Consider the following 72,089-nt stretch of genomic DNA (forward strand, 5'->3'; position numbering starts at 1 on the left):
TCTAAATGCGCCATTAGTAATCCAGGTTACTAATGGCGCACCTTCGTGTGGTGCGCCATTAGTAGTTTTGCAAAAAAAAACATACTAATGGCGCACTGTTACTAGTTTAAACTAGTAATGGCGCACGGTGGAACAGTGCGCCATTAGTAGTTTTGCAAAAAAAGGAATAAAAAATATAATAAACAAAACAACATTAGTGGCGCACTTGCCGATAGGTGCGCCATTACTAGTTACAACTAGTAATGGCGCACTGTGTCTGGATGCGCCATTAGTATGTTTGGACAGGCGCACTAGTTCAAAAAAAATTGATACTAATGGCGCACCCTGGGCCAGGTGCGCCATTAGTACTTTCAACTCTAATGGCGTATCAGAAGGTGGTGCGCCATTAGTATATACTAATGGCGCACCGCTTGTCTGGTGTGCCATTAGTGTCAATCCCATCTATAGCCCTTTTTCTAGTAGTGATAAGGAGAGAGGCATAACACTAACACAGGCTGCAAGACCACATAAAGCATTTTTAACATAGTTTCTTTTAATGGAGCATGGTATAGTTGGTACTCCTGGATCTCCAAGTTTCTTTGGTAGTTCACCCTTAATAGTATAATTAGCAAGCATGGTGGAAATTTCACCTTCCGGTATCTTCCTTTTATTTGTAAGAATATCTATCATATACTTAGCATAAGGATTCATTTTAAGCATATCAGTCAAACGCATACGTAAAAAGATAGATCTAATCATTTCAGCAAAGCGCACAAAATCCTCATCATCCTTTCTCTTGGATGGTTTAGGAGGAAAAGGCATGGGTTTATGAACCCATGGTTCTCTTTCTTTACCATGCTTCCTGATACGTCCATTTTGCATCATGCTTTTATATTGATATTTATTGCATTATGGGCTGTTATTACACATTATGTCACAATACTTATGCCTATTCTCTCTTATTTTACAAGGTTTACATAAAGAGGGAGAATGCCGGTAGCTGGGATTCTAGGCTAGAAAAGGAGCTAATATTAGAGACCTATTGTGCATAGCTCCAAAAGTCCTGAAACTTCACGGAAGACGTTTTCCAAATATATAAAAAGACTGAGAGCAAGAACTTCACCAGGGGGCCACACCCTGCCCACGAGGGTGGGGGGTGCGCCCCCCTACCTCGTGGGCTCCCTGGTGGCCCTCCGGTGGCCATCTTCTGCTATATGGAGTCTCTCGATGGGAAAAAAATCATAAGCCATCTTGTCGGACGAAACTCCGCCGCCACGAGGCAGAACCTTGACGGAATCAATCTAGGGCTCCGGCGGAGCTGTTCTTCCGGGGAAACTTCCCTCCCGGACGGAGTAATCATCGCCATCGTCAACACCAACGCTCCTCTCATCGGGAGAGGGCAATCTCGATCAACATCTTCATCAGCACCATCTCCTCTCAAAACCCTAGTTCATCTCTTGTATCCAATTCTTGTCTCCAAGTCCAGGATTGGTGCTAGTAGGTTGCTAGTAGTGTTAATTACTCCTTGTAGTTGATGCTAGTTGGTTTAATTGGTGGAAGATCATATGTTCAGATCCTATATGCATATTAATACCCATCTGATTATGAACATGTTTATGCTTTGTGAGTAGTTACTTTTGTTCCTGAGGACATGGGAGAAGTCTGGCTATTAGTAGTCATGTGAATTTGGTATTCGTTCGATATTTTGATGAGATGTATGTTGTCTCTCCTCTAGTGGTGTTATGTGACGGTCGCTACATGACACTTCACCATTATTTGGTCCTAGAGGAAGGCATTTGGAAGTAATAAGTAGATGATGGGTTGCTAGAGTGACAGAAGCTTAAACCCTAGTTTATGCGTTGCTTCGTAAGGGGCTGATTTGGATCCATATGTTTCATGCTATGGTTAGGTTTACCTTAATACTATTGTTGTAGTTGCGGATTCTTGCAATAGAGGTTAATCATAAGTGGGATGTTTGTCCAAGTAAGGGCAGCACCCAAGCACCGGTCCACACACATACCAAATTATCAAAGTACCGAATGCGAATCATATGAATGTGATGAAACCTAGCTTGACGATATTCCCATGTGTCCTCGGGAGCACTTTACATCATATAAGAGTCTGTCCAGGCTTGTCCTTTGCTACAAAAAGGATTTGGCCACCTTGCTGCATGATATTTACTTTTGTTACTTGTTGCTCATTACAAATTATCCTATCACAAAACTATCTGTTACCAATTATTTCAGTAGTTGTAGAGAATACCTTGCTGGAAACCGTTTATCATTTCTTCTGCTCCTCGTTGGGTTCGACACTCTTACTTATCTAAAGGACTACGATCGATGCCCTATACTTGTGGGTCATCACGACTCTTTTCTGGCGCCGTTGCCGGGGAGTGAAGCGCCTTTGGTAAGGAAAAATTTATATAGTGTGCTGAAATTTACTGTCACGACTATGGAAAGTAATCTCTTAGTGCTGCTGCTATTGTTATTTTGCGCCATGCTTTGTTTCGTGATACCACTTTCAGTTTAGGCGCTATTGTTGCTAAACGATTAAATCTGAACCATACAAAGGGCCCCATCTTCAGAGGCATCTTTGCTTTGCGCCTTGCTGCACACTTTAGGATACCTATTAGGCATTATGAGAAAGAGGAAAAGTTGTTGCCCCTATTTTTCTAGATTATAAGAGTATGGTAGCACATGATTTTATTGTTAAAGATAAGAAGAAGATGCTTAAGTATAAATTGATGTTTGATAAAAATGACTATAAGGTTATTAACTTGCTTGCGCTCTATTTGTTTAACATATTTTCATGCACGTACCTCATTTTGCTGGAGGCCCTTCATGCATACTGGAGCTTGATACCAGCTCCAGAGCCTGAGTTGGAGCCATCCCTTGACCCTTATCGATAGTCTGTTTATCAGTGGCATCCAGAGGAGATCGCCAACTAGTGGCAAACAGAGGACACTCCTCTATACACCGGAGAGGGCAGCTTTGAGCCATGGCCATAGACTAACTTAGGCCATAAGACTAAGCTTGGGGGAGTACGTATTCCTCACCGACATTACATTCATATTCACACACTCATGCCAGTTGTCGGTGCTCATACTTTTTCATTGTACTATCCATGATAGTTTAATTTCTCTTCTAAGCCTTCTTCTTCTGTGTTTGAAAAACCTTAAGAAAAACCAAAAAAATTAGTTGTAGCTTTTAGCTAGTTTACTTTCCATGCCTGTAGTAGTAGTAATTAAAAGAAAACTGAAAAATATTTCTCATTCTTCTTTTGCTTGTTGGGAGCTTTCCCGTGTAAATAGTTTTATTTATTTTCTTTGGGGGTCGAGAGGAGAGGACCATAATGAAAATATTGAGTGGCTCTCATATGCATTATTGTTGATCTAACATAGAGCCCATATTACCTTGTCTTCTCCCTTGTATTAAATGGTTGTAGATTCCAGCTTAGTCCAATGCACGTGCACTATCATTATTATCCACACCGTTCGGTCATACAAGTGAAAGGCAATAATGACGATATATGACAGACTGATTGAGATGTGAGAAGTTGGTATGAACTCAACCTATCTTGTTTATAGTTGTTGTACACCCGATTCATCCTATTATGAACGAAACATATTTGCAATGACAATTAGAAATTATAGTTGCTCATGCCATGCTTAATTAGCTAGGAGTTTATAATGGTTTACCTTGCGTGCCAACGTGCTATTAAAATGGTTGTGATGTGGTATGATAGGGTGGTATCCTCCTTTGAACGATTCGACTGTCTTGACTTGGCACATGTTCACGCATGTAGTTGAAACAAAATCAACATAGCCTCCACGATATTTATGTTCATGGTGAATTATATCCTACTCATGCTTGCACTCAGTGTTGATTAATTTTAATGCTTGTTCATGACTATTGTCGGTCTCTAGCTGGTCATTTCCCAGTCTCTTTCTAGCCTTCACTTGTACTAAGAGGGAATACTGCTTGTGCATCCACTTCCATAAACCCCAAAAGTTATTCCATATGAGTCCACCACAACTTCCTATATGCAGTATTTACCCGCCGTTCCAAGTAAATTTGTATGTGCCTGTTGGGGAACGTAGTAATTTCAAAAAAAAATCGTACGCACACACAGGATCAATGTGATGCATAGCAACGAGAGGGGAGAGTGATTCCACGTACCCTCGTAGGACGAATACGGAAGCGTTAGCACAACGCGGTTGATGTAGTCGTACATCTTCATGATCCGACCGATCCAAGTACCAAACGCACGGCACCTCCGAGTTCAGCACACGTTCAGCTCGACGGTGTCCCACGAACTCCGATCCAGTAGAGCTCCACGGGAGAGTTTCGTCAGCACGACGGTGTGATGATGGTGATGATGTTGCTACCGACGCAGGGCTTCGCCTAAGCACCGCTACGATATGATCGAGGTGGATTATGGTACAGGGGCACCGCACACGTCTTGGAACAATCAACTTGTGTGTTCTAGGGTGCCCCCTGCCCCCGTATATAAAGGAGCAAGCGGAGGCCGGCAGGCCTCTCTAGGCGCGCCAAAGGGGGGAGGAATCCTCCTCCTAGTAGGAGTAGGATTCCTCCATTCCTAGTCCTACTAGGAGGGGAAGGATGGAGAAGGGGAGGAGAAGGAAAGAGGGGGCGCAACCCCTCCCCTTCGTGGCTTCTCCTCTTTTTCCCTTAAAGCCCACTAAGGCCCATATGTACTCCCGTATTCCCGTAACTCCTCCGGTACTCTGAAAAAAATACCTGAATCACTCAGAACCTTTCCGATGTCCGAATTTAGTCGTCCAATATATCAATCTTTACATATCGACCATTTCGAGACTCCTCGTCATGTCCCCGATCTCATCTGGGACTCCAAACTACCTTCGGTACATCAAATCACATAAACTCATAATACAGATCATCACCGAACTTTAAGCGTGCGGACCCTATGGGTTCAAGAACTATGTAGACATGACCGAGACACGTCTCCGGTCAATAACCAATAGCGGAACCTGGATGCTCATATTGGCTCCCACATATTCTACGAAGATCTTTATCGGTCAAACTGCATAATAACATACGTTGCTTGCCCAAGATTCGATCGTCGGTATCTCAATACCAAGTTCAATCTCATTACCGGTAAGTCTCTTTACTCATTCTGTAATACATCATCCCGCAACTAACTCATTAGTTATAATGCTTGCAAGGCTTGTAGTGATGTGCATTACTGAGTGGGCCCAGAGATACCTCTCCAACAATCGGAGTGACAAATCCTAATCTCGAAATACGTCAACTCAACAAGTACCTTCGGAGACACCTGTAGAGTACCTTTATAATCACCCATTTATGTTGTGACGTTTGGTAGCACACAAAGTGTTCCCCCGGTAAACGGGGGTTGCATAATCTCATAGTCAAAGGAACATGTATAAGTCATGAAGAAAGCAATAGCAACATACTAAACGATCAAGTGTTAAGCTAACGGAATGGTTCAAGTTAATCACATCATTCTCCTAATTATGTGATCCCGTTTATCAAATGAAAACTCATGTCCATGGTTAGGAAACATAACCATCTTCGATCAACAAGCTAGTCAAGTAGAGGCATACTAGTGACACTCTGTTTGTCTATGTATTCACACATGTATTATGTTTTTGGTTAATACAATTCTAGCATCAATAATAAACATTTATCATGATATAAGGAAATAAATAATAACTTTATTATTGACTCTAGGGCATATTTCCTTCAGTCTCCCACTTGCACTAGAGTCAATAATCTAGTTCACATCTTTATGTGATTAGTTCACATCTCCATGTGACTAATACCCAAAGGGTTTACTAGGGTCAATAATCTAGTTCACATCACTATGTGATTAACACCCAAAGAATGATCATGTTTTGCTTGTGAGAGAAGTTTAGCCTATGGGTCTGTAACATTCAGATCCGTATGTATTTCACAAATTTCTATGTCTATAATGCTCTGCACGGAGCTACTCTAGCTAATTGCTCCCACTTTCAATATGTATCCAGATCGAGACTCAGAGTCATCTAGATCGATGTAAAAAGCTTGCATCGACGTAACTCTTTACAACAAACTATTTTATCACCTCCGTAACCGAGAAATACTTCCTTAGTCCTATAAGGATCATTTTGACCGCTGTCAAGTGATCTACTCCTAGATCACTATTGTACTCCCTTGCTAGAATGATGCTAAGGTATACAATAGGACTGGTAAATAGCATAACATACTTTATAGAACCAATGACTCAGGCATAGGGAATGACTTTTCATTCTCATTCTATTTTCTGTTGTGGTCGGATTTTGAGTCTTTACTCAACTTCACACCTTACAACACAGGCAAGAACTCCTTCTTTGACTGTTCCATTTTGAACTACTTCAAAATCTTGTCAAGGTATGTACTCATTGAAAAAACTTATCAAGCGTCTTTGATCTATCTCTATAGATCTTGATGCTCAATGTGTAAGCAGCTTCATCGAGGTCTTTCTTTGAAAAAACTCTTTTCAAACACTCCTTTATGCTTTCCAGAAAATTCTACATTATTTCCAATCAACAATATGTCATTCACATATACTTATCATAAATGTTGTAGTGCTCCCACTCACTCTCTTGTAAATACAGGCTTCACCGCAAGTCTGTATAAAACCATATGCTTTGATCAACTCATCAAAGCGTATATTCCAACTCCGAGATGCTTGCACTAGTCCATAGATGGATCGCTGGAGCTTGCTCACTTTGTTAACACCTTTAGGATCGACAAAACCTTATGGTTGCATCATATACAACTCTTGTTTCAAGAAATCCATGAAGGAATATAGTTTTGACATCCATTTGCCGGATTTCATAAAATGCGGCAACCGCTAACATGATTCGGATAGACTTTTAAGCATCGATATGAGTGAGAAAATCTCATTGTAGTCAACACCTTGAACTTGTCAAAAACATTTTTGCGACAATTCAAGCTTTGTAGATAGTAACACTACTATCAGCGTCTGTCTTCCTCTTGAAGATCCATTTATTCTTAATGACTCACCGATCATTGTGCAAGTTAATCAAAGTCCATACTTTGTTCTCATACATGGATCCCATCTCAGATTTCATGGTCTCAAATCATTTCATGGAATCTGGGCTCATCATCGCTTCCTCATAGTTCGTAGATTCATCATGGTCAAGTAACATGACATCCACAACAGGATTACCGTACCACTCTGGTGCAGATCTCACTCTGGTTTACCTACGAAGTTCGTTAGTAACTTGATCTGAAGTTACATGATCGTCATCATTAGCTTCCTCACTAATTGGTGTAGGAGTCACAGGAACAGATTTCTGTGATGAACTATTTTCCAATTCGGTAGAAGGTACAATTACCTTATCAAGTTCTACTTTCCTCCCACTCACTTCTTTCGAGAGAAACTCCTTCTCTAGAAAGGATCCATTCTTAGGAATGAATGTCTTGCCTTCGGATCTATGATAGAAGGTGTACCCAACTATCTCCTTTGGGTATCCTATGAAGACACATTTCGCCGATCCGGGTTTGAGCTTATCAGGATGAAACTTTTTCACATAAGCATTGCAACCCCAAACTTTAAGAAACGACAACTTTGGTTTCTTGCCAAAGCATAGTTCATATGGCATAGTCTCAACGGATTTAGATGGTGCCCTATTTAATGTGAATGCAGCTGTCTCTAATGCATAACCCCAAAACGATAGTGGTAAATCGGTAAGAGACATCATAGATTGCACCATATCTAATATAGTACGGTTACGATGTTCGAACACACCATTACGATGTGGTGTTCTAGGTGGTGTGAGTTACAAAACTATTCCGCATTGTTTCAAATGAAGACCAAATTTGTAACTCAAATATTCTCCTCCACGATCAGATCATAGAAACTTTATTTTCTTGTCATGATGATTTTCCACATAACTCTGAAATTATTTCAAATTTTCAAATGTTTCATATTAATGTTTCATCAAGAAGATATACCCATATCTTACTCAAATGATCTGTGAAGGTCAGAAAATAACGATACCTGCCGCGAGCCAGAACCCTCATCGGACTGCATACATCAGTATGAATTATTTCCAGTAAGTCTGTTGCTTGCTCCATTGTTTTGGAGAACGAAGTCTTAATCATCTTGCCCATTAGGCATGGTTCGCAAGCATCAACCAATTCATAATCAAGTAATTCCAAAAGCCCATCAGCATGTATATTCTTCATGCGCTTTACACCAATATGACCTAAATGGTAGTGCCACAAATAAGTTGCACTATCATTATTAATTTGCATGTTTTGGATTCAATACTATGAATATGTGTATCACTACGATCGAGATTCAGTAAACTATTCACCTTGGGTGTATGAACATTGAAGGTTTTATTCATGCAAACAGAACAACAATTATTCTCTGACTTTGAATGAATAACCGTATAGCAATAAACATGATCAAATCATATTCATGCTTTAACGCAAACACCAAATAACATTTATTTAGGTTCAACACTAATCCCTAAAGTATATGGAGTGTGCGATGATGATCATGTCAATCTTGGAACCACTTCCAACACACATCGTCACCTCACCCTTAACTAGTTTCTATTCATTCTGCAACTCCCGTTTCGAGTTACTAATCTCAGCAACTGAACTAGTATCAAATACCGAGGGGTTTCTATAAACACTATTAAAGTACACATCAATAACATGTATATCAAATATACCTTTGTTCACTTTTCCATCCTTCTTATCAGCCAAATAGTTGGGGCAGTTCTGCTTCCAGTGACCAGTCCCTTTGAAGTAGAAGCACTTAGTGTCAGGCTTAGGTCTAGACTTGGGCTTCTTCACTTGAGCAGCAACTTGCTTGATGTTCTTCTTGAAGTTCCCCTTTTTCCCTTTGCCCTTTTCTTGAAACTAGTGGTCTTGTCAACCACCAACACTTGATGCTTTTCTTAATTTCTACCTTCGTCGATTTCTGCATCACGAAGAGCTTGGGAATTGTTTCCGTTATCCCTAGCATATTATAGTTCATCACTAAGTTCTAGTAACTTGGTGATAGTGACTAGAGAACTTTGTCAATTACTATCTTATCTAGAAGATTAACTCCCACTTGATTCAAGCAATTGCAATACCCAGACAATCTGAGCACATGCTCATTGGTTGAGCTATTCTCGTCCATCTTTGTAGGAAAAGTACTGTCAGAGGTCTCCTACCTCTCGACATGGTAAAAGCACAAGTGCTCCCTGGGTGATTTTGGTAATTAATGTCAACATATCTCTTGTTGGACTAATACTTCTACCTACTATGTTTTAGATAAGTTCAACAATGGAGTGGCATGGACTAGAGGATGTGGAATACCTTCAAGATGCTGAGGACAAAGTGTTGGCTCAAGCTCAAAGCTCAGGACTCTACATTTTATTTTAGTTATCCAAGATCACATTGAGTATGTAGGAAAGCCAATACTATTAAGAGGGGATGAGGTGTTGCTCAATGGCTTGCTTGCTAAAAGTGCTTAGTGATATGCTCCAAAATCCTCAACCACTTTCTCATATCCATATATGTCTCAAACCAAAAATCAAACTCGGCCCCACCGAAATTTTCTATCCGGCGCCACCGAGTTTAGTTGACATAGCCACTGCCAGAAACCCTAATCAATTCGGTCTCACCGATGGGATCTTGGTCTCACCGAGATGGGCTTGCAAACTCTCTGTTGCCTATTGCAATAATGTCGGTCCCACCGAGACATGCAATCGGTCCCACCGAGTTTGCTTGGCCAGCTCTAATGTTTTGCTTATTACCCAAATCGGTCCCACCGAGTTTGTGTAATCGGTCAAACCGAGATGAGGCTTTACCCTAACCCTAGCACATCGGTCTCACGAAATCGATTATATCGGTCCTACCAGAAACCCTAACGGTCACATTTTGAACTAAATCGGTCTGACCGAGTTGTATGATTCGTTCCCACCGAGTTTGGTGATTTGTGTGTAACGGTTAGATTTTGTGTGGAGGCTATTTATACCCCTCGACCCACTCTTCATTCGAGGAGAGAGCCATCAGAACATGCCTGCACTTCCAACATACACTTTCTAAGAGAGAACCACCTACACTTGTGTTGAGATCAAGATATTCCACTCCAACCACAAAAATCTAGATCTCTAGCATTCCCCAAGATGCTATCCACTCAAATCATCTTTCCACCAAATCCAAATCCTATGAGAGCGAGAGATGAGTGTTGGGGAGACTATCATTTGAAGCACAAGAGCAAGGAGTTCATCATCAGCACACCATTCATTACCTCTTGGAGAGTGGTGTCTCCTAGATTGGTTAGGTTTCACTTGGGAGGCTCCGTCAAGATTGTGGAATTGAACCAAGGAGTTTGTAAGGGCAAGGAGATCACCTACTTCGCGATGATCTACCCGAGTGAGGCAAGTCCTTCATTGGCGACGGCCATGGTGCGATATCCATGGTTGCTTCTTCATGGACCCTTCGTGGGTGGAGCCCTCCGTGGACTCATGCAACCGTTACCCTTCGTGGGTTGAAGTCTCCATCAATGTGGATGTATGATAGCACCACCTATCGTAACCACGCCAAAAATCTCCGTGTCTCCAATTGCGTTTGCACACTCCAATCCCATCCCTTTACATTGTTGCAACTTGCATGCTTTACTTTCCGCTGCTCATATACTCTTGTCATGCTTGCTTGATATTTATTGTGAATGTTTAAACTTGTGCCAAAACTCTACTTGAACCTAAAGAAGTTAAAAACTGCAAATTTTCTTACTCAAAGTCTATTCACCCCCCTCTAGACACCTCTTCTCGATCCTTTCAATTGGTATCAGAGCTTTGGTCTCCATTCACTACTAGGGAAAAGCCTATACACAGAATCTTATCAGCAGCGCGCTTTAAAATAAGGCGTTGCTGCTAATTACCCGTAGCGAGCTCAAGAATAACTCACTGCTAAATTAAATATAGCAGTAGCGCGCCAGCTAAAAGATGCGCTACTGCTATAATTCCCACAAGGCCGCCGCGAGGCTAGCTATAGCAGCAACGCGTTATAACGAAGGGTGCTACTGCTACGTAACATAGTAGAAGCGCATTTTAGCAATAAGCGCTACTGCTAAGTTTACTACAAAAATTTAGTCCCACCTCGCTCCGTGAAGAGAGTTTCTACCACCTTAAATATGTTACTTCTCAAACTTTGACAAGCACTTGGTCTTCATTGAACTCTATGTGTAGAATTTGTGGCTGCAATATGAGTATTCACTTGTTCCTAAACCAGTGAGGAATCATATTGACAAATCAGATTGCACACAAAAATATCGTTGATGATCAATGTATTTTTGATACAATGAACTATAAGTCTATTTTTACATGCTGACACATAGAAGTAGCGCTTCTTTGTGAAAGGCGCTGGTGCTAGGTAGTTTAGCAGTAGCGTCTTTCTCTTTAGCGCGCTACTGCTATGCCATTCCATCTCCCACCCCATCTCCTGTATCCGATCCAACCATAGTCACACATTCACTGGATCCCTCTCTATCCCCCGCGCAGGTCCTCCCCCGTCGCCCCTCCTCCCTCTGCGCCGCCGTCACCTCCTCCTCCTTGCTGGACTCGGTACCGGCCTCCTCCTCCGTCCTCCCTCTCCACCCACCGCTGGCCAGCCCCTCCTCACTCCACCTTCCTCCTCCGTCCTCCCTCCACTAGCCGCCGTCCCACCCCTCCTCCTCCTTGCTGGACTCGGCACCGACCTCCTCCTCCATCCTCCCTACATTCTGATTTAGTTGATTTAGAACATTTTGATTTAGTTGATTTAGTAGGCTAGTTGATTTAGTTGATTTAGAACATTTTGATTTAGTTGATTTAATAGGCTAGTTGATTTAGTTGATTTAGAACATTTTGATTTAGTTGATTTAGTAGGCTAGTTCATTTAGTTGATTTAGTATGCACCATTTTCATTTAGTTGATTTAGAACATTTTCATTTAGTTGATTTAGAACATTTTCATTTAGTTGATTTAGTTACTTTTTGGCAAAATGTAGGTGGTACCTTGTCATCTAATATGTTACTAGATCTTAGGATTATAATTTTCCATCAAATTGCTTCTTGCGGAAGAACCAAAAATATCTCATGCTACTTTTTTTCTTTCCTATGAAGTGGATCATTAATCCTTTGCTGATATTGCTTTAGGAAAAATGGCGCCACCACCACCACCACTATGTCGACTGTGCAAGTCATTTATCTCAACTTGGTGGAAGATGATGAAGATGACGATGATGATGAAGATGATGAAGATAATGAGGACCCACTCGATGAAGATGATGAGGACCCACTTCATGAAGCCATCGTAGCTCAAAGAACAAGGCTGAGCAAGGAGGAGGTGTCCAACCTGTGGGACATAATTCCTCCATGTGCTGACTTTGTCGGGGTGCCATTCGTGACCCGCCTGACAAATACCATGGTTGATCAACATGATATGGTATGTTATACTTACAAATGCAAATTATCCGATGAAACACTTAGTGTACAGTCCAATGATATGGTATGTTGTGTGGAATCTAGTCGATGATATGTTTTAGTGTAGAGTTCGATCAAATTCTTATTAGTGTAGAATCTAAAGAAACTATTAATAGTGTAGATAATCCATATGTACTTATTTGTGAGGCTATTTATTAATTGAAATGTTTTTCTTATTCAGAAATTGGCAAAGAGCATATCTGTGAGTTATGGTATCGAGCCTGATGAAGAAGGCTTAGCTGGACTACGCCTTACTGCAAGGGGCTCCGTCAGAACCTATACTTACCGTGTGGACATGGACGGTCGCACACACTTAAACTCGGTTGGGTGGAAGAAATTCCTCGATGGCAAGAATCTTCATGTTGGACAGGCCATCCTAATTACTATATCAGGAACACCAACCGCCTAGGCTTGAGGATGATGATTGTCTTTGATATCATCTAGAACTACATATGTGTGTGTGTGGATATATCATCTAGAACTACATATGTGTGTGTGGCTATATCATCTAGAACTACATATGATGATCATCGTCGATATCATCTAGAACTACATATGATGATCGCCGTTGATATGACCTTGTACTGCTTGAGGATGCATGTTGACTATGCATTAAATTGTTATCTAGTACTCCCTTAGTTCCAAATTACTCGTCGTGGTTTGAACTAAAACCACGACCAGTAATTTGGAACGAAGGGAGTACTACCCAGTAATGGTTTATGAATTTGATATCTACTAGCAGTACCTACTATCTAGTATCTGAAAGGGAAACTGAAAGGGAAAGGGGTACGGGGGAAAATGATGAGAGATATAGCAGTAGCGAGGGACTGCGAAATCGCTACAGCTAAGTAATAGTAGCGCGTTCAGAAAAAGCGCTGCTGATATCATCAACAGTAGTAGCGCGGGTAAGGACCATGCTACTACTATAAGTTAGCTGTAGCGGCTTATTAGTAGCGCGGCCACCCGTGCTACTGCTAGCCTCAAAACCCGCGCTACTACTAGGTTTTTCCCTAGTAGTGATTGCTTTGGTTTAATCACCATTGGAGGGAGATGGATGAGTCTATGTTGGGGAGTCTTAGACGTAGAGTGCCTATTCTTGATGGAGAGTATTTTCATGAGTGGAAAAATGAGATGCTTGAGATTTTCAATGAATATCATTTGAACAAGTACACTACTAACCCTTGATGAGTCTATTGACATGATCCGTAATCTTAGAACTGGCAATTTAATCACTAGAGGTTTGCCTAGAAACTTGCTAAATAGCTTGCCTGCTCTTGACTGTGCCTACACCATATGGAGATTCCTTGAGGAACGTTTTCCAAACTATTCCTTGAAGAACTTAGATGAGATTCTTCATAAGTCTATTGCCTTGAGTAAGATGAGTTCCAATGACCCCAAATTTGGCGATTGCTTATTTGAGCTTACAAATCTTACGAGTGCCAAAGGAGATGTTGGAATCATTAGCAATATCATTTCCGAAGTCATTATAATTTATATAGATGAACATTGTTACGGTCATACTTCTAATGAATTACCCTCTTTATGAGTTGATCAATCACAAGACAATATAGAACATGGATACTATGATGACGATGATGATAGTGACTATGAGCTTCATGATCCAATGATACACTTTGGTCTAATGGCTAATCTTCGCGGCTACATGGCTGGAGGAAAGGAATGGGTCCTTTAGAGTGGATGTACTGATCATATGACCGGAGACAAAGATATGTTTCGTGAGCTTGCTAAAAACAATGGCCCTCGAAAGTATGTCAATTTTGGTGATAACTCAAAGGGTAAGGTGGTTGGCCTTGGTAAGGTGGCCATCTCACATGATAGCTCCATACAAAATGTGATGCTCGTTGAGTCTCTTGGGTACAATTTACTTTCAGAATCTAGATTTCCTAATTTCGGTTTCGTTGAATGTCCTATTTACTGAAGTGGACTGCCAAGTGTTTCGAAGAGACAATCATAAAATGGTCTTTACCGGTATATGTAGAGGTGATCTTTACATTGTTGATTTCACTAAAAAGGCTCAACCTAGAACTTGCTTAATTGCTAAATCCTCTAAAGGCTGACTGTGGCATAGAAGGCTAAGTAATGTAGGCATGCGAAATCTTGATAAGCTTATTAAAGGTTATCATATCCTTGGAGTAAAAGATGTTATATTTGACAAGCATAGACTTTGTAGTGCTTGTCAAGCAGGAAAACAAGTTGGAAGAAGCCACCCCGTGAAGAACATCATGACCACGAGAAGACCACTCGAGCTACTACACATGGATCTCTTTGGTCCCAATGCCTACAAGAGTCTCGGTGGTAACTCATTCGGTCTAGTCATAGTTGATGATTTTTAAAGATTTACGTGGGTGTTCTTTCCTGAAGATAAATCGCAGGTCCAAAAGATCTTCAAAAACTTTGCTAGAAGGGCCCCAAATCAATTTGAAGTGAAGATCAACGGAACGGAGTTCAAGAACGCAAATGTGGATACCTTTCTTGACGAAGAGGGGATTTCACACGAGTTCTCGGCTACGTGCACACCTCAACAAAATGGAGTTGTTGAGAGGAAGAAACGAACTCTTATTGAGATGTCAAGAACGATGCTTGATGAGTACAAGACTCCAAAACACTTCTGGGCAGAAGCAGTTGAGACAACTTGTCATGCAACAAATCGCTTGTATCTTCACAAGCTACTCGGCAAGACGGCATACGAGCTCCTCACTGGTAACAAACCCCAAGTTGGATACTTTAGAGTATTCAGCTCAAAGTGCTACATTCTTGATAAGCATCGTCGTTCTAAATTTTCTCCTAAATCTCATGAAGGTTTCCTACTTGGTTAGGGCTCAAAATCTCACATTTACCGTGTCTACAACAATTTCACCCGAAAGGTTGAAGAGATGGTAGATGTGAAGTTTGATGAATCTAACGGCTCGCAAGTAGAGCAATTGCCAATTGATATAGGAGACAAAGACCCTTCGGAAGCAATCCAAGACTTGTCTATTGGCAAGATTCGTCCAACAGAGGTGTAGGAGAGTACCTCGTCCGTCTAAGTGGAAGCTTCCACCTCACAACAAGGTGAACCAAGAGTTGATACGGAAGCATCCACAAGTGGGACACACCAAGACGAACAAAACGAGGAAGTACACCAAGATGAACATCAACAACGTCCTTCTCCACCACGACAAGAGAATGACAATGTCAGCAATGAAGAAGGCCAAGAAGAAGAACAAGATGAAGAGGATGTTCTGCCCCGAGCCAAGAAAAAGCTCCCACGAGTTCGAGCAAGAGTCGCCGAAGACCATCCCGTCGAGCATATCTACAATGATATCCAAACCGGGAGAATCACTCGCTCTAAAACTCGTTTGGCTAATTTTTTTGAACATTACTCATTCATCTCTAGCATTGAACCTATGAAGGTTGAAGAAGCATTAGAAGATCCGGATTGGATAAACGCCATGCATGAAGAGCTACACAACTCTGAGAGAAACCAAGTGTGGACATTACTCGAGAAGCCCGACAACAACCACAACATCATCGGTACCAAATGGGTGTTTCGCAACAACTAAGACGAAGATGGTCAAGTCGTCTGCAACAAAGCTCGTCTCGTCACCCAAGGCTATTCTCAAGTCGAAGGTATGGACTACTGTGAGAAATATGCCCCCGTTGCTAGACTTGAGTCCATCCACATCTTGCTTGCCTATGCTAATCACCATGATATCACTTTATACCAAATGGACATTAAAAGTGCTTTTCTAAATGGTGAAATCGAGGAGGACGTTTATGTTAAACAACCTCCCGGCTTCATCAATCCTAAGAAACCTGATCATGTTTACAAACTTCACAAATCCCTTTATGGTCTTAAACAAGCTACTTAAACATGGTATAAATGCTTGACCAAGTTCCTTAGTGAAAAAGGCTTTGAAATTGGAAAAATAGATTGTACACTTTTTACTAAAAGGGTTAATGGAGAACTATTTGTATGCCAAATTTATGTTGATGATATTACATTTGGTTCGACTAACCCGCATTTTAGTGAGAAGTTTGGAAAGCTAATGTCGGAGAAGTTTGAGATGTCTATGATGAGTGAACTCAAATTCGTCCTTGGTTTGCAAATCAAAAAAACTAAGGAAGGTACCTTTGTTTCTCAAACAAAGTACAGCAAGGACTTATTCAAGAAGTTCAACATGCAAGAATGCAAAGGTATGACTATATCCATGCCTACTAGTGGAAATCTTGATTTGACCAAAGACAATAAACCGATTGATCAAAAAGCTTACCGCTCTATTATTGGTTCATTGTTACATCTATGTGCCTCTCGTCCCGATATTATGCTAAGTGTGTGCATGTGTGCACGATAACAAGCGGCCCCCAGAGAACGTCATCTTAAGGCTGTGAAAAGGATAGTGAGATACTTAATATATACACCAAATTTTGGCATTTGGTATCCTAAGAAGTCTTCTTTTGATCTTGTTGGCTATTCCGAGTAGGACTATGCCGGAGACAAGGTTGATAGAAAGTCAACTTCGGGTACTTGTCAATTTCTTGGTAGATATCTTGTGTCTTGGTCTTCCAAGAAACAAAACTCGGTATCCTTATCCATCGCCGAAGCGGAATACATTCCCGCTGGTTCATGTTGTGCTCAATTACTTTGGATGACCCAAACTCTTAAAGACTATGGGATATATGTGAAACATGTTCCATTGCTTTGTGACAATGAAAGTGATATCAACATTGCTCACAATCCGGTGCAATATTCTTGAACTAAGCATATTGAAGTTCGTCATTATTTCATTCGAGATCATGTTGCCAAAGGGGACATTGATCTTAAGCATGTTCGCACCGATAAGCAATTGGCGGATATATTCACCAAACCGATTTATGAGAAAGTCTTTTGTCGTTTGAGAGGAGAATTGAACATCATTTATGCTTCAAACTTGTAGTAGAAAACTCCATTTGGATACATGCAAGTCATAAGCCTTTGACTAATCTTTGATATTTCTTTCATAATGCTATTTATATGTCCTGGATATACTTGCACCCTTGCATGCTATCTAACCCTTGTAGGTACTTGGATGAATCTAAATCTGTGAGATTGCAACTCACTCATATCTTGAGCAATTTCTACATCACCAAGTCTCTACACAACGGTGGTTGAAGTCAAGGAAGCACGAAACCCTTCAAACATATCCTTTGACAAATTCTACTTTAAGTTATGATTGTCATCTTGGATATACAAGTGCTCTTCCTTGCAAAGCTAACCCATGTGGGAAGATGAACTCAAATTCCAAGTGGTGCTCCCAACTCTTGATGAGCTACATCAACCTTGAGCAACCCAGACAAGTTCAAATACATGATCAAGATCAACACCACCACCCAAGGTATGTTATTCCATCTTAGAGAAGCTTTACTCCAAGTCATGGGTCAAAGCAACTCAACAAGATGTGAATACATCAAGATGCTTAAACTAAAAATGGTAACCCCATTTTGAGCTTAAACCATGAGTATGACCTATGATCAAGGGTCCTCACTTGACTCCTAAGTCAATATACTCTAACATTGGTGACTTTGTCGCCGACCAATTCTATATGAAGTTCTCTTGTGTTTCTCTGTGCTCTTGCATTTGTCTCATGCATATTTATTTCCCCTTTCAAAAAAACTTCATCTAGATTTCCTTTCTGTTTATTTGTGTTCTGCTTTCCCTGCATCAAATTCATTGCAAATCTTTCAGCGAATTCCTTGCAAATCCTTGTGAGATCTAAATTTCCTAGTGAGCTGAGGTGACAAGTGTTTTCTCTGTGATGGACTCGGTCACACCGGTTTGTCCTCTACCAGCACCACATTCGACTTGCTACTTTGCATTGTGACTCAAGGATCGAACCCATTTGTAATAAAAATCCAGAAGAGCCATTCTTAGAAATTGATGTCAAAGGGGGAGAGAGATACCACATCAAAGCTTGAGAGAGAGATCACATCAAAGCTTAAGCTTAATTTTTCTATAGGGGGAGAACATACTCAGGGAGAGTGTAAGAAACCCCCAGATGCTTGGTATTCCAGAGGAGAGAAGTCACATGTCTTTAAGAGGGGAAAGACATGTTCACATTTGAATATTTGCATTAGCTCTATTTCTTTTCGCTGCTATGATTTTCTGTTCCCTATCTTCTCCCAATATCCCATGCAAGATTCAAGGGGAGCAAGACATCTAAGGGAAGGAAATCCTTGAATTCATTGCACATCTTTACCTTTGGGGACATGTCTATATCCAATAGAGTGATCAGTACTCACTCTCTACATTTCATCCCAGTCTTGGTACTCTTGTGGTTTCTTTTGTTTGCTCTGGCTAGTAGGTGTATCTGTGTTATCTAACCTTGTTTACTCAGGTTCATTTCTTCCTAAGCCAACTCAAGATCACAAGGCAAGTATATGCATCACAGTCATGTGTATGAGGATTTCTTGCTGATGTACATACTGTTTGCAAGAAGGACTCATGAGCATGAAGGTACATTCCCCATATTCACATCATTTTCTCTGATGCATATAGCCAAGATACATGTAACACATTGCTTACTTTGTCATGCTTATGCACTCACATGCTCCTATTCTCCATATTTACATGTTTGCATACATGTAGGGTGAGCCTATGCATGTTACATATCTTTCCAAAGCTTTACTTGTTATTCTCTATATCTTTATCTAAAGCTTTGATGTATGTTGTCATCAATTACCAAAAAGGGGGAGATTGAAAGCACGAGTGACCCTTGGGTGATTTTGGTAATTAATGTGAACATATCTCTTGTTGGACTAATACTTCTACCTAGTATGTTTTAGATAAGTTCAACAATGGAGTGGCAAGGACTAGAGGATGTGGAACCCAATACAAAAAAAGACACATCCGTGACATTTTGGGCCGAACAAAAAAAATTCTATCATACATATGACACTTCTATGACGATAATTGTGACAAAACCCGGTATCATCATAGATGTGGTGGGCTCCTATGTCTATGACAAAAAATCATGACAGAAAATGGGCTTTTCGTCCTGGGCGGGCCAGAGACGCAGCTGCATGACATTCTTTGGGTCGTCCATGACGGAAAAAACCGTGGTAGAAGCGAGGGGGAGGAAAATTTCGGGGAGTTCCCGGTTACGGTGGGAGGTCGGGGCCCGAGCGATGCGTGTTTCTCTCATACACGTACGCACATGTGTGCGAGGCGTTGGCTCTAACTGAACCCGAGCGAGGCATTGGGCTCTAACTGAACCTGAGCGATTGCACTGCAGGCTACGCGTTACTGAACCCGAGTGATCAATCGATGGATGTTAACTGAACCCGATCGAGCAATTCCTTCGCTACTGCTGCTAACTGAAGCCGATCGATGCTGCCTCTGGGATGAACAGTGAGCGTTGCAGGGGGGGTTGGATGAACAGTGAGCGGTGGCATTGCCTCTGGATGAACAGGACCCCGTGGTGTGGTGGAGGGCTGGATGAACAGTAGATGGTGGACGGGTGCCCGTGGAGGGGTGGTTGAACAGGACCCCGTGGTGTGGAGGGCTGGATGAATAGTAGACGATGGAGGGGGGCCCGTGGAAGGGTGGTTGAATAGTAGCCAGTGGAGTAGCGCGCGGTGGAGGATGGATGAACAGGAGCCCATGGAGGCTGGAGGAGGTCGAGGGTAGCCCGTGGAGTCTGGAGGAGGTCGACGGTGGAGATGAACAGTATCCCGTGGAGTCCCGTTTTGCGGTATGCCACACCCCTCCCGATGAACAGGACCCATGTTTCGACCATAGCGCTCAAACACAAGTCCGTTTCGTCCGCTTTGCGGTACGCCACACCCCTCCCAATCAACATGACCCCCGTTTCGACCGTAGGAGGTCCGTTTCCTCTGTTTTGCGGTACGCCACACCCCTCCCGATCAATAGGACCCCTGTTTCGACCGTAGGAGGTCCGTTTCCTCCATTCTGCGGTACGCCAGGCCACGTTTCCATCGCCTGTTCCGTCCAAGCCCTGACGATGAACACGACCACACATTCCTTCCAACCCAGCCGGTTGGCTCCCACGCGTTTCATTGCCTCCCGATGAACACGACGCATTCTGTTGCCTCCCCATGAACACGACGCATTCCGTTGCCTCCCCATGACAACGACGCATTCCGTTGCCTCCCCACGAACACGATGACGACGATGTTTCTCCGTTCTGACCCAGCCATGTACACGAGCCCTGGCCGTACGTATGCGCGAGTAGGCGTTCGAGACCCTGCCCGTATGTACGTACGTGGCCATATTTTCTTTCTTGCACCCTGGCTGTTGTACGTACGTGTACATTCTACGTGCGCGCCTCTATTACGACACGTATGCGCCTCTACTACGACACGTGCGCGCCTCCACATCGACCAGTATATATGTATGTACACATTCGCGACCAGAATGACAACGCTACGTACGCTTTGACCAGGTTGGTCCCGACTGTCATGCACTTCCTTGCCTGCGAAGATGGAGCTGGTGGGTCCCAGCAGTCAGGGGGGCGAATCGTTTTTTTTGCCCGGACGCACTTCCTTGCATGAGAAGATGTAGCTGCTGGGTCCCATCAGTGAAGGGGGAATCGTTTTGTTTTTTTGCCCAGACGCGCTTCCTTCCGTGCGAAGATGTAGCTGGTGTGTCCCAACAGTCAGGGGGGCGAATCATTTTTTCCCGATGCACTTCCTTGCGTGCCAAGATGTAGCTGGTGGGTCCCAGCAGTCAGGGGGGCAAATCATTTTTTTCGGAAACACTTCCTTGCGTGCGAAGATGTAGCTGGTGGGTCCCAGCAGTTAGGGGGAAACGTTTTTTTTTGTGAAATACGGTGGCCCGTCCGGTGGGTCCCTGCTGTCAGGTGGAGGAATAATTATTTTGCGCGTAATAAGGAGGCACTTCCTTGCTGCGACCGTGGACTGAGCTGCCAACCTCTCCACGTACAGTCCACGTCCGATGGAAGCCATTCCTTGACCACGTTGACCACGCCGCGCCGAGAGCACCAAGGTGGTGGACGAGGGCGAGGCCTAGGAAGGGGACGACGCGAAGCTGGGGAAGACGTGGCAGTGGATGCCCACGTGTAGAGGAGTATGAGGGTTCACTCGTTCGGCTGCGGTGTGAGGCTACCGTCGCCGCAGAATAACAGGGGGTGTGGGTTGCTACCTCTTTTAGCACTGCATTGGGTTTCCCCGAAGAGGAAGGGATGATGCAGTAAAGTAGCGTAAGTATTTCCCTCCGTTTTTGAGAACCAAGGTATCAATCCAATAGGAGGCTACGCGCGAGTCCCTCGCACCTGCACAAAACAAATAAATCCTCGCAACCAACGCAAATAGGGGTTGTCAATCGCTATAGGGCCACTTACGAGAGTGAGATCTGATAGATATAATAAGATAATATTTTTGGTATTTTTATGATAAAGATGCAAAGTAAAATAAATGCAAAGTAAATAGCAAAGTAGTAGGAGATTAATATGATAAAGATAGACCCGGGGGCCATAGGTTTCACTAGTGGCTTCTCTCAAGAGCATAAGTATTCTACGGTGGGTGAACAAATTACTGTTGAGCAATTGACATAATTGAGCATAGTTATGAGAATATCTAGGTATGATCATGTATATAGGCATCACGTCTGAGACAAGTAGACCGACTCCTGCCTGCATATACTACTATTACTCCACTCATCTGTTAGGAAAGCAACTTATCTTTATTGAAGGCCCAAGGGGCATATATATATTACACAAGACTTGAGGTGTAAGGAAACTAAACATAGACTAATAAGAACTCCTAGACCAATACTAATACTCCTTAACACCCCCCCCCCTCAAATGCAAAGCGTATGCAATAGCATTGCATTTGAAGAAGTGTAATACTAAAAAAAATGATAATCCAAATCCGCGTCTTGAGAGTGTCGTCGTAGCATGAAGAGTCTTCAAAACCTGTCGAGTCGCCAAAGGGGATAACGAAGAGATGGCACATCAGAGGAAGACACAGCACCAATAGAAGATACAATAGAAGTATCAAGAGAAGATGGGTTGTCAAAAGAAGGTGGCCATCAAGAGAAGAAGCATTGCTTAAAGAATCATGGCCCATGAAAACCGACGGCGAAAGAAGCTCGGCGGCAAGAGAATGAGCTTAGATCAACAATGCAAAGAGAGGCCACAGAAATCCTATAGAGAGGACAATGACCAGAAAAAGGCGGACGGACAAAAGTTTGGTGGACTCGCATGACATGAGAAACACAAAATACCAACGGATTTGGTGGACACAGCAGAAAACAAGGAAGGTAAAATCTAGGAAGCATACACGACACAAAGATGCAAAATCCATCGTGTATGCAGAAGACATTGGACTCCTTTTTTTTTGTTGTTGAAATCAAGATGGGAACGGAAAGACAGCAGCTAGTATGCAGGAGCGAACTCAGCAGCAAAGCAGCAGCTATAGCACAGCAGCCTGAACGCAGCAGCACGCACATCGATCTGGAGCTGGACGAGGTAACCCGATCTGGCGCACAGGTGTGAACGCAGCACAGTAGCCAACCAGGCGAGGCGGGCTTTGATCCATGCAGGCGATCACGGCTGTGCAGGCGCTCGTCATGGGCGCACTCGTCACCAGTTTGGATCCAGCGAAGCAGCTGGGCGGCAGGTGCCCCGCGAACGACAGCGGAAGACGAGATCGACCCAGAAAAGAATAGATCGACCAAGAAAAAAAACTAGTGGATCGTAGGGACGAGTTGCGGCGTCCGAAGACCTAAACCTAGGCTCTAATACCATGTTAGGAAAGCAACTTATCTTTATTGAAGGTCCAAGGGGCATATATATATTACACAAGACTTGAGGTGCAAGGAAACTAAACATAGACTAATAAGGACTCCTAGACCAATACTAATACTCCTTAACATCATCGACCGCTATCCAGCATGCATGTAGAGTATTAAGTTAAAAACAAAGTAACGCCTTAAGCAAGATGACATGATGCAGAGGGATAGGCTCATGCAATATGAAGAAAACCCCATCTTGTTATCCTCGGTGGCAACAATACAATATGTGCCTTGCTGCCCGTATTGTCACTTCTCCCATTGCAAGAAAGATCATTCTAGTAGGCCAAACCAAACTGATAATTCGAAGAGACTTGCAAAGATAACCAATCATACATAAAACAATTCAGAGAAGATTCAAATATTATTCATAGATAGACTTGATCATAAACCCACAATTCATCGGTCTCAACAAACACACCGCAAAAAGAAGATTACATCAAATAGATCTCCACAAGAGAGGGGGAGAACATTGTATTGAGATCCAAAAAGAGAGAAGAAGCCATCTAGCTACTAACTATGGACCCGTAGGTCTGAGGTAAACTACTCACACTTCATCGGAGGGGCTATGGTGTTTATGTAGAAGCCCTTCGTGATCGATGCCCCCTCCGGCGGAGCTCCGGAACAGGCCCCAAGAGAGGATCTTGTGGATACAGAAAGTTATGGTGGTGGAATTAGGGTTTTGGCTCTGTATCTGATCGTTTGGGGGTATGTGGGTATATATAGGAGGAAGAAGTACATCGGTGGAGGAATAGGGGGCCCACGAGGGTGGAGGGCGCGCCTGGGGGAGGTAGGCGCGCCCCCTACCTTGTGGCCTCCTGTTAGGTGTCTTGACGTAGGGTCCAAGTCTCATGAGTTGTATTCGACAAGAAAATCACGTTCCCGAAGGTTTCATTCCGTTTGGACTCCGTTTGATATTCCATTTCTTCGAAACCCTAAAACAGGCAAAAAACAGCAATTCTGGGCTGGGCCTCTGGTTAATAGGTTAGTCCCAAAAATAATATAAATGTGGATAATAAAGCCCAATAATGTCCAAAACAGTAGATAATATAGCATGGAGCAATCAAAATTATAGATACGTTGGAGACGTATCAAGCATCCCCAAGCTTAATTCCTGCTCGTCCTCGAGTAGGTAAATGATAAAAACAGAATTTTTGATGCGGAGTGCTACTTGGCATAATTTTAATGTAATTCTTCTTAATTGTGGTATGAATATTCAGATCCGAAATATTCAAGACAAAAGTTCATATTGACATAAAAACAATAATACTTCAAGCATACTAACAAAGCAATTATGTCTTCTCAAAATAACGTGGCTAAAGAAAGTTATCCCTACAAAATCATATAGTCTGGCTATGCTCTGTCTTCACCACACAAAATATTTAAATCATGCACAACCCCAATGACAAGCCAAGCAATTGCTTCATACTTTTGACATTCTCAAAACTTTTTCAATCTTCACGTAATACATGAGCGTGAGCCATGGATATAGCACTATAGGTGGAATAGAGTGGTGGTCGTGGAGAAGACAAAAAGGAGAAGATAGTCTCACATCAACTAGCTTATCAACGGGCTATGGAGATGCCCATCAATAGATATCAATGTGAGTGAGTAGGGATTGCCATGCAACGGATGCACTAGAGCTATAAGTATATCAAAGCTAAAAAGGAAACTAAGTGAGTGTGCATCCAACTTGCTTGCTCATGAAGACCATGGGCAATTTGAGGAAGCCCATCATTGGATTATACAAGCCAAGTTCTATAATGAAAAATTCCCACTAGTATATGAAAGTGATAACATGAGAGACTCTCTACTATGAAGATCATGGTGCTACTTTGAAGCACAAGTGTGGTAAAAGGATAGTAACATTGTCCCTTCTCTCTTTTTCTCTCATTTTTTTATTTTTTATTTGGGCATTTTCTCTTTTTTTAATGGCCTCTTCCCTTTCTTTTTTTATTTGGGCTTCTTTGGCCTCTTTTATTTATTTTTTGTCCGGAGTCTCATCCCGACTTGTGGGGGAATCATAGTCTCCATCATCCTTTCCTCACTGGGACAATGCTCTAATAATGACGATCATCGCATGTTTATTTTTCTTACAACTCAACAATTACAACTCGATACTTAGAACAAAATATGACTCTATATGAATGCCTCCGGCGGTGTACCGGGATATGCAATGACTCATGAGTGACATGTATGAAAGAATTATGAATGGTGGCTTTGCCACAAATACGATGTCAACTACATGATCATGCTAAGAAATATGACAATGATGGAGTGTGTCACAAACGGAACGGTGGAAAGTTGCATGGAAATATATCTTGGAATGGCTATGGGAATGCCATAATAGGTAGGTATGGTCGCTATTTTGAGGGAGGTATATGGTAGGTGTATGATACTGGCGAAAGGTGCGCTATATTAGAGAGGCTAGCAAAGGTGGAAGGGTGAGAGTGCGTATAATCCATGGACTCAACATTAGTCATAAAGAACTCATATATTTATTGCAAAAATCTACAAGTTATCAAAGAAAAGTATTACGCGCATGCTCCTAGGGGGATAGATTGGTAGGAAAAGACCATCGCTCGTCCCCGACCACCACTCATAAGGAAGACCATAAATAAATCATGCACCGACTTCATCACATAACGGTTCACCATACGTGCATGCTACGGGAATCACAAGCTTCAACACAAGTATTTCTCAAATTCACAACTACTCACTAGTAGAAAACAGGGCTTTGGTCCAGGCCGGGTCAGCCCATTAGTCCCGGTTCAGTCTAGAACCGGGACCAATGGGGGCATTGGACCCGGTTCATGAGCCCAGGGGGCTGGCCGGGCCACGTGGGCCATTGGTCTCGGTTCGTCTGGACCTTTTGGTCCCGGTTGGTGGGACGAACCGGGACAAATGGGCCTGGCTCCTGGCCCACCACCATTGGTCCCGGTTCGTGGCATGAACCGGGACCAAAGGCTCCCCTTTAGTCCCCGTTCATGCCATGAACCGGGACTAAAGGGTTTGCCCAGAGTTTAGTCCCACCTCGCCAACCGAATGGGCGCCCACACCTGTTTATAAGCCCGTCCCTCTTTGCATTGTTGAGCTCCTCTCAAAGTGAAAATAGATGCACCTATAGAGGAAATTGACCTAAATTCATAAATAGAAATTAATTATGAATTTATGTTTAATTTTCTCTATAACTACATCTATGTTCACTAACAGAGAAGTTTTTTATTTTTTGTGACCTAAAAGATAAAACTATAAGTATTTAGTTCTAAGTAGAAATGAAAAAATAAATAGCAAAAAAGAAAAAAAATGCCTATAATATTTGTTATGACTAACTAAAATTACCAAATTGAGTAAAGTTACTCATAAACTAGTGATTCACACAAATTTTAAAAAATTCAAATTTAAACTATTCAAATTTGAAAACTAATGGCACTAACATAAAGTTTATAATTTTTGTGACCTAAAATAAAAAAGAAATCACTACACAACAAAAAAAAAGTGCCACCTACTATTAAATAGCAGGAAAAAGATTGACTCAAAAATCAATTTTAACTATTCTACAAAGTGTTTCCACACAAACTTAGTAAACTAGTGATTCATAAACTAGTGATTCACACAAATTTTAAAAAAATGAAATTTAAACTATACAAATTTTAAAGCTAATGGCACTAACAGAAAGTTTATAATTTTTGTCATCTAAAAGAAAAAAGAAATCACTAAAAAACTATTAGTATTTAGTTCTAAGTAGATACGAAAAATTAAATAGAAAAAAATAAAAAAATGCCACCTACTTGGCCAGCACGGCCTGAATACGACTAGAAACCCAACCATAGGCCAGGATTCAGGCCCGCAGCAGGCCCAGCAGGCCCACAGGCATTGCAGTGTCCAATTAGGCCCATAAGCCTGCATTTCAGAGGAGTTCGAGAGGGAAGAGGCATCGGAGCTTATAAACAGGTGCTGGTCACTCTCAACTAGCGAGGTGGGACTAAACTCCCACCACCGCGCCAGCGCAAGGGAATTGGTCCCGGTTCGTGACAGAAACCGGGACGAATGCCCCCTTTAGTCCCGGTTGGTGCCCCCAACCGAGACCACAGGCCGCCGCTTCCCGCCCTTTGGACTGCCGAAAAGTGGCCTTTGGTCCTGGTTGGTGGCACCAACCGGGACTAAAGGGGGCATTCGTCCCGGTTCATGTCATGAACCGGGACCAATGCTTCGTCTATATAAGTAGCACTTGTGAAAATTTTCATTCAGTTCGTTCTTCCCCGCCTGACGACGCCGCCAGGCTGCGCCTCGCCGTCGCCCCTACCTCCGACGCCGTCCCGCGCGGCCGCAGACGCCGTCGCCGCCCCGTGCCCCCTGCCTCCTCGCCGCCGACGCCGTGCCCCTCACCGTCGTTGTCGCTGCCCCCTGCCTCCTCATCGCCCGTCGCGCCGCGCCCCCTCACCATCGCCGTCTCTGTGCCTCTCATCGTCGCCGTCGCCGCGCCCCTCACCGTCGCCCCTGTGTCCTGCCGGCCTCCTCGTCGATCGCCGCCCCGGCCCATTGCGTAATTTCCTAATTTAGATGAGGAGGCAATTTAGATGCGTAATTTAGGATGTAGAGTTAATTGAGTTGTTGTAGTTAATTTAGATGCGTAGTTTAGATGTATAGTTAATTGAATTGTTGTAGTTAATTTAGATGTATAGTTTAGATGCAAAAGTTAGATTTTTTTACTGTTCATACATTTTTTGGGAGATATTATTGTTGCATATTCAAAAGTTTGTGTGTTCATATATATGCAAAGAATATGTCAATTTTTTCATAGAATTTTTATGAATTTTTTTGTTGTAATTTTGTTCATAGAATTTTTATTTTGTTCATAGATTTTTTATGATTTTTTTCTGTTGTAATTTTGTTCATAGATTTTTTATGATTTTTTTCTGGTGTAATTTTGTTCATAGAATTTTTATGATTTTTTATCATAGAATTATCTTTGTCAATTTACGTATATGTTCATATTTAGAAGAAAAAGAAGGAGAGAAAAAAGGAAAATAAGAAGAGGAAGGAGGAGGAGAACAAGAAGAATAAGAAGAAGAAGAGGAGAGAAATGACAAGAGAAATAAATAAGAAGATGACAAAGAAGAAAAAAAAGAGGAGAAGAAGAAGAATTCTTCTTCTTCTCCTCTATTATTCCTTCTTCTTCTCCTCTTTTTTTCTTCTTCTTCCTCTTCTTATTTTTGTTATCGGGTATGTCGTTGTCGATATACCCCCCCTCCCCGATAACTTTTAGTAATTAGTACTACTTAGAAAGTGTTTAATGGAATTAGTTAGAACTAGGTAAACTTGTTTATTTTTAGTAAGTACTACATTATTCTATTTATAGTAAGTGCTTAGTAGTTGAACTAGTTGATTTAATAAAACTGGTTTATTTTACTATAGAAGTAGTTTATTTTTAGCAAGAAAATTAATAGAACTAGTTTATTTTTAGCCGGGATGGTACTGGGAGGCGCTACCTTCCGGGGGGCATAGCTTGGTGAGGAGCCAGCCCGTCGTTGACCCGATCCTTGTTTGGTGGCGGTCGCGTGGGCCAGTGACGGTGCCGAGGCTTCCGGACACCGCGGAGGTGGTACGTCACCGTGTCAGCGAGGAGGACCAGCACGTCCGTCGCTACATGGTTGCGTTGGAGGGCAGGTTCGAGAATACCTAGCAGGTTCTTCAGGGATCTCACTGGAGCTATGATCCTGTGATGGTTCCTTCCCTTTGGGTGTCCACCGCCCGCGCCGATACCCGTCGGGCGCTACGGTTCTAGCTGTAGTGGCGATATGTATGATAGTATTCGACGTGTATTAGTGATAATATTCGATGTACGGACACATGGAGATGATGTAGTTTTTCTTATAGTTGAATGCATCCTAATTTGAATACTACTTTATTTTGCGGTTTGATTTTTCTTATTGAATGCTCAAATTGGAGAGCACTATGCAAGGCATATGCATATGATTAGTTGAATAATAATGATCTAATTTAGTCTTTGAATTATGAACGTATAGGAAATGTCATCATCGGACGACGGAAGTCTCCCGGGGCAGTGCGACTGGTGCCACGACGATCGAGGTTAGTGCGACAGGCCTCACCTGGATGATGGTCGGCGCTTCATCATTAAGCTCGAGGAGACCTTCGAAGTTGAAACGGTACACAACGACGACAAGTGTTTTTTTCATAATTAAGCATGACTTCAACTATTTCAATGTGTAATTTTCATCTTTTACAATTCGAGTATAGTTTATCCCATGCCATGCAAGACGCTATGTCTTAGAGAGGATGGATTTTGAAGACCATGAAAATTTTGAACCGAAGAAAATTCACCTAATGACCCATCATGATGTGGATTTTGAAGTAAAGTTGTATAATGCTGAGAGCGTAACCCATTTTGGTTGCAAAACTTGGGAAGCATTTTGCAAATTGTTTGGTTTTGATGAGGGTATGCTTGTCACCATGGATCTAGGTGATCCTAAAATCGAGCAAGACAATATGGACATTTGGGTCCTTGTTGATACGCCTCCAGTTCTACCGCTATGTGAGTTTCTCAAAAATTGTTAATTATTAACTAATTTATATTGTTCATTTCAAAATAGTTGACAGCTTATTTCCATTGACAGCTTATTTTGAAGTATCACAGAATGTGGAGAAGATGGTAGATAGAACTTACTACACCGATGGCTCTGAGTTAACTTACAAGGAGAAAACTCATCTGGTTGGATTTTGTAATGATCTTGAGAATTACAATATCTACAATTGAACTCCTCAACATTATGGTCAATACGTGCCACTAGTGCATGTGTTGAACTACGGTAACTACTATGGAGATACCCTGGTAAGATTTTTTACTATTACGACATATGTGCATCTTTTTGCATACTTCTAAAACTAGTACATCATTGCTAACTACGAAGTTATTACTATGTTTTTCAACAGAGAATCCCAGAGGATTGTGTGCCTCATTTGATGTATCAGAATGGCAGAAGCCTTCGTGTTTTGAACATATATCCAAGTCATCCTATGAATCTCAACTGTCCATATGAGATTTCTAAAAGAAGTGGATACATGAAAATCAAAGGATGGAAAAAATGTATGGACAGTCGTAAGGAGCTTCTTGGATGCAAAAGGAAGCGAGGCGCAAGAATTGGAGACAGGATGATCTCCATTCTTCATAATGGAGAGTCAGGGTCTATATTGTTTTATGCTATTTTACCTTAAGTGTGTTTAGGTCCTACCTGATACTGATGATCATGTGCTAAGAACAATTATGTAGGGTTGGGTTTGATGACTATGAGGATGATGATCGTATGACTTATTATTAATAACGAGTAGAAGTTGTATGATGATGCTTGATTAGTAGGACTTGTTATTATATATGATGATGTATGATGCAAGCATGCATGAGTTATTATATATCTGCGGGTGAAATGAACATAGCAGTAGCTAGCGTTGGTAAACCAAGGATGAAGATATAAGAGAGGAAACTTCTCTCTATTAGCTAGCTAATAACAACCTAAAAATAACCCCCTAAACCCCTAAAACAGCCACTTTTTTTTAAAAAGAAAAACCTCAGCTCCAGCCAGCTGCTGACGCGTGGAAGCCTTTTGGTCCCAGTTTATGTCATCAACCGGGACCAAAAGCCCCCCTGCCTGGGCTGCCGGCAGCGGCCACGTGGATGCCCATCTGTCTTGGTTCTGGTTTGAACCGGGACTAAAGGGGGGAGGTATTAGTACCGACCCTTTAGTCCCGGTTCTAGAACCGGGACAAAAGGCCCTTACGAACCGGGACTACAGGCCCTTTTTCTACCAATGACTCAACTAGCATGACTTTAATATCACCATCTCCATATCTCAAAACAATTATCAAGTATCAAACTTCTCATAGTATTCAACACACTCATAAGAGAGTTTTATTATTAATCTTGCATAACAAGCATATTAGGATTTTAAGAAAATTACCATGCTATTAAGACTCTCAAAATAGTCTAAGTGAAGCATGAGAGATCAATAGTTTCTGTAAAACAAATCCACCACCGTGCTCTAAAAGATATAAGTGAAGCACTAGAGTAAAATTATATAACTCAAAAGATATAAGCGAAGCACATAGAGTATTCTAAAAAATTCCAAATCATGTATGGCTCTCTCAAAACGTGTGTACAGCAAGGATGATTGTGGTAAACTAACAAGCAAAGACTCAAATCATACAAGACGCTCCCACCAAAACACATATCATGTGGTAAATAAAAATAAAGCTCCAAGTAAAGTTACCGATAGAAGTAGACGAAAGAGGGGATGCCTTCCACCGATAGAAGTAAATAAAAATGCCGTTTGATATTCCTTTTCTTCGAAAGCCTAAAACAGGAAAAAACAACAATTCCGGACTGGGCCTCCGGTTAATAGGTTAGTCCCAAAAATAATATGAAAGTGGATAATAAAGCCCAATAATGTCCAAAACAGTAGATAATATAGCATGGAGCAATCAAAAATTATAGATACTTTGGATACGTATCATGGGTGCGTAGAGGGATGGCCTGGCCAGCGGTGGGAGTAGTAGGGGGCGGTGAGGCCTCCGCGGCATCACAGCCGGCCACGGGCGGCAGGAGCTAGCGGCACGACCGGCGCTGCTTTGGGCGGCTGGAGTAAGAAGACCAGAGGTTGAAGAAGCACTACGGCCGTTGGATGGACATCGTACGGTCACTGGAGCTAGAATCGTTCATATATTGACTAAAGTTGACAAAGGCCTCCGTCCTAGTCAACTTAGTAGGCCCACAAGTCAGCCTCCCACCAAGGTGGGTCCCAGGTAGCAGAGGGTATTCAATTTTTTGTGCGTAATAAGGAGGCACTTCCGGTGGGTCCGAGCTGATAGCGGGGGAATGTTTTTTTTCGTGAAATACGGTGGCCCGTCCTATGGGTCCCAACAGTCAGGGGGAAACATTTTTTTCGCGAAATACTAGTGGCCCGTCCGGTGGGTCCCTACTGTCAGGTGGAGGAATAATTATTTTCCGCGTAATAAGGAGGCACTTCCTTGTGGCTGCCGTTTACCCAGCTGTCAGCCTCTCTACGTACAGTACTCTTTCGATGGAAGTCAGTCATTGACCACATTGACCACACCGCGCCGAGAGCACCATAGCATTGGACGACGGCGAGGCCTAGGAAGGGGACGACGCGGAGCCGAGGAAGATGCAGTAGTGGAAGCCCGCGGGGAGAGGAGTACGATGGTTCACCGGTTCAGCTGCGGTGTGAGGCTGTCGTCGCCGCAGAATAACAGGGGGTGTGGGTGAGTAGAGGGATGCCCTGGCCAGCGGTGGGAGTAGTAGGGGGCGTTGAGGCCTGTGTGGCAGCACAGCCGGCCACGGGAGGCGGGAGTAGGCGGTCCTGCCGACGCTGCTTTGGCGGCTGGAGCAAGAAGATCAGAGATTGAAGAAACACGACGGCCGTTGGATTGAAATCCAACGGTTACGTCTGCTAGAAACATTTGTTGACGTATATAATAACTAAAAAAATCTTGCATACGTGTCAACTAAACATGCCCACAAGTCAAACCACTCCCTCTTTTTTTAATAATTTATATATAGCTCATGGCAACTTCTTATGCAATTTATTGCAGTCATTTTTTTGGTTGGCCAGCGCCAATTTCGCATATTTCTATGGGTTCCAAACTATTTTTAATACCGAAATGTCGAGCCAGATTTAAAGTACTTTGAAGATATATTTAAATTAGGTTAATGCCCAGTGAAATAGGAATCTGAAAATGTGAAAAAATTCAGAAATTATAAAGTAATTGCCAATTTGTCATCTGTTTTTATATTTACAACCCATTTCATATTACTTTCAAGATTTGCAGGCGTCTTGAAAGAGTTGCAGCCCATCAGGGCGTAGAAAAATAAGTAGGCCTGGATTGGGTATTCTTCAGAAAAAATAAACTGGGCTCATTTTCACAAAGAAAAAATAGCTGGGCTGGTCACATGGTGAACATAAAATATAAGCCTGGGCTAGACGGGCCACATCCCAGTTCAAACCGTACTCCGTCTCAACAATACCAAAATAAAAAAATACTGCTTGAGTAGCTAAGTCCCAGGTGTCAGCCGATCTTGTGATGTTCTCTTGTCTATTGACTATATACGCTCACAATGTCGTGGGTCCCAGATGTTAGGAAAACACTAGGAGGAAGCATTTTATTTTTCCATACGCTGACGTGGTGGGCCCCTACTGTCATCATCTCCACATACTTCTGTCGATTCCTGTTGTTTGTTGACCATGTTGACAACGCGAGAGGGCGGCGCCGCGGCGAGCGCACCAAAGCGCGCGGAGGACGTCGGCGTTAACGATTTTGGAGACGGTGGGGCGATGATGCTTGCGCTGAGGCGCACCCAGCCGTGGGAGGCGGAAGCAGGCGGCCCCACCGGCACTGGTTTGTTTTTGGCGGCTGGAGGAAGACAGGACTGAAGAAACACGACATACTATAAAAGCAGCAGGAGTACTTAACAACCTTAACTGAAACTAGCAGGGGCACTTAACAACCAAAGCTGAAAGCAGTATAAGTACTTATACAGGTTCAACCGTACAAAGCACGCCTCGAACAGTGCTACTTTGCCTATAGTTAACCAAGGGTGAGGCCGCCAAGCCCCAGAACAAGGCCCAGGTGCCACCCTACGCATCCACAACCTTCTGAAAGCGGCTTCATCTCGCAACGTGGTCAATAAATAGGATATTCGCTTTAGAGCCATGGAACATAATCTTCTGTCATATTCTCCAAGATGGACGGGCCTTCATTATTTGAGACCACCCATGAATAAGTATCGTTTCACCTCCAAGGGGAATTGAGTAGGTCGACATAAACATCATGTTGCGACCAAGCACAAGTTTTACCCGACCATGGTCAGGCATCTGTATAGGAACAATAGAACTCGGCAGTTCTTGTTTCAAGAAGATCACAGCTGTAAAAATGTGTATAAGCAATAGTTCATGAACAACATATATAACAGAAAACAGCTCGTACCATAAGTTTCTCGACACAGTTGGACACAGAGTGCAGTAGTGGCACACATATCCCACGTGGCCTTCCACCATTGAAACACCCCACAAGGACCTCAAGACGATCTACAAAGTGTAGGAACTTGTGGATGTCGATCCAGTCAACTTCAGTGCCATTAGTAACAGCCGAGTTATTACAGAGTAACAAACAAGCAGACTGCTTAACTTTGAAAAAACCTACACGTGCCACCAATTATAAGAAAATATTAGTTAGAAGTAGCACCTTCGTGAGAGAATCATTGCTATTTCTAAAGTTAAATTGAGATTAGTTAGACAGAATAGGTGGATTAAGAAGTAATCGAGGCAACAAGCAATAACCAGATACAAAACTAACATGGATGAATAATTGGAACGACGTCGGGGTGGAAGATCACAGTGAAGATGAGACCAGGTTCTGCTATTTCCATCAACATTCGTGCGCCAACTTTCAGTCTGTAACTCTTGAGAAACTTTATCCAAGTTCGGCCATAAAAAAGCTGCGATCTTCTTGGTTCATGAACCCAACTCGGAACTTATATCCATGGCTTGTCTTCGCTGTGACCATTAAACTAGTGTATTCAGTTATGGCAAGGCCAAGCATCTTGAGTACATTTGTTCTGGCAGAGCAAATAATACATTGCAGGAAAATTAATATGAGAACACAGCATGTTCAAAAAAACCCCACCCGCCCGGATAGAAACGAGGATTCTAGGAACATACTGTGCGTGTATCAAAATGATGTGTTAGGATGAGAAGGATCAAGTGTGGCGTCTCGCCGAGGGCGCAGAAACCTGTAGGGTACTCGCACTTTGGGTACTGCAAATGAAACATACTAGATTCAGTAGGAAGAAAAATGCATCAATGGCGGCGGCTACCATCCTAGGATTACCTGCAACCAAGGGACTTGGATTTATCGGGGATGGATGAAGAATTCGTACCTGGTTCTCCATGAGAAAACCCTATGCAATCGCCAAGATGGGGTTTTCTCCGAACAAGAAGACGAGGGAGAAGGGGATTCAGGCCCAGTGAAATATTGCCGATTCGTCCGTCCAGCTTACTGCTAAAGCTGGAAAGGTGGGGTTGTGATTTCACGGCTCATTAGGCATTACTACGGCACTACGACCGGGGTGTGTCTACCGTGAAGTTGTGCACTCTAATTTGTGCATATGGCACGTGGACCCCGTTGCCAGTTGCCCCACATATCAGCGAAAGGAAGTAGAAAGACTTGAGTAACTAGTTACACATAAATATATTTTTGATAGAGCGATACTCCCTCTGTAAAGAAATATACAAATCTTTTATATCACAGGCTCACCTTGCCGAGAAATATACTCCCTCTGCAATGCACGGGCATTATGGGGGTTCAGCTTTTTTTAAGGGGGTTCAGCTGAGAATATAATACTCAGATAGGCTCACGGTTCTGGACTTTGGGCCGCAGGCCGATCCTGCATGTTTGGGGGCCCATGTGTTCTACCTCAGCGCTTTTCATATTGCAAGCGATCGGTATGGCGCTGGTTTTAGATGCTGCCGCAAGGAGAATACATAAAATTGAATAAAACAGGGCAGCTGTTGGAATGAAATCGAACGACAGTTCCTAACCAGCAATCAGAGTTGCCATTCTATCAACGATATACCATGTGATAATAATACTGTCGTACTACTTATACACACAGGCACTTGTTTCACCATGCCAGATTATTACATCAAAATCTCTCGGAGGATAGATCAGTTCGGCAGTTGCGTGCTGCTACTGGAGAATTTCAAAGTTGATTTGGACCAGCTCTCCTTGCCGAGAAAGTTCGATTTTGACATCATCCCCTACCGCAAGATATGATTTAGATTTGAACCTTGACCATCCTTTAGCATCAATCATCATGCGACCATCCTTTGTACTTACGGTATATTGAGCAGGTTGATTAACACCAAGGCTGCTCATGGTAAGAGAAACTTGGCCGTGGTCGCCCAGATTGTTGAACGACTCCCTCGTTGCTCTAGGAATTCTCTGTTTGCAAACAAGAAGACATACCCAAACAGTTAGATCAACACAGTGAATCATGTGAAACAACATGGAAAGAAAAAAGAACGAAGCACTTGGGCGGCCAATGCTTACCAAGAAGGTGGACATGTCGGTTTTTGTAGGGCCTTTGGTATATGAAGTGCCAACTACAGCCCAGTCTGTTGCCGGTGCAACAGCACGGGCTGGAGCAGATGCAAGTGCAAGTGTTGGTGCAGGTGTCAAAGTTGCTGCTGCTGCCGGAAATGGTGCTCCTTGTAGAGCTGGTGCCGGTGTCGATGCCTGATCCTCCGGTAGATAAGATTGATCCACTGACTCTGTCGGTGCCCGATCCTCAGCTGGATCAGACTGAGCTGCTGCCGCTGTTAGTGCTAGAGCAGCTGCCGGTGCATGATCTGTGCGAGACAACAGCGATCGTGTCTGGTCTGCTATGATCAGCTTTCTAACTTGACTAGGATCCGTGACCGTGATCCAGTTTTTTTCTTCATTTCCTTTAAACGCGGGAAGGAATAATTGTGGCATTTTTGTTAAACCAAAATGCAGTTCATTATAGGGATTCAAGTTGTACTCAGACAACAGACTGATCCATTTTTTTCCAGTAATATAAGTGATGGACAGTGCCTTCGTTACTGACACGACATAAGAAGTGAAACCTGCAAAAATAGCCATCATAGAGCAAACCAAACGGTTTATTCTATGATGAATGTCACATGGCAAAACCTGCATCATAAAATTGCAGGAAAAGAGAGAAAACATGACATTAAATTAATAAGATTTAGACAGTAAATCAATAAGAATTACTTGATGTGACACGAGTGAATCCTTACCAGGGATTCACGATGTTGAAGTACTAAACAGAAGATTGATCGTCCAACTACGCGTGGCATGCAGGGCCCCCGCCTACTCCCACAAGCAGGACAGTCCAAAGGTCATGACAAATTGTATGGACCGAACATCCATGGGACTGGAAATCCTGGTGGGTGCGATAAACCCTGCAATGCATATAGATATTGGAGTGTAACCATAATTGATAAACCGTCCTCACAAAAAAGATGATCTGGATACTTCAAAATATACAGACTGAATTGAGTGGACAGACATTAACATAAACCATTCTCAGGACTAACCACACAACAAAAGCGGCAGTACAAATAAACAATACATGGTTCACAAACACAAATCAAGTACTGAACAATAGTACTTACTACAGACAAGCAAAGTTGCACTAACTAAACTCTGCAGACTATTTCTTGCCACCGACCTATGGGATGAACCCCGCATAACTGACTAGGCCATGGACTTCGTGTGAGATGTCTACGTGCACCATCACCATCTTTTCAACCTTGGAGAACATAACAGAGTGGTCTTTCCACTCATAAACATGATGATGAAGACAGGCCGCATCAGATTTGTTGGAAAGCTTTACAAGAACCACACCATTCGTATTCGAAGTCACAGCCAGGAAATTGTTGTGGTCAAGTACAGCCTCGAGAAAACGCCTGACAACAATGCTACAGGAAAACACTAGTTCAGGACACGTGGCGACAAGGATGCAACAGCTGGATAGTTCAGTAGTAGAACTCATCATCAGGTCTTCCAGTTCACACGAAATGACTTTGAGAACTTCATCTCCACCGCAGACCTAGTTCTAATTCAAACAGAAACCATATTTTATACTACCTCTGTTCAGAAATATAAGATGATTTTCGATATTATACTCCATATATGACTACATATACGCACAGAAATGAGTGAACAAAGACACTAGAACATGTCTTCAAAGGCATAAGAGCAGAGGGATTACATGCAATATCCATAACACAAGTTACTGAGGCAAATATACCCTCTTAAAAGGTAGCATTGATGTTCATAAAGTACTCCCTCCGTCCCAAAATTCTTGTCTTAGATTTGTGTAGATACGGATGTATCAAGTCACATTTTAGTATTAGATACATCCGTATCTAGACAAATCTAAGACAAGAAATTTGGGACAGAGGGAGTAGTTGAAAGTAGTCTATAAGAAATCAGTGTCAACCTCTCATATGTTTTGGTCAAAAGAGGAATTTAGAACCGTCATTTGGCACACTAAAATCACATGCAAGATCACCCAGAAAGTTGTACTACCAGTACTAGTACTGCGTGTTAGATAAAAAAACACGATCAAGATCGAGAAAAAGATCGTCAACAAGAGACATTACCTGGACTTGCTTAATGAGGGATCCCGGAGAGGGGGCCTTGGACAGGGCGATGGCTTTGAGCTTGTCTGCGTAGTCTCGGCGGGGTGCTTGCGCTTCTTCGTACCATGAGCCTCGACGGTTTTGGCCAGAGCCATAGACATCACATCGGCCGGTGCTCCGGCGTCCATCCAAGAGAGGAAGCTGAGAGAGAAGAGTGAAAGGAAGAACTATATGAGGGAGAAGGGAAGTGAGTGGGGGTTTACTTCAAGAGAGGAAGCTGAGACAGAAGAGTGAAATGATGGTTGCTTCATCCGTCCAACTTACTGCTGGAAAGGAGGGGGTTTTGTGATTTGACGGCTCATTTGGACATTACTGCGGCGGTTCGATCGGGCTAATCTACCGTCACTCTACTACGGAGTAATTTAGTGCATGGCTGGTGGACCTAGGTGTTGGTTGTCCCACACGTCAGCGAAAGTGAGTAATTTAGTGCATCGCTGGAGGAGGATCCGCACGGTAGAGCATGTCCACTGTTTTTCTGAAGAAAAAAATGATTACAGCAAGTGTTTCCACTCTTACGACGGAGGAGTGCGAAACACGGCAGCCACTTGAACATACACAGTGCTCCTACGACTAGGCATGTGCAGTGGTTCATACGTCAGTACTACACAATCTTTTTGCTAGTGTAGTAAGATATGACGATAACAAATGATGTTGTGCGCATGTAAACTACTCCTATATGTAACATAGTACCACTTTTTCGACTGTCCGGTCGAGAATGAATGGTGAGATTAATGTTAACAGAACTAGGTCCACAGCGGACGGAGAGTACGATGCTATAGTAGTCCACGAAACATGAACCATATGAAGCACGAATAGTGTTAGGCAGGGTGTATGAAGGGTGCACGGGATGGGAGCAAAAGTTCCCTTCTCGACCCACTTTTGGGTGTTTGGCAGAGTGCATGAAGGGTGCATGAGTCCACACTAGTAGGTTGACAAAAATACATGAAGAGGAAACAACTATATTGAGAAGAGAATGCAACCAAACACACCCACATGCTTTGTGCTACAGTGACTGATCTGCACCGTCTGAGTTTGATCCAATGGTCATGTTGCGTCGAGACATGGACATGCCCATGCAGAGGGCGCCTAAACACCACCGAAGTCCCTCTGCTTCTTGAGGCGCACGATGTTGGTGATGCAAGGTGCAACCGCCCGCAGAGCCCGCTCCCGGTCGACAGGAGCCAGCACGTCAAAGACGGCATCCAATGGCACGAATGGATTCCGGTGACGGAGCCCTGAAGGGATTCGCCCGGCAACGACGACGGCAGCCCGCAACCCCTCCTTGTCAAGCTCACCCCCCACCATCGCGCGGAGACGGCTCAGCTCGTTGGAGATATAGGTGAAGAAGGAGACCAGGTCAGGAAGCTGCAGCTCATTGAAGTCGACCTGGTGGTCGAACGGGTTTAGCCCGATGGCTGGCATCATCGCGCTGGCACGATGGTAGGCATCACGCAGCCGCAACATGTGCGTGGCAACTTGGTTCACCAAGTGGCTAAGGCGATCCTGGACCTCGTCAGGATCAGCCCGCTCGCGCTCCAGCCGGCTCCCCTGACGGCCTATTGTATCTCCCGCTTACTGTAGCAACGCCGCCGACGCCTCGAGCATCTTTGTGGTGGACGCCTGCCGCTTTTGAAGCTCCGTGAACTCCCGCACATAATGGAGGAGCATGGCACTCCTCTCCTCCTTGAGCTCACGGATCTCCACGTCCTTGGCCCTGAGCTCCGCATTCTTGGCATGGAGCTCCTGCGTTAGGAGCCTCACCTCGGACTCCGTGATCTGCTGCGCCGCCATGGCACCAGGTAGAATCAATGGGGAGAGGAACCAAAGGGGGCGAAACAACTGAAAGGCAATGCAATCTATGGGAAGGCGGAGGGAGCGGGGAATCTTTTGGTTTTCACCATGGTAAAACACCAGTAAACGACTTCTCACATCAAGGTGCAGTGGGTTTTTACAGGCGGAGTCATCGTGACTAATTGCTGCCGCGCCTGCTCCCATCAATCAAAAAATTAAAAATCCTACTGCGCCTGCTCCCGTCAATCAAAAAATAAAAAATCCTGCCACACCCAAACACCAGAGCAATGCCACGGTGGATGTTTAAATTTTCCTGCTGGCAAGTAGATAAAAAAGGGGTGAAAAAACAAATGTGGTGGCGGCCTAGCTAATCGGTCGAACTAGCCCAACTAGCTAGCCATCGTGCTTCACTGATGTACTCGACGAGAAAGGTGGTCTTTCATGATTTGACGACTCATTTACTTGCTTTGACGTTATGACCGAGGAGGACCCAGAAAACGTGCGGTAGGGCGTCCCACGTTAGGAAGAATATATGCGTGCACCACCCGGGAGGACCCCAAAACCGTGCGGTAGGGTGTGCCACGTCTCGGCATGGAGGAAAAATGTGCGTGTGAAAATATACTGTATCAGACGTAGTACCTATGGTTCGACCTCGGGACCCAGCCAGTCGGTCAAAAACACCCCACTAGCCACACAGCTTCATCATGCAAATGTGGCACGGAGGATAGATGTGGTTAGCTCTGTCTCGACCAGCCACAACGTCTCTTCTTCTAGGCGATTCTTCTGTTTTCCAAGGTTTTTTTTTGGTTGTAATAACAGCACAGCAAGCTAGCGAAGCTCTTCGTGTGTGCCCGTGCAAAGGTTAGACGATGGAGAGAAGAGAGATTGAGATCGCAGACCTGGGACCCACCAGTAAGTGAGGCAACGGTCATGCAAGTGTTGACGAGGCACTCCCTCTACTCTACTCAACGCAAGAACTGTATAAAATCAAGTTATGGGACAAAGCCAACAACCTTTCGTTTTTTCAGGCTATTGACTTATGCTTTGTAGTTGAGGTTGCCAGTTCGAATCTCGTCTTTTAGATTTGTTAGTTTTAGGTCCAAATTTGATTAATGACAAGTGGGACCCCCGTGTGTTGTTCTGATATTTCAGTGTAGGATGGTTTTTTTGAACAAACACTTTGCACGGTTAGACAAGTAACGACACGAGTTACACGTATTTTGCAAGTTTACAAACAAAAATGACAGTGCCATAGAATATCACATCCACCCCGCAACTTAGATACTATGGTGATACGAGTTTTTACACCGTTGGAAGTGAGATCCAATGGCTTGGGAGTAGTCTTTGTAATTATGCGCAATTTCCAAACTCTCCGAAGTTTTTTTTTGCAAATAAAACATTCAGGCCTCGTGTGTGCTGCTGCATCTTCGATCCAATGTCTCCCCGGTGCTCATATTAGGTGCTCCCCGTAGCTTAATTACCTGCTACGGTGATATGAGCATCTAGGTCGTATGATCAGTGATCAGATGGCACATGCATAGTACTTGTACTTTCTGCGCATTTCCCAAACTCTATCAGCCGTATATTGCAAAAACATTCAAACCTCCTACTGTGGGCTGTTAGATCTCAGTGAACTCGTATCACCATAGAATATACGGTGCGGGAGCACCTCATACTCTCCCGTGCGAGAAAACATAAGGTGATATCGCAGCTTGGATGCTATGGTGATACGAGCTTGGAGGTCGTTTGATCTGAGATCAAACGGCATCTGAGCAGTCTTTGTGCTTGTAAGCAGTGGCCGAACTCTTTTGAGGCTTTTTTGCAAAAAACCATTCAAACCACCGAGGAGGTGTTGGGTCACAAATCTAACGCCTCCGAAGAGCTTGTATCACAAAAGCATCTAAGGTGTGGTAGCACATGATATGCTTACATACATGAGAATATGATGTCCTCCTTCATTTTAGATGCTACAGTGATACGAGCTTCGAGGTCGATGGATATGGGATCAAAGGGCATCTAAGTAGTTTTTATACAAATTGTGTGCAATTCTCAAACTCATCAAGGTTTCCTGCAAAAATATTAAGACACATCATGTGAGATGCTATATCTCAGATCTACAAGCTCCAAGCAACTCGTATCGGCATATAGCATCTAAGATATGGGGGCACATGATATTCTCCCGGGGAGGAGGGGTGGGGGGTGCACAACCAATCGGTGGTTGGGAGGGTGGGGACAAATATAATCTAAACAACCCTAAACAGAGCTCCACAATTTTATCTAAGGTCGAGGGGTTGACCCCGACAATCATACCTCCGCCTAAACACAACATTTGCATGTACTGTAGTACTAGACTTAATATTCATGTTTCAGTTTCATGTTCATTTTAAATATTGAACTGAGGACCATGGATGTCTTACATTTTACTCCCTTTGTTCCTAAATATTAGTCTTTTTAGAGGCTTCAAATGGACTGGCACATACGGATGTATATAGACATATTTTAGATTCTAGATTCACTCATTTTGCTCCGTATGTAGTCACTTGTTGAACTCTCTAAAAGACTAATATTTAGGAATAGAAGGACTATTTTTGAATTCGTGTCATACATGCATGGTTTGGAAAAATAGATGCACTATACTTATTGGATTGTTGTTGTGTTCGTGCGTGTGTGTCTCTGTGTGTGTGTGTGTGTGGTCATATGCTGGATACATACAAAGTTTTCTCACCTCCATATTGTTCATCTTTTAAATTGGAATTTGCATTGGAAAACTTAATAGGGATACCATGAAATGTGAAATCCACGTTGGGATCACTATATCACAAACTCACTCTAATTCAACAACTCGTAATAAATCAATTACCACATAGATTCGTTCGGCAATTTAAAAGGTTCCTTTCGTATTCTTGAATGGTAGGACCCAACGGCGTACCAGCCAGACCTTGGCTCATGTTGATCCTAAAAAACCAGGCTCGTGTCCTTCGGTGGCCTGCGTGGTACGCCATTAGGCAACCCCAACCAGTCGAGCCTCAGCATTTCAAGTCGAAATATCTGGCGGCCAGAATTGCAGCCCTAGGAAATTCCCCTCATGTCCCTGGTCCATAATGACTACCGATGAACAACGGAGGGATGCTTTAGTAACTAGACAACGTTACCTACCGTGCCAAGCACGGTTCAATTCCCTCGGTCGCCGCTCGTCAAGGTCACCCGTCAACTGCATTGCCTAGTACTACTACGACTACACGATGATGAGCACAGAATTGAGCCTGTTTGTTCGTGCCTAGTACTTGAGTTAATATATCAGGCAATGCACTGGTACGGAGGGATTATCCTTTTACTCTGCATATATAACTTGTCTGAAGTCGAACTAAGCAAAATGTTTGACCAAATCCTTTCTTATGAAATACAACAAGACAGATGTATGGCATGAAAATTTATTGCATGATGCACGTTATGATATTGTTTCGAATTCTGGATCTTAAATTTCAAAAAATCCAAAATGAGGATAAATTCTTGAAACTAAGCATGGTCACGTGATACGGCACAAATATTACTTCGTAAGTTTTTTATTCAATTTGAGACAAGCTGCTTTTGACAAGTTGCACAAATGAAGAGCCAAGGTATTTTGGAACAAAGACCTGCCACGTTAAGGCGAACGCTTTCACTATTAAAACCGTGGGCATTTACGTGCCGCCACGAGTCCCCGCTTCTCATCGGCAGGTGCCCTCTGAGCAAGCGTGTGAGTCGACGGGAGGCGTGCGAGTAGACCACTGTGCAGGCTCACCGGGAGGCGAGCCCTTAGTGTTCTAGTTTCCAGAGGAAGACACCCAGCCAGAGTCTCAAGAACATAAGGCGTTTTGGGATGAGCTTGAACTGGCCTTGTGGGAAGACGCCGCGCCTGTCCCCTCTCCCGTTCCGGCTCCCATCGCCCCGACTGCGCCACCGCCCATCCCCATGCACCTGCCAGCGCATGCGCCTGCGCATGCACTGACGCGCACGCCCGTGCACCTACCAGCGCATGCGCCTACGCGTACACTGACATGCGCGCCCGTGCACACGAATGTCTCCGCCGCGCCGTTGACAGCGCCTGCCCCCGCGCGGGTGCCACTGCCGCCCTCAGCGGCATGGATGGCCGCTATCGTTCGCTTCCTTGCACCAACGCCAATCGCCTCCTCAAGCCAGTTGACTCACTTCGAAGTCCAGAACATTTTGGCCTTCCTTGAAGCTAGGCCAATGTCCAGGAGTACGCCAACAACGGCGCAAGACGCCGCCGTCGCCGTCGGTCAGTGGCCCGACAACACACAGAGCACGGCAGAGGAGCCGCTTCCCACCGCAAGACGCCCCCGCCGCCGCCGCATAATCTAAATTTGCCATGAAAAATGATCGGATTGCCATGCTTAAAATCCGAACATTTATCATTTCCGTTTATTTTATATCGATCTTCGTATAATTTAAAGTCGGAGTCAGACTGAACAAAATGTATGGTTTGATCGATTGAATGTTCTGCTAGAGCTGTATCAAATTAAATATAAAATGTCATCAAGTCATATGTATTCCTTGTCATCCAACGACCTAGACTGCTTCAATGTCGAGCGCTCAACACGTTTACCGTGCAGTTAATTTTATGCCAAAAATAGTGCTAATCACATGACAACACGCAAATAATATCCTAGTAGTTAATATACTTCCAAATTAACGTGCATTGCACATACACACTGACTAGTGCTGCTAGTACATGAAACAGGTATCGTGACTTGTGACCGCGTCCAGATATGGTCAACGGCAACATCACCCACGAGTTCTTCCTGTTTTCCCGTGCGTCTAAACGCATGTCAGTGGGAACGACACCTATGGGATCAAAAGAATCCCTACTACTGTTGCGGGGCGCGGGGTCGTGAGAAGAGCGGATCAAACAGATAGCACACGGTTCATTTATCCAGGTTCGGGCCGCGGGGATGCGTAAAACCCTACTCCTGCTTTGTTGGGTTGTATATCTGTGTTCTTGAGCTAGCTATGGGGCGTGAGGAGCTCCAAAAAGCCGAACCCTCCTCCTGGTCCCCTTGGGCCTCCTTTTATAGGAAAGGGGTGGCCACAGTAGCACCAGGAGGTGGAAAGGGAACAGTGATGCGAGGTTATCCCTCGCATTACATGACAGGGCGCATTTAATGCGTCTTGCCCAGGTGTCCTTGCTTTATCGGGGACTGGGGAGATCCCTGTCTCGTCCGTCGCCGCTCCCTCTCGCGTCGACACGCGCCCTGGCCAGCGACACCCGCGGTGCCATGTAGGCAGGCAGGCAGCTGAGGTGGCTCAGTGGTGGGTCTCCACGAAGATCTGCATGCCGCCACGCAGGTGCCTGCCCAGCTGGTTGGGTCGGCAGCTACATGCGAACGGCGGTGGAGGTTTGACTGACGTGGGCCTGACGGTGGCCCAACGGGTGTTTTTGGCAAGGGCCTTGCCGGGGACCCGGCAAGGGTCTTGCCGTGGCGCCTGCTGTCATCCCCGGCAAGGCTCTTGCCGGGGGCCTTGTGGTCCTCCTTGGCTGGGATCCCGCCAAGGATCATCATCTTCTGAAGGGCGTATCTGATCTCGAATGTCTTCACAAAGATCTGCATGCCACCACGAGGATGTCTCCCGAATCCTTGCCCCATGGGGGCAGTGGACTCAAGGGTGACTCACTCCGTAGGTGTGGGGCGAGCTGCCACGGCAAGGGTCTTGCCGGGTTTGCTAAAACCGCCTCCCGGCAAGGATCTTGCCGGGGGGCGGGTCCGCTTCGTCCCCTTTGCTCTTTGTGGTCTTGGTCTTGGCGTCTTTCTGCTTCTCCTGAGCTTCGGCCTTACCTTGGCTCACCTCCCTTGCCTTGCTCAGTGTGGTCGTGCCCGTCGCTCAGACTGCCCGTGCATAGTTATAGGGGTACAAAAAGTGTACCCCTCTTTCTGTACACCGACAGGAGCCCCCAGGTCTGGGCCACACGTAAGCGCAATCGCGTCGTTGGGCTAGGCCCAAAAATGGTGCGCGGGCAGGCGGGGCGGTTTTTACCGCGGTAAGTCTCTTCGCGCGCTGCGCTTCCCATGCTTCCCGCGTGTGGCGCGGCGTGGGGAGGCGCGTGTGACATGGGCGGCATGCGTGGGGCTGAGCTGTGCATGCATGCGTCACGTCATAGTAAAGGGGGCGGTTTGCGCCTTCCCCATAAACGGAGGGAGGCGTGGAGGCGCGGCCCATTTACTTAACGGGGCCGAGGCATGGTCTTCAAGGCGTCCACTCCCCATGATCACGGGGTGGGGAGAGGTCGCCTCACCCGTCGCCTCGGTCCTGCACGCCTGCTACGTGGCTCTCATGCGCTTGGGGTGGTGAACGGTGGAGGCGGGAAACCAGGCCGCCGTGGGCTGGGGTGGCGGGTCGGTCCCAGTTCCCTGCGCCTTCCGCGTCTTGATTAGCCGAGCGGGGCGGCCGAGCCCCCACCCCGTTACTTTATAAAGAGCGGGAGGGGGGGATGGCGTCCCGCATTCCTTCATCTCCACCTTCCTTCAGCTTCTGCTCCCCCCTTCCATCCATCATGGAGAGTGGGAATCCTGGTCCTTCAACGGTGGCGGCGAGGGTCGCCGCTCGACAACGCGTCCCTCCTTCTCCTGCACCCGCGGTGGCAGAGCCAGCCGCGAGGGGAAGGGGGAGGGGGTGAGGCCAAGGCGCTCGGGGAAGAGGAGGATGGGGCGGCGCGCCGGCCTTGCCTACGCCAGCAGTTCTTCCCCCCGTGGAGGGCCACGTTGGGGATGACCCTTGCGAGTTCTTTGTCAGGCTACGCTGGCCGCCTCGCCGTCGCCTTAGTCTCCCGACTCCATTCGTGCGGGAGATGGAGCTGGATCCGCCGGAGTCGTTGTGGCTGCACATGAGGGGCTGCGCGATCAGTGGCACGTGGGCCCGCGTCGCTTTCTCCGCCCCTCACGTGATGTATCTCCATCGGGGATGGAAGACGTTTGCCCATATCCACCGCTTGACGGAGGGGCTCACTCTCCATTTTAAGGTGATGGAGGGTGGCCTTCTCTCCGTCAAGGTCTTCGGGTGCTTTGGGACCCTTGCAAGGTGCTGCGTAGAGAGCTCTTCTGATAGTGAAGACTCCTCCTCGGGCGGGAGTGACGAGGAGGACAGCGGCAGCAACGACGAGGGTAGTAGGTGGTAGGATGACGGGTCCGATTAGGTTTCCGGTGCCGCTCCGTGCGGCACCGGCGACCCCATCATCTGCGTCGCCGGCTCCCTGAACTTCTCGGGGTCGTCTCCTTGGGTGGCTGGCGTTGGGAGGCTGCGGAAGAGGAAGAGGGCGGGGGGCAAGGCCGTCAAGTCGGAGTACGCGGGCACCAATGCCTTCGACGCATGTTGACGTCCTCCCGCCTCGTCTTCGAGCTCTGCTTCCGGCGCCGCCATCACCATCCAGCCTTCGGACGGCCACCGAGATGTTCTCTTGGTGTCTTCTACCACTCGTAGTTCACCTAGGCGCCCCTTTTGCCCTTTTTGCCTCCTTGACCTGCCTCCTGAGGAGAGGGACAAGAAAGGGATTACGGGCACCTTATCTCTTTTTAGTTTGTAAGCCTTCGTGCCTTAGCTGAATTTAAAACTTGTAATCCCATCATTCATGTTTTTCATTCCCTATGGACTGTACCTGAGAGGAATGTTTTTAATGAAAAAGGGATGCTTGCCGGGTCATTTGTTTGTGGGTAGAACCCACGACAAGGAGTAAATCCTTGATATCCTTAAGATAAACATTTCCCTGCCCAGCAACAGGCCTTGTCGTATCCCCACTTCGCTCGACCTTTCTCACCCCTTTGGCGGAGGCAGGGATGAGGTGGGTTCAGGCTCCTTGTTTCAACCTCTCGCTGCCGCGACTACTACCAAACCTAGCCCCAGGAACGAGCCCTAGGGCCTAGAGTTAGGGAAGCACGGTAGTTTTAGGAAAAAACGAGGTTTCACATACCTCAACCCATAAGGGAATGCATGATAAGGGATGAAGAACTTATCTGAAGATGTAGCCCTCGGCAACTCTGGTTTGCCGTGGGTGAATCTTTGCTCTTGCAGCCCCCGGCAATACTGGCTTGCCACGGTCTAGATGCTGGTCTGTCCCTCTCCTCTTTTTCGTCCTCAAGTGATCCGGCAAGGATACCTGTGAGTCGTATGAACCAAAGAAGACGAAAGAACGGCAAAGAGACGAACACTCGACCTCTAAGCTAGGGGTTAGTCGCCGCTAAGCACTATCAACCCTAACCAAGGACGAGACTCGACATAGCATGCATGCTATAACTTAGGGCGCCAGCGCTTCATTTATTTATGCTCAGGGTCTGCGCCTGGCTTTGTACAAAGGGTTACATGCATCATCGGCAATGCTTGTACAAAAGGTGGCTTGCCGGTGGGCCCGGCAAGCCGCGCCTCACAGGTAAAACTTGCGAATATACTCACTGGAACGGCATCTTCGCTCTCCAGGCGGACTGCACCGGGCCTGGTGACTCGTATTACCTGATAAGGGCCTTCCCACTTTGGCGTCAACTTGTTGGAATTCTTGGCCGATTGAACGCACCGAAGGACAAGGTCGCCTTCCTCAAGGCTTGGGGCATGAACGTTGCGGCTATGGTAGCGACGCAAGGCTTGCTGGTAGCATGGTGCTTTCACAGCCGCCCGAAGACAATCTTCCTCAAGGAGCATTGCGTCATCTTGCAGCAGTTGCTCTTGCTCAAGCTCATCATAAGAGAGCACTCGAGGTGACCCGTATATGAGTTCAGTGGGGAGAACTGTTTCTGTCCCGTATACCAGGGCAAAAGGTGTCTGGCCGGTGGCTCGATTTGGCGTCGTCCTGATCGACCAAAGAACCGTCGGCAACTCATCAATCCAGCGCCTCCACTCTTGTGCAGCCTGTCAAAGGTCTTGGTCCTTAAGCCTCACAGTACTTCAGCGTTTGCCCTCTCAGCTTGACCATTGCTTCGTGGGTGAGCAACGGAAGCGAAACAGACTTTGCTGCCGAGGTCTTGGATATATTGCATGAAGGTGCGGCTTGTGAACTGTGTGCCATTGTCGGTGATGACCCTGTTGGGTACACCAAAACGGCACACTAGTCCCTCAAAGAACTTGACGGCTGACTGAGCTGTGACCTTCCTCACTGCCTCCACCTCCGGCCACTTTGTGAACTTGTCGATTGCAACGTACAAGTACTCAAAGCCCCCGACAGCGCGGGGGAAAGGGCCCAGTATGTCGAGCCCCCAGACCGGGAAAGGCCAGGAGAGAGGAATGTTTTGAAGGGCATGAGCTGGCTGATGAAGCTTCTTTGAATGGAACTGACACGCTTCACACCTGGTGACTTGTGTCGTCGCATCCTGGAGGGCGGTGGGCCAGAAGAAGCCTTGCCGAAATGCCTTGCCGGCAAGGGCCCTTGACCCGATGTGGGATCCACATATGGCTCTGTGTATCTCCGCCAACAGCTCCAGTCCTTCCTCCCGAGGGATACACTTCAATTTCACACCGTTCCGCCTCTTTCTGTACAGGACGTCATCGACGAACTGGTACATGGTAGAGCGACGGGCTACTTTTTCCGCTTCTTCCCGCTCTTTAGGAAGTTCCCCTATTTGGAGGGATCGGACGGTATGCTGTGCCCACACTGGAGCCTGAGGCTCAACGGCGAGGACTAAAGGCATTTCCTCTGCTATAGGAGCGGCTGTCTCGACGGCAAGAGCTTGATGCTCCTCCGGAGCTAGCCGTCCCGTGGTGGGCTCAGTGTCCCCGACAACATCCTTGCCGGCGGCTCTTGGGAGCTCGGCGGGAAAGTTCTTGCCAGGTCCTGATTTCCTCCTCTTGTTCTTCTCTATTGATGGATCAACGGATGGCTGAGTTAGCTGGAGCACAAAGGTACCTGGTTCCACAGGTAGCTTGAGGGTAGCGCGTTTTGACAGGTAATCGGCGATATCGTTCTCCGCTCGGGGAACGTATTCAGCCTGTATACCAGCGAAACGCTCTACCAGTTTTCTCACTTCAGTGACGTAGGCCTTCATCAATGGGCTCTGGTAGTCCTTGTTGACTTGCTTGACGACGAGCGGTGAGTCGCCCCTGACGATGAGCTTCTTGATTCCGAGGTCCGCCGCGATCCTAAGACCGGCAAGCAGCCCTTCGTACTCTGCCGTATTGTTTGTTGACACCTCCCTGGGGAAGTGCATCTGGATCACGTACTTGAGGTGCTCTCTGGTGGGCGCGACAAGCAGTACGCCGGCCCCGGCGCCGTGTAAGGAGAAAGCTCCATCAAAGTACATGATCCAACTACAACTTGCCTCCTTGCCATGGAGAGCAATCTCTTGGGCTTCTTCGTCAGGCGTTGCGGTCCATTCTACAATGAACTCCGCCAGGACTCGGCTCTGAATCGTCGAAGTACTTTCAAACTTGAGGCCAAAGCTGGACAGCTCCAGTGCCCATTCCACAATTCTTCCCGTTGCATCTGGATTGTGCAATATCCGTTGCAGAGGGAGGCGAGTGACGACAGTGATCTCGTGTGCCTGGAAGTAGTGACGCAGCTTCCTCGAGGCCATAAGAAGGTTGTAGAGCAGTTTCTGCACACCGGAGTACCTTGATCTAGCTCCCTGCAGGAGGGAACTAACAAAGTAGACCGGGTGCTGCATCATTTTCTTCTTCGGCGGCACTTCAACTGGCTGTGTCGTCTCTGCATTGGTGGTGTCGGGCTCTGTTGCTGCCATTACCTCGTCGTCAACCTCTCTCTGCGCTACTAGTGCGGCGCTGACCACCTGGTTCATTGCCGTCAGGTATAGCAGCAACGGCTCCTGGGGCCTAGGCGCCACTAGTATTGGCGCGGAGGAGAGGTACTTCTTCAAATCTTGCAATGCTGCTTCGGCTTCTGGCGTCCACTCTAGCGGGCCCGCCTTTTCAGGATCTTGAAAAAGGGAAGGGCGCGCTCGGCAGACTTGGAAATGCATCTGCCCATGGCGGCGACGCAACCAGCAAGCCGACGCACATCCTTGATTCGCTTGGGTGCTTCAATCTGCTCTACAGCTTCGATCTTGTCCGAAATGGCCTCTATCCCACGCTGTGACACAAAGAACCCGAGAAGCTTGCTGGACAGGACGCGAAAGACGCACTTCTCAGGGTTCAGCTTGAGATTGATCTTGCGCAGGTTTGCAAATGTTTCTTGCAAATCTGGTATTAGGGTTGCCCTGTCCTTGGTTTTGACCACTATTTCATCCATATAAGCTTCCATATTTCTATGGAGCTGGGGTTCAAAACCAATCTGGACCGCCCTTGCAAACGTCAAACCAGCACTCTGCAGCCCGAAAGGCATCCGCATGAAACAATACGTACCACATGGGGTGATGAATGCTGTTTTCTCTTCGTCTTCTCTTGTCATGAAGATCTGGTGGTAGCCAGAGTAGGCATCGAGGAATGACAACAGATCAGACCCAGCTGTGGAGTCAACAATCTGGTCGATGCGCGGCAACGGGAAGGGGTCCTTAGGACAGGCCTTATTGATATCTGTGTAATCAATACACAGCCTCCACTTCCCATTAGCCTTGCGCACTATGACCGGATTGGCCAACCACGTTGGATGGAGCACTCCTCTTACCAAACCCGCTGCTTCCAGTTTCCGGATCTCCTCTGTGATGAACTCCTGTCGTTCCAAAGCTTGCTTTCTAACCTTCTGCTTGACGGGCCGCGCATGAGGTCAGACAGCAAGGTGGTGCTCAATCACCTCCCTGGGAACGCCGGGGATGTTTGAAGCTTGGCATGCAAACACACCGACATTCGCCCGCAGGAAGGTGACGAGTGCGTCTTCCTATTAGTCATCCAGGGTGGAGCTTATGGTGAAAGCCCCTCCCGTTCCGTCCTCATTGATAGAAACCTTCTTGGTTCCCGGCGGTATGGCCCTGGGCTTCTTGTTTCCGCCGGTGGAGCTCTCTAGCACGTCCTCGACGGGAGCGCTACACTCCGAAGAGGTGCACTGCCGGAGTGGGTGTCCGAGGTACCACTGGTCTTCTTCTTCTTCTTCCCTCCCAGGGTCCCAGCGGCAGGAGCAAGTGCCCTAGCGGTGGCAGCTGCTGCAACTGCTTGCTGGTATAATTGGTCAGCGCAAATCATCGCATCTTTCTTATCGGACGGGATGGTGATGATCGTCACAGGTCCTGGCATCTTCAGGGTATTGTAGGCGTAGTGTGACGCCGCCATGAACTTGGCCAGCGCTAGGCGGCCAAGGATCCCGTTGTAGGGCAAGGGGATCTTGGCAACATCAAACACGATCCTCTCCGTCCTGTAGTTTAGATCGCTTCCAAAAGTCATGGGCAGCGTGACCTTTCCCTTAGGTTGGCTTCTTCCCGGGTTGACCCCCTGAAACGTGCCCGTCTCCTCGAGGTCTCCATCAGGAATCTGCATTTTCTCGATCACGGCAGGCGAGATCAAGTTCAGACTGGCCCCGCCATCGACTAGCATCTTTGTCACCTTGAGGTTGCGTATTGTTATTGAAACCAACAATGGCAAGCACCTGACCACAGTAATGCGATCAGGGTGATCCTCAATGTCAAAAATGATAGGTGTGCTGGACCACTTCAGCGGCCTTTGGGCATCAAACGATGGCTCTGCCGCTGTAATCTCTCGCGCCCACTGTTTAAGCTGGCGGTGAAAAGTATGCAGCGATGCGCCACCATCGATGCACATGGCCTCTGTAGCTTTCTTAAATTCTTGGTCGCCGGACTCGTCGTCCTCTTCGTGATCGTCATCTTCTGGCTTTTTGTCACGGCCCCGGGCGGGCCTCTCCTGTTGTTTATCTTTGCCGCGATGGCCCGCCTGGAAGTCACGCTTCTTGCCGGACCCCTCAGCACCGTCTTGGCCCTTCTCCTTGTCCCGCCTCTCATATTCAGCCCTCTGCTTCTCAGCGAGGAGCTCAACCTGTCGGCAGTCTTGGAGAGCATGGCCTTCGGTGCGATGGATCTTGCAGTATCGCTTGTGGGAATTCCCCGGCTTCTCGGCAACCGCCAAGGCCCAGGAGGCGACACATCCGGCAATTTCCTTGCCGGGGTCATCTGCCTTGGTTTTCTTGGTGGAGCCGGTGTCACTAGATCCCTCGACGGCAAGCACGGCTTTACCTTTGCACTTCCTGTTGTGGCGCTGGCCCTTCTTCGCCGGGGCGGCAGTATCTTCATCTGAGGAGTCGGTTTCCACGCCGGCGTCTTCGTCGGGTTACTTCCTTCCCTCTTCAGCCCGGGCACATCTGTCAGCAAGAACATAGAGTTCTGCTACATCTTCCACCTTGTTCATTGCCAGCTCTTCGCGCATCTTGCGGTTATGCACGTTTTGGTGGAACGCGCTGATGATGACGGCAGGGTGCACATCAGGGATATTGTACTGTATCCGGCTGAACCTCTGTATATACTTGCGGAGACTCTCGCCTCCCTTCTGGGGAATGACGTGCAGGTCGCTCGCTTGGCCATGGGCTTGGTGGCCTCCAGTAAAGGCGCCCACAAACTCATGGCACAAATCCGACCAGGAGGAAATAGAGTCTACCGGCAAGTGCATCAACCATGACATGGCGTTGGGTTTAAGAGCCAACGGAAAGTAATTCGCAAGCACCTTATTGTCGCGGGCTCCGGCAGCTTGCATCGCAATGGTGTAGATGCTGAGGAACTCGGACGAGTGGGTCTTGCCGCTGTACTTTTTGCCCACGTCAGGTTTGAAGGTGCGGTGAGTGGGCCACTGGAATTGCCGCAGCTCACGGGTAAAAGCCGGATAGCCTACCTCGTAAGGTAGGCCTCCAGGGCTTTCTGGTGCCGGGTGGTTCACAGCAGGCCCTGCTCGCCTGTCTGACTGGTGGCGCGCTCCGTACCGGCGCTCGATAGTGGTTCGAGCGTCTTCATGTTCTCGCTCCCGAAGGACTTGGCGCTAGTCACAGTGGGTCCGCGGGTCGGACGACGCTATGGAGATTTCGTCGCCCGCAACGCCGCGACGGGCTAGCGTCCGCGGTACCGGGCGAGGAGGAGGCGAGTGCACCGTGGTCGTGGCGCCGCCGGCTTTCCAGCCACTGGTGCATGGGACTCTGTCGGAGCATCAACCCGGGGGCTCCACTGGACTCGGTTCGTCTTTGTTGGCCACCGCAAGAAGGCTTCGGAAAGTGGCTCTCCATTCATCGAGTTTCCCCGTAGTGGGAGGAAAATCAAGGAGCAACTGCGCGCACGCCAGGGCTTCTGCTGGCGTTGGTGGCAGCAAAACCTGCATGGATCACGACGCGCTTCGACTTCTGACCATGTCAGAAGGAGCTCTATCACGACCCCGCGGTCGCATGCCATCCTCACCTGCGCCTCGGCGAGCGGGAAGGTCTTCTACCTCCCGGGAGTGGCGTTCGGGGCTCTTCCCACGGCGACGCCCGGGGTCTTCGGCGTGGTTGCGCCGTTCGTCGTGCACCGCTTGAGAGGAGCTCGCCGTCGGCGCCGGCGTGGGAGTCTTGGAGGCCCTCGCATCGCCTTCGGGCGGGGCGGTAGCGATCTTGGAAGGCCCCACGCCACCCGCGGAGGGCCTGGCTCCGTCTTTGGATTTGGCGGCATGTGGCCCGCTACCAGGCGCACGAACATCGCCGCCTCCCAAACTCCGGCTGCTGGGATGGTGTTGGTGTTCGCGAATGGTGCCCCGGGTCCTTTCTGCGACCGGTCCGCTGCTCGCCCGCGTCGGGACGGGATGTCTGGCTTCCGACGGGCCAACCGCCACCGTCATCTTCTTCTTGGGCGCCATGACAATGAAGAAGCGTCGAACTAACTTCTAAAGACGATTCTCACAACTGCGCAACTCCCCTACCTGGCGCGCCAAAGATGTCAATGGGAATGACACCTATGGGATCACAAGAATCCCTACTACGATTGCAGGGCGCGGGGTCGTGAGAAGAGCGGATCAAACAGATAGCACACGGTTTGTTTATCCAGGTTCGGGCCGCAGGGATGCGTAAAACCCTACTCCTTCTTTGGTGGGTTGTATATCTGTGTTCTTGAGCTAGCTATGGGGCGTGAGGAGCAACAAAAAGCCGAATCCTCCTCCTGGTCGCCTCGGGCCTCCTTTTATAGGAAAGGGGTGGCCACAGTAGCACCAGGAGGTGGAAAGGGAACAGTGATGCGAGGTTATCCCTCACATTACATGATAGGGCGCATTTAATGCGTCTTGCCCAGGTGTCCTTGCTTTATCGGGGACGGGGGAGAGCCCTGTCTCGTCCGTCGCCGCTCCCTCTCGCGTCGACACGCGCCCTGGCTAGCGGCGCCCGCGGTGCCATGTAGGCAGGCAGGCATCTGAGGTGGCGCAGTGGTGGGTCTCCAGGAAGATCTGCATGCCGCCACGTAGGTGCCTGCCCAGCTGGTTGGGTCGGCAGCTGCATGCAAACGGCGGTGGAGGTTTGACTGGCGTGGGCCTGATGGTGGCCCAATGGGTGTTTTTGGCAAGGGCCTTGCCGGGGCCCCGGCAAGGGTCTTGCCGTGGCACCTGCTGTCATCCCCCGCAAGGCTCTTGCCGGGATCCTGCCAAGGATCATCATCTTCTGAAGGGTGTATCTGATCTCGAATGTCTTCACAAAGATCTGCATGCCACCACGGGTATGTCTCCCGAATCCTTGCCCCATGGGGGTAGTGGACTCAAGGGTGACTCACTCCGTAGGTGTGGGGCGAGCTGCCACGGCAAGGGTCTTGCCGAGTTTTCTAAAACCGCCTCCCGGCAAGGATCTTGCCAGGGGGGTCCACTTCGTCCCCTTTGCTCTTTGTGGTCTTGGTCTTGGCATCGTTCTGCTTCTCTTGAGCTTCGGCCTTACCTTGGCTCACCTCCCTTGCCTTGCTAGGTGTGGTGGTGCCCGTGGCTCAAACTGCCCATGCACAGTTATAGGGGTACAAAAAGTGTACCCCTCTTTTTGTACACCGACAACGCAGAAGGGGAGGAGAGAGAGAGCACACATGGAACCCACCAGTAAGTGAAGGCGAATAGTACTAAAAATAATATTCCATGTTATCCATTAATTAGGTTGTGGTAATATAAAAACATTATTTGAACAAAGGGAGTACAACAAACATTGACGTGCAGTTTGAAGGCCCGGTCGCATGTTCGATCCTCGTCCTTTATTTTTTAGTTTGTATATGGGTCCAAATTTGTTTCATGACATGTGGGCCCCTCGGTGTGTAGTTTGTAGCACTTTAATTTGTGGGTCGAAATTTGTTCCACTCCAAGTGCACTATCGGTGTGTCGTTTTGTAGCCTATTTATAATAATTAAAGAGAACAACATAGTTTTTTCAATAATACCATGGTGCGACGTTGAAGGCGAGAAAGGACGTGCGAGAGAGCGATGACCGAGCCAGAGGGAAATCAACTAGGGGAGTTGCGTGAGTTGCAATGGTGTTTGGAGTAGTTGTGGGCCGAATGCAACGAAAATATAATCTAAACAAATGCCTACACAAATTATTCCAAGGTTGGAGTGCCCCTCGCAATGTAAATAGCTTCGGCTTTGCAAGGGATGGAGAGGTAGTAGCTTCAATGCGTGGAAGATACAGTGTGAGAAAGCGAGGTTAATAGAGAGACATATAGATAGAGCGACAAAGTGAGTGTGGTCCGACATTCATTGAACAAATATATATGCTCTCGAGAGATATTGTCCGATTGATCTTTTTGGCAAGGGTGAAGGCTGTAAGATAGAGCTTGAGAGATGATCCAGTCACAGACGTGTGGATATATTTTGTGCGTGGGAGGAAGCAAGGTCAACCGATCACATAGGGTTGCCGTGCGACCGAAAGAGTGAGACGGGTTGGAGAGAGTGACCAAGATAGACGATGTGCGTGAGAGAGTATACAATGTGAATAGGTCAAATTGGGATCAAACATGGTGATATATCGTTTTTATCCGAGAAAGAGCGAGGTCAATCGTGACATACAGAGAGAGAGATAGAGAGAGAGACATTGAGTGAGCGTGGCCCACCATGAGGTCAAAAGAGTGGCGGCGGCATGGATGGACTGACCTAGATAGACAATCTGCGTGAGAGAGCATAGAGTGTGTCGATCGAGGCCCGAACAGGGAGATATATCATTTGTGTGTGAAAGAAAACGAGGTTAAACGAGGCTCGGATAAAGAGAGCGAGATTGAGTGAGTGTGGCACGCTGTGCGGAAGAAAGAATGAGACAGTCTTGAGGGAGTGACCTAGATATACAACTTGCGTGTGTGCGCACGAGAGGTTGGGGGGCTAGACAGGCACTGAATGTATTTAGCGCTAGAGGGTGAGAGGGAGAGGGGGGAGAGAGAGAGCTCAGCATGGGGTGCAATGGCGGGTGTGTGAGGTAAATACATTTGGTACCAGAGTGGAAAGAGGGTTTGTGTAGTTGAGAGACTTAGAGATCGAAACATGGAGAGAAAGAATGAACGTGTGTTGGAAACCGGTAGCTTCCTAAGGTGGTTTGGAGAGGAAGATTGACCGATACGGGAATGTACATTTGTGCGGGGGGGTGGGGGGGGCTAAAAACAACATTTGAATGTACATAGTACGAGACTTAATATCGATATTTCAATTCGGTGTACATTGTAAGATTTGAACCGAGGACCAGGCATATGGGTAATTATTTCGAATTTGTGCCATACTAAGTTTCGAAAATTTGACATTGACTCAGTTTGTTGTGCTATTTTCTAGGTCATATGTTTGAACTCATCCAAAAGTTTTCTCACTACCATGGTGTTCATCATATACCTATGAATTTGTATTACAAAAGTAGTGTGGATACAGTGAAATGCAAAATCCACGTTAGAATTGGCGATCGCTATGTGACACACACTCTAATTCAAATAACTAACTACGTGACACACACTATAATTCAAATAACTAATTATGTGACACACACTCTAATCCACGTTACCGTGGGTACAATTTTGTTTTTTTTTTCAAATAACTCCTCATTAATTAATTTGTAGTACTCCCTCTGTTCACTTTTATAAGACCTTGAAGACATTTCAGACAATGTGCAAAACAGTTCATTTTAAGTTGTCTGAAACGACTTACAAATGTGAACGGATGGAGCATCTCATTTCGAATGACTAATTATTGCAAGGAAAACACAGGCATGGTAATACATACAGATTCGTTTGCAAATGAAAGAAAATTCGTTTGCATTCTCAAATGTAGGCGCACCAGGCACACCAGGGTCGTGTTGGGGTGGACGCTGCTTCGGTGCCTTAAGGGCAACTGCCTTTAGGTCACTGACATGTGGGCCAGCCACCTATTGGGCCCACATGTCATGGACACAAAGGCAGGTGCCTTAAGGCACCGAAGCATAGTCCTGTCGGGGTGGTCGCGTGTGTCGGACGGACGCGTAGCACCCAGCCACCCACCCCCCCTCCCCCCCAAAAAAAGGACGACGTCAATATAAGTTCGCGCTTCCACGTTTCGGATTGAAATATCTGGCGGCCCCAATTTCAGCCCTACAAAATCTCCCTTCTCCATCGTCCCCTTCCACGCCCAGATTGCTCAAATCCCTAATTCGCCGCCAACCCTCGAATCGCCCCTCGTCTCGTCTCTTTCCCCACCGTTCCCCTCCTTTGTGCCGGACGACGACGACGAAGACGACGGTCGCGCTTCACCACCGCACCGGAGCTACCTCATCTATGCCCTCGTCCACCGCATCGGGTTGTCCACCGACAACATCGGCGGCTGCAACCGACGTGCCTCACAGACATCGAGTTTCACCGCATCAGGTGCGCTTCACCGACGCCGTCTCCCAGCTCACCGGGGCTACTTCACCGAGCACATCATCACACCTCCGCCCCCCGAGGCCATTGGGGCTTCACCAACGGTCTCGTCCACCGCATCATAGCGCTCCACTGCCACTCAAGATCTGCATCCGTGTGCGGCCAGCCAACGCCAGCGCATTACCCTCAACGGCTCTGAAGTGACACGCACTCTAGCTAGGCGAGGATGCCCAAATGCCGACCTAAACTAGGTATCCACACATCGCTTCCTTGTGCATTGTTCCGACGATGTTTGGATATCCTTTCACTACTCTCTTAGCTTACACCCTATGCAACTCTGACTTTAACTCTTATTTCTTCTGGAGATATCATCTGAAACAAGCAAATCCATTTTTTAGCGAAGCATGACGACGCTACGGGATCTGGTACACATCCTGCACACCCGTATAACCGTGTAAGTATATGTCCTCCGGTACAACATCAAGGTCGATTCCTCTTATTTGATCAACCATTCGCCGTGTAAAAAATGCAGAGGTGGATGCAAGGAGCACAAGGCCTGCACATCCAAGCAAGTGGTAACATGGACTTGTACAAGGAACATCCCAAGCGCAAGCAGAGCTGCAGTGAGCCTGTACAATGAGCTAGCGTAAGTCCCTGTATTGCATTTAATTCGTACTGGCATTCGTGTATCATTTGTGTGAAGTGGCTGATCCATGAATTCAAGTTACCAGGAGCGAACATTTAGCTTAAAAAATACGAAGGCACTTGCACTCCGAAAATCAACATAACTTGAGAAATGTGAAGCTACATGCACTTTGAAAACCAGCTAATGATCCAAAGTAGTTCAGTTTATAAACACTAAATGATGCAAGCACCAAAAAACACAAAATGCAACATGGTGTACAAGGACTACAAACATGATGTATACCTGATTGAATTATTCGGTCTCTGGCTGAAAATATCGAAGTGTAATTGCACGTATAACCAGTGCACAAACTGCATATCAATATATCTATCCTGCACAAGTATGCCAATAGTTTCAAACAACAGATTAGAAAAGTATTTATGCTATGTTGTCATGATACGGGGACTTTTTGGTAGATGGCCTCGACGTTTCCTCAAGCTATGAAAATGCACTATAATTTGCTTGTCATCAATGCCTGCAAATCTCTATCTCTCTCAACATAGTAGATCATTATTAGACACTAAATCCTTCGATGAGCTTGCAAAATGCTTGCATAGACACTATTTGTTCATCACCAAGAGCATGTAAAATGTTTGCATCAAATCCTTCATTAGCAGTCTGTTCATTAGACACTTCAGGCTCAAGAACAACATGAGCTTGTATGTTTGCACCGGAAACTTGATTAGATACATCAGATTCAGTCAGTTCAGTATTGATTGGGGGAGTTATAAAATAAGTGGAAATTGGTTTCATTTTCTCATAGATTCCCTACATACAAGCAGTTTTACAACACCGTCAGGTTTAACTATTGGCCAGAAATTGAAGAGTTGAATTAGATATAATCAGGGATGTGATGTACCTGCTCGTTGCGCATACTACTCTTGCAAGCTGCAACTGTCCGTTTGCGCAAGCTCGATGCCATGCCCATGCTGCCGCCGCTGCCTCCCACGCAGGCTACACCCAGGGTTGGATCTTCATCTTCTTGTCCTTCCGTTCGCTTGAAGCCCGGTGACCGCCCTCCAATGAGGGCGCGAGGAAGTGCTGTGCCGGTCTGTCCAGCGGCGGCTAGGTTAGGAGCGAACCAGACTGGAGGATGGAGTCAATGAATTTTGATTTTTCCTGCTGTCGATTGATATGGGAGGCGCTCGTTTGGGCCGCGAGCCTGCTATAGGGCCTGCCTTGCACTTATGTTATTGGCCCATCCAAATTGAAACATTTTTCTTCATTTTTTACATTGCCTGGTCATGCGTTGGGAGAAACAAAACTAGCGTGGGCCAACCTGGATGACTCAAACTAGGTGCACACTTTCCATCCTCCTGAGGCGGCCGCCCATACCAGCCCCTATGGTGGCGTCACCCCTTTTTGCGTGTATGATTGGATAGTGAAAAATATTCTAGTGGCGCTTTTGATTTACCCACTGAATGGGTGAATTGCTTGTTTCTATGAACTGAGTTCGCCAATAATGTGAAGGATGCCAGTCTTTTCATCCTATTGTAGATTGCTTAGATCTCGATATGCCAAAAGTAATCGCATGAAATATAGAGTAAAAGCTAGTGTCATGTGTTTGGCTACAACTAGTCTGACTACACGTCATCATATAACATATCAAGGACGCACCATCTTACCAGATTAACCATTCGACTTACCCATGCAGTGTGGGAACAAAGAAGTATTGGGACTGCTTATCCAAGCAATTGATGCCATGGACTCCTTCGTACAACCTTGTTAGCGAAAAAGAAGTTGTAGTGTGTCTGTACAAAGAACTAGCGTAAGTTCAGTTACCTGCATCTCAGAATTTTAGTTAGCCACTTATTGCAAAATTGCTCAATTACGTTGCTTAGCTTAATTTAGTTTGCTACTGATTACATAATGGCATAGCCTGTTAATCATATTGTAGACTGCGCCTATCTATGTGTTTGATACTTACTGTTAAGAATTACCTGTTTGCCTTAACTTAAATATCTACTTGTTTGTTTAACTGCTTTGCTGCTGCAATAGCGAGTTACAATGATGTTAATAACTACTTTTCAGCATCCAATTGAAACTCTTTAATTCCTTGTTTGTTTAACTAGTTTGCTGTTATAACTCCCAGTTGAAATGTTTTGCTAACTTCAACATTTTTGAATCCAATCGGAACTTTAATGGCAAAACAGGTTAGCCCAAGATCAAAGAGCGAGGTCCCCATGGACGTTGCATTATGAATTGCCAACTGCTGATGCTCTAGAGGCTAAACTAGTGGTAGAAAGAGATTCTGCTTCTACACTTAGAGATGAAGTTGACATGTTGAGGAAGCAAACAACACAATCACAAGCAGTACTCAAGACAACCATTAAATATTTGGTGGATTTCAAAACGAAGCAAGCTGAGACTGACCAGATTGTTAAGGTCCTGAAGGAAAAAAGGAAATTAAATTCCTACTTGGTAAATCATAGGTGAAATGTTCTTTCCATAGTTGAATAACCTTTGTGTTGTCTGTTCATGTAATCAATCAAACCATTTGTTTTAGAGATCATGTAATAATTTTTTTTGGTTTGTAATTTTATTTGAGCACAAGTCTGTATTAATTGATAAGACTCGGAGACATTTCATTTGGAGTTTTGTGCCAGACCTATGAATATGCCAATCGGGCTGAATGTGCATTCAGCAATATTAGTAGTATAGATGGACCATAAGTGGAACGCATCGGAAAGGGCAAAGATGCTGGCTAAAAAAAGGATGTTGTTGTAGCCAAAAAAAGTACAACGGCATGGCTTATGTATGTTAGTTGATATTATTGATCCATATAATCTATAAGTGTTTATTTGTCTATTAGTTCTATACATTCTTGGTTGACTGACTCGGTATTTGAATCATGATACATCGCTTGTGTACATATCTAAATGGGAGTACACATTATGCTGCGTGTGACATTTGAGTTGGACATGAAGTGTTCCAAATATTCGAATTCACCTTAAACTGGATTCTAGTTTCTGAATTTGAGTATCGGCATTTGTAAACCATATTCATATATGACAGTGGATTACATCTTTGTCATCCTTTTGAAGATATATAAAAACACATAGAATGATTTATAAAGATTCATATAGGAATACAAAATGGATTCAAATTTAGTTGCCAGGGTAAGCATGGATGCTTATTGTCCCAAAATTCGAAAGAAGCAGCAAAATGTCCACTCCCACGTCGGCTGTCCGAAGCCAAGTGTTTGGGAGATGGAAATTACTGTCTACCCATTACACAGACAATCCATCGGCCCGATTTCCACTGCTCTAAATAGGGGTAGGTTAGTAACTTCAGTTAGACGTGACACGACCGCCTCTGAGACCATTCCAACACGGTGGGCGTCAAACATGGGCGGCAAAACAAACTCGACACGGCCAAAATCGATGTAGGCAAATATTTTCAGTAGGGGCAGGTTTGTAACTTCACTCAGACGTGACACAACCGCCCTACCTGTCAGCCCCGTTCATACACCGTGGGCGCCAACCATGGGCGCCAACCACCCTCTCCTCGCCCGAAATCGCTCTGGGAAAATGTTAGCGAGATGCGAGATTACCGTCCTATCCCCAACCGACGAGACGTCCAAATTTTAAACGGGGGCTAAGTTCATAAATTTCCCATATTTCAGACAGGCGCGACCCAAAAACATGGTTCCCCGCATCTCTCCCTCCATTTTCCCATTCATACACCGTCCGCGCTAGAACACCCCATCCCCACACCAATCTCCGTCCGCCACCCCATCCATCGCCGCCGTCCTCCACCACATCCATCGCCACCGTCCTCCACCATGCCGGAGCGCCTACCAAGACCGCGTCGTCCACTGCGAGAGATGGACGTTTCTCATCCACGGCGATGGACCAATAGCCTTGCATCGCGTCCTCTCGCTTCATCGGCGTCATCGTCCTCTTTGCCGGGGCCGCTCACACGACCTTCTCTGCCACCGCAAAGGGACTTATCCCCCTATGCACCCATCTATCATCATAGATCTGCTTCAACACCACCGACAGCCATCGCACCCCCGATGCCTACACGGCACCGCAAGAGAGGTGGTACTTCATATCTCCTCAACTTTTTGATCACAACCAGAAAATAGATCTTATTAACTTGGTTACTCTACTTTGTTTTCAGCTCTTAGAATTTAGTTCTTAGTTCGAAGCAAACAATGGATGCTAAATATCATTTCTCTGGTTTGCAGCATCAAATCGGCCATGGCACAGCCATAATACGATTTAATTAATCATGCTTAGGGTTTAATTGATCATGTTGGTTTCGTGGTGGTTTCTTTAATAGAAATCGGACGGGAAACCCTCTTTTGCTAAAAAAATATGCTTAGAGTTTCCCCCTTTTATGATCACTATACGATCAGAATACGTGCTTCGTGTCATAATAACACTGCTCCACCCATCAAGATAAAGAAGCTTAGTTGTTCAAATATGAATCTGATATTATTAAAACAATGTTGTTTAATTGGTCAGCTAAATGTTCCTAAATTAGTTCCAAAAATGCATGTTCGCCGCTCGGGTGTGTATCTCTACAGGGTGCCCACGGTGGGCCGTCCCACACTGGGATTTTGGATCGTCCCAGGCCCCGATTCCCCTCTGTTCTACTGCATGCTTCCGATCTCTACTCGCCCCTAGCCGCCTGCCTCATCGGTGACTTGCCGTCCCCGGACGCAAGACTCTAAGAGGAGACGCCGGACTAACAGGAGGCCAGGAGCCGCTCGCCCAACAGCGTCACCGCTACCCGGGCGCGCAGCCGTGCCTACCTTCCCAGTCCGTTCAGGGCTCAGGCGTGCAACACCCACCAAGCCAACCCGATTTATCCTGAGATACGTCCTCAACACTCAACAACCACTCCTCATCACCCATTTTCTAATTGATTCATTACTCATTAGGCAGGACTGTCATTAGGGTTTGTTGTATGCTTAGTGCTACCTACACTTAATGGTTCAGATGTATTTCGGTAATCTTTAGTACCTCTAAAGTTCACAGGGTTTTCAAAATTCTGGCCCTCAGAACAGAAACTAGTCATTTTGGATTGTTGGTCATAGTGACATTGACCCAGATTACTACTGCAAGCCAGGTTTGTTGACAATTTTACTTGTCTTTCGGTGGCGCCAATGGCTTGCTTGCTATTAAGAGGGGATGAGGTGTTGCTCAATGGCTTGCTTGCTCAAAGTGCTTAGTGATATGCTCCAAAACCCTCAACCACTTTCTCATATCCACATATGTCTCAAACCAAAAGTCAAACTCGGCCCCACCGAAATTTTCTATCTGGCACCACCGAGTTCAGTTGACATAGCTGTTGGGGAACGTAGTAATTTCAAAAAATTTCCTACCCACATGCAAGATCATGGTGATGCATAGCAACGAGAGGGGAGAGTGTTGTCTATGTACCATCGTAGACCGTTCGCGGAAGCGTTATATCAACACGGTTGATGTAGTCGTACGTCTTCACGTCCGACCGATCCAAGTACTGAAAGCACGGCACCTTCGAGTTCTGCACACGTTCGGCTCGGTGACGTCCTCGCCTTCTCGATCCAGCAAGAGGGGCGAAGTAGTAGATGAGTTCCGGCAACACGACGGCATGGTGACGGTGTTGGTGAAGAACAATCTCGGCAGGGCTTTGCCTAAGCACTTCGATTAAGCGTGCGGACCCTACGGGTTCGAGAACTATGTAGACATGACCGAGACACCTCTCTGGTCAACAACCAATAGCGGGACCTAGATGCCCATATTGGCTCCTACATATTCTACGAAGATCTTTATTGGTCAGACCGCATAACAACATACGTTGTTCCCTTTGTCATCGGCATGTTACTTGCCCGAGATTCGATCGTCGGTATCTCAATACCTAGTTCAATCTCGTTACTGGCAAGTCTCTTTACTAGTTCTGTAATACATCATCCTGCAACTAACTCATTAGTTGCAATGCTTGCAAGGCTTATAGTGATGTGCATTACCGAGTGGGCCCAGAGATACCTCTCCGACAATCGGAGTGACAAATCCTAATCTCGAAATACGCCAACCCAACAAGTACCTTTGGAGACACCTGTAGAGCACCTTTATAATCACCCAGTTACGTTGTGATGTTTGGTGACACACAAAGTGTTGCTCCGGTAAATGGGAGTTGCATAATCTCACAGTCATAGGAACATGTATAAGCCATGAAGAAAGCAATAGCAACAAACTAAACGATCAAGGGCTAAGCTAACAGAATGGGTCAAGTCAATCACATCATTCTCCTAATGATGTGATCCCGTTAATCAAATGACAACTCATGTCTATGGTTAGGAAACTTAACCATCTTTGATCAACGAGCTAGTCAAGTAGAGGCATACTAGTGACACTCTGTTTGTCTATGTATTCACACATGTATTATGTTTCCGGCTAATACAATTCTAGCATGAATAATAAACATTTATCATGAAATAAGGAAATAAATAATAACTTTATTATTGCCTCTAGGGCATATTTCCTTCAGTCTCCCACTTGCACTAGAGTCAATAATCTAGATCACATCACCATGTGATTAACATCGATAGTTTCACATCATCATGTAATTAACACCCATAGTTCACATCACCATGTGACCAACACCCAAAGGGTTTACTAGAGCCAATAATCTAGTTCACATCGCTATGTGATTAACACCCAAAGAGTACTAAGGTGTGATCATGTTTTGCTTGTGAGAGATGTTTAGTCAACGGGTCTGCCACATTCAGATCCGTACGTATTTTGCAAATTTCTATGTCAACAATGCTCTGCACGGAGCTACTCTAGCTAATTGCTCCCACTTTCAATATGTATCCAGATTGAGACTTAGAATCATCTGGATCAGTGTCAAAACTTGCATCGACGTAACCCTTTACGACGAACCTTTTGTCACCTCCGTAATCAAGAAACATATCCTTACTCCAGTAAGGATAATTTTGACCAATGTCCAGTGATCTACTCCTAGATCACTATTGTACTCCCTTGCCAAACTCAGGCCAAGGTATACAATAGGTCTGGTACAAAGCATGGCATACTTTATAGAACCTATGGCTGAGTCATAGGGAATGACTTTCATTCTCTCTCTATCTTCTGTGGTCGGGTTTTGAGTCTTACTCAACTTCACACCTTGTAACACAGGCAAGAACTCCTTCTTTGACTGTTCCATTTTGAATTACTTTAAAATCTTGTCAAGGTATGTACTCATTGAAAAAACTTATCAAGCATCTTGATCTATCTCTATAGATCTTGATGCTCAATATGTAAGCAGCTTCACCGAGGTCTTTCTTTGAAAAACTCCTTTCAAATATTCCTTTATGCTTTGTAGAATAATTCTACATTATCTCCGATCAACAATATGTCATTCACATATACTTATCAGAAATGATGTAGTGCTCCCACTTACTTTCTTGTAAATACAGGCTTCACCGCAAGTCTGTATAAAACTATATGCTTTGATCAACTTATCAAAGCGTATAGTTTTATACATGGATCTCATCTCAGATTTCATGGCCTCAAGCCATTTCGTGGAATCTGGGCTCATCATCTCTTCCTCATAGTTCGTTGGCTCGTCATGGTCAAGTAACATGACCTCCATAACAGGATTATCATACCACTCTGGTGCGGATCTCACTCTGGTTTACCTACGAGGTTCGGTAGCAACTTGATCTGAAGTTACATGATCATCATTTTTAGCTTCCTCACTAATTGGTGTACTAGTCACAGAAACATATTTCTATGATGAACTACTTTCCAATAAGGGAGCAAATACAGTTACCTCATCAAGTTCTACTTTCGACCCACTCACTTCTTTCGAGAGAAACTCCTTCTCTAGAAAGGATCCATTCTCAGCAACAAATATCTTGCCTCCGGATCTGTGATAGAATGTGTACCCAACAATTACTTTTGGGTATTCTATGAAGATGCACTTCTCCGACTTGGGTTTGAGCTTATCAATATGAAACTTTTTCACATAAGCATTGCAACTCCAAACTTTAAGAAACGACAGCTTAGGTTTCTTGCCAAACCATAGTTCATACGGTGTCGTCTCAACGGATTTAGATGGTGCCCTATTTAACGTGAATGCAGCTGTCGCTAATGCATAACCCCAAAATGATAGTGGTAGACCGGTAAGAGACATCATAGATCGCACCATATCTAATAAAGTACGGTTATGACGTTCGGACACACCATTACACTGTGGTGTTCCAGGTGGAGTGAGTAGTGAAACTATTTCACATTGTTTTTAACTGAAGGCCAAACTCTTAACTCAAATATTTTACTTCTGCGATCATATCGTAGAAACTTTTATTTTTTTTATGATGATTCTCAACTTCACTTAGAAATTCTTTGAACTTTTCAAATGTTTCAGACTTGTGTTTCATCAAGTAGATATACTCATATATGCTCAAATCATCTGTGAAGATCAGAAAATAATGATACCTGCCGCGAGCCTCAATATTCATCGGACCACATACATCAGTATGTATGATTTCCAACAAATCTGTTGCTCCCTCCATTGTTCCGGAGAACGGAGTCTTAGTCATCTTGCCCATGAGGCATGGTTCGCAAGCATCAACTGATTCATAATCAAGTGATTCCAAAAGCCCATCAGCATGGATTTTCTTCATGCGCTTTACACCAATATGACCTAAACGGCAGTGCCACAAGTAAGTTGTACTATCATTATTAACTTTGCATCTTTTGGTTTCAATATTATGAATATGTGTATCACTATGATCGAGATCCAACGAACCATTTTCATTGGGTGTGTAACCATATAAGGTTTTATTCATGTAAACAGAACAACAATTTATTCTCTTACTTAAATGAATAACCGTATTGCAATAAACATGATCATATCATATTCATGCTCAACGCAAACACCAAATAACACTTATTTAGGTTCAACACTAATCCCAAAAGTATAGGGAGTGTGCGATGATGATCATATCAATCTTGGAACCACTTCCAACACACATCGTCACTTCACCCTTAACTAGTCTATGTTCATTCTGCAACTCCCGTTTCGAGTTACTACTCTTAGCAACTGAACCAGTATCAAAATACCCAGGGGTTGCTACAAACACTAGTAAAATACACATCAATAATCTGTATATCAAATATACCTTTGTTCACTTTGCCATCCTTCTTATCCGCCAAATACTTGGGGCAGTTCCGCTTCTAGTGACCAGTCCCTTAGCAATAGAAGCACTTAGTCTCAGGCTTAGGACCAGACTTGGGTTTCTTCACTTGAGCAGCAACTTGCTTGCTGTTCTTCTTGAAGTTTCCCTTCTTCCCTTTGTCCTTTTCTTGAAACTAGTGGTCTTGTCTACCATCAACACTTGATATTTTTCTTGATTTCTACCTTCATCGGTTTCAGCATTACGAAGAGCTTGGGAATCGTTTCCATTATCCCTTGCATATCATAGTTCATCACGAAGTTCTACTAACTTGGTGATGGTGACTAGAGAATTCTGTCAATCACTATTTTATCGAGAAGATTAACTCCCACTTGATTCAAGCGACTGTAGTACCCAGACAATCTGAGCACATGCTCACTGCTTGAGCTATAGAACTTGTTGGAGACTTCATATCTCTCAACTCGGGTTTTGCTTGAAATATTAACTTCAACTCCTGGAACATCTCATATGGTCCATGACGTTCAAAACGTCTTTGAAGTCCTAATTCTAAGCCGTTTAAGCATGGTGCACTAAACTGTCAAGTAGTCATCATATTGAGCTAGCCAAATGTTCATAACATCTGCATCTATTCCTGCAATAGGTTTGTCACCTAGCGGTGCATCAAAGACATAATTATTCTGTGCAACAATGAGGATAAACATCAGATCACGGATCCAATCCGCATCATTGCTACTAACATCTTTCAACTTAGTTTTCTCTAGGAACATATCAAAAATAAAACAGGGGAGCTAAACGCGAGCTATTGATCTACAACATAGATATGCTAATACTACCAGGACTAAGTTCATGATAAATTTAAGTTCAATTAATCATATTACTTAAGAACTCCCACTTAGAAAGACATCCCTCTAATCTTCTAAGTGATCACTTGATACAAATCAACTAAACCATAACCGATCATCACGTGAAATGGAGTAGCTTTCAATGGTGAACATCAATATGTTGATCATATCTACTATATGATTCACGCTCGACCTTTCGGTCTCAATGTTCTGAGGCCATATCTGCATATGCTAGGCTCGTCAAGTTTAACCTCAGTATTCTGCGTGTGCAAAAACTGGCTTGCACCCGTTGTAGATGGACGTACAGCTTATCACACCCGATCATCACGTGGTGTCTGGGCACGACGAACTGTGGCAACGGTGCATACTCAGGGACAACACTTTTATCTTGAAATTTAGTGAGAGATCATCTTATAATGCTACCATCAATCAAAGCAAGATAAGATGCATAAAAGATAAACATCACATGCAATCAATATAAGTGATATGATATGGCCATCATCATCTTGTGCTTGTGATCTCCATCTCCGAAGCACCATCATGATCACCATCGTCGCCGGCGCGACACATTGGTCTCCATCGTAGCATCGTTGTTGTCTCGCCAATCTTATGCTTCCATGACTATCACTACCGCTTAGTGATAATGTAAAGCATTACAGCGCAATTGCATTGCATATAATAAAGCGACAACCATATGGCTCCTACTAGTTGCCGATAACTCGGTTACAAAACATAATCATCTCATACAATAAAATTTAGCATCATGTCTTGACCATATCACATCACAACATGCCCTGCAAAAACAAGTTAGACGTCCTCTACTTTGTTGTTGCAAGTTTTACGTGGCTGCTACGGGCTTAAGCAAGAACCGTTCTTACATACGCATCAAAACCACAACGATAGTTTGTCAAGTTGGTGCTGTTTTAACCTTCGCAAGGACTGGGCGTAGCCACACTTGGTTCAACTAAAGTTGGAGAAACTGACACCCGCCAGCCACCTGTGTGCAAAGCACGTCAGTAGAACCAGTCTCGCGTAAGCGTACGCGTAATGTCGGTCCGGGCCGCTTGATCCAACAATACCGCTGAACCAAAGTATGACATGCTGGTAAGCAGTATGACTTATATCGCCCACAACTCACTTGTGTTCTACTCGTGCACAACATCAACGCATAAAACCTAGGCCCGGATGCCACTGTTGGGGAACGTAGTAATTTCAAAAAAATTCCTACGCACATGCAAGATCATGGTGATGCATAGCAACGAGAGGGGAGAGTGTTGTCTACGTATCCTCGTAGACCATTCCCGGAAGCGTTATATCAACGCGGTTGATGTAGTCGTACGTCTTCACGTCCGACCGATCCAAGTACCAAAAGCACGACACCTCCAAGTTTTGCACACGTTCGGCTCAGTGACGTCCTCGCCTTCTCGATCCAGCAAGAGGGGCGAAGTAGTAGATGATTTCCGGCAGCATGACAGCGTAGTGGCGGTGTTGGTGAAGAACAATCTCCGCAGGGCTTCGCCTAAGCACTACGAAAACTATGACGGAGGATAAACTAGAGGGGACGGGGTTGCCGGCACACAGCTTGGTGTTTCTTGATGTGTCTTTGGTGCTAGCCCTACCCCTCTATTTATATGTTGAGCCCTGGGGTCGAAACTTGGAGTAAAAGCCTCCTAAAAGTCGGATTCACCTGAAAGGCAAGAGTCCTTCTCGGACTCCAGGGCTAGACGCTAGGGTTCCCGGCGTCTACCCCCTAGACACCAGGGTTCCTGGCGTCTAGCCTCTAGTCTCCGCAAAACATCCTTTTGCACTTTCCAAAAGCCTCGTGGTCTTTCCCCTTTGGCCCATATAAAGTGTTCTCGTGCCCAAACATTTCGAGAAACATCCGGAACCCCTTCTGGTGAATTCCGGAACCCTTCCGGAGATCAAACACTACTATCCCATATATCAAACTTTATCACCGGACCATTCCGGAGTTCCTCGTCATGTCCATGATCTCATCTCAGAATCCTAACAACATTCGGTCATCAACATACATAACTCATATAGTACTATATCGTCAACGAGCGTTAAGCGTGCGGACCCTACGGGTTCGAGAACTATGTAGACATGACCGAGACACCTCTCTGGTCAATAACCAATAGCGGGACCTGGATGCCCATATTGGCTCCTACATATTCTATGAAGATCTTTATCGGTCAGACCGCATAACAACATACATTGTTCCCTTTGTCATCGGTATGTTACTTGCCCGAGATTCGATCGTCGGTATCTCAATACCTAGTTCAATCTCGTTACCGGCAAGTCTCTTTACATGTTCCTTAATACATCATCCCGCAACTAACT

The sequence above is a fragment of the Triticum dicoccoides genome, chromosome 3A (genome assembly GCF_002162155.2).
Source record: "Triticum dicoccoides isolate Atlit2015 ecotype Zavitan chromosome 3A, WEW_v2.0, whole genome shotgun sequence".
Lineage (NCBI taxonomy): Eukaryota > Viridiplantae > Streptophyta > Magnoliopsida > Poales > Poaceae > Triticum > Triticum dicoccoides.